This window comes from Lolium perenne, chromosome 7 (assembly GCF_019359855.2).
Source record: "Lolium perenne isolate Kyuss_39 chromosome 7, Kyuss_2.0, whole genome shotgun sequence".
NCBI classification, from domain to species: Eukaryota; Viridiplantae; Streptophyta; class Magnoliopsida; order Poales; family Poaceae; genus Lolium; species Lolium perenne.
In genome coordinates this window covers 289,194,618-289,266,706 of record NC_067250.2, presented here as the reverse complement: position 1 = coordinate 289,266,706, position 72,089 = coordinate 289,194,618, and the positions used below count along the sequence as shown (strand labels likewise).

Below are 72,089 nucleotides of genomic sequence, written 5' to 3'. Positions count from 1 at the left end.
AACCACCATTGCAAGTTTAAAGGTCCCCATAGTGAAACCTCCCGTTGATTAAGCATGAATGAATACTACATGCATATTTAAGAATTGGGACATGATTTCTATCAAGCTCCAGCTGTCCCTCCTTCTATCGTCATGCAATGATCAGAACCTCTCATGCATTCCCCAACATATGTGTGTACTCATATATCAGTACAAGAGATCATCATAGAAGATAACAATTGTTTATATGCAACCATCCCAAACTATCTTACATTTGCCATGAACTAAGTCACTACTCAAACAAAGACATAGTGGTACAATACATCATAGGAAAACGATATATTGCCTAACAAATCATGTTGGCCAAGAGATTACAAGGGGTAGATGAAGATGGTGCTGCTGTAGATGGTGATGAAGATGATGAAGATGCTGATGGTGCCCACACTGGAGGGGGTGGAGTCCACCGGAGGCGATTCCGGTAGCGTTTCCCCCCTGTGATCTCCATCAGCGGCAGCCTGCTGAATCTATGCTTATGTGTCTTTGATCTCCGTCGCCGTAGCCTCCGCGAAACCCTGGGGGTCATATATATTTTTAGGTCAAATAAAGTCGGTGGGCATTGGATTGAAGCGAATCAGACGAACGACGGTGAAACGAATGTCGGTGGCGCCCCCAGTGGGGGAGGGGATGCCACCTGCCCTAGAATCCAAATCCTTCGTCTCATTTTGGCCCACTTCAGCTCATTTTGTTTGTCTCAAAATTTATGAAGCGTGGCCCTGACCTTGGCCTTTTTGGAGTCTCGTAGCTCCTGGAAAGTTAATAACACTAAAAAGAGGCGTTTACCGCCAAACAGAATTAGAATCGAATGAGAGGGGATTGTTTAGAAAATGCCCTAAAACATCAAAAAACATGGGAATAACATTAGATAAGATGCAAATATTTGGTAATATGTTGCAATAAAGAGCAAAGTTTATGTATGCATTTTACATGCATCAACATCCCTAATCTTAACATATGCTCTTCCTCGAGCATAAAGTTGATAAAGCTAACATGGACTTTGGAATTTATTGTATTGCTTCTATGTAATCATGCAGTTGTACAATGTTTAATCAATAAAGAATGACAATAATAAATATGAAGTATAAAGTGATATCTCTTACATTCTCAAAAGCATGCATAACAATAAATAGCATTGTAAGAAACATGAATGGCAAGTATCTATGAATCATAAACCATGCTTGGGAAAATCCAATAGAGATTGTTTGGAAGAATTTGTATTCTCTTTTGTTTCATATGATCCTCTTGACTTTTGAACACAAGAAAGAAAGTATGGAATATGTGTGTTATTATTCCAACAAAATAAAAAGAAGATAGAATAAAACAAGGTTTTGAGATATGCAATTCTTGTCAACAATAATCATAAAGATGGGACACCATGTATCTCTTTGTTATGGAGATATCTATGAGTCATGTGTTTGACCTCTTATGAGTAAATGTTGTCTCATTTTCCTAGTTGCTAAGAATTATACCTCTTGTTACTCAACTCTGGGTTTCCAAAACCTTTCAACATACATGTTTTAATCAAGTATCGCAATGGGGTACCTCCAGGTCGCCTGTACAAAGGGGAAATCGGCTATAGAGCTTCATCTTAATCAAGCCATCCATACCCGGACAACAAGGACAATAGTCTTTTGAGCATCTATCTTTTTTATTTTTAATATCAAGAACATAATAAATTTCCAAATGTAAACCATCTCCTTATTTTATTTTTGAGGATGCTCCTGCTGAAACTTTCACCATGATTATGCATGGATTCCGTTAGCGGTCCAATTCTCTTCTCTAACATGCATGCATACAAAGTCTTGACAACCTCCACTTATTTGTCAAGACATAACCATCAACAACACAAAAAAAGATCAACGCAGGGTGCAATACCCTGATGGTGCAATGTTGAAAGACTTCCCTAGAAGCATGGACATGGTCTAGCTGATTACTCATAATTAGTCAAACCCGCAACAAGCATAGCGGTATTTTCCTTCCAAACCTAACTTTCTCATGAGCTATAGATTACACAAAAATGATATTTTAAAAAGGTTGGAGGCATAACCCACATATTATACTTGGCATAGAAAGTTCTATATAGACATGTATGATAGCCATTGGGTTTGAGTTGAATTTCGGAACAAGTCTATGATTGTGTAAGAATTCAATTCTTTTGGCTGGCAAGTGGTCTATAAGCATGCAATAATGTCCATAGAGCTATTAATTCATTCTCAAACAATGATTCTTAAAATTAAAATCTATTTATACTAGTGAGAAGCAGCACTCAATAAGACACATAGCAAATTATCACTCAATAAAGCATTTGAAACTAATAGTACTATGCACAACATAAATTTCAGCTTTTAATGCATCCCTCTTCATCTTTATTTACCATCGCTACTACTTGTTTTATTATTTCTCGTGGCGGTAGGTGACTGAAGCATGGTGGGAACTGGGAAGTGGGCATGAGTCCACTCACGGTGGGAAGCACCCGCTTGCAAGAAATATTTTGGGAAATGCTTGAAATTGGCCGACGGATCGCTGGCTCCAAAATCGGTCGTCGTGCCGCACTAGCTAGTTCCCCCCGCTTGATTTCCGTGGTAGTTCTTTTCACGCATGCTAGCCTCCCGCGCATCTCGTCCACACATTCTGCTTTTGGCGCGCTAGAGCTGCAGACCATCGGCTAGGGATGCATGCACGACTTGCTAGGCCATTAGTTGCTTCATAGTTAGCAGGGTGTGGACCCATTTGCATGCAGCAAGTTGATTTTTCAATTTTCTTGGTACAACTGATGTGTGTACCAAGGTATGTGGCTCATTTTGCATGGAACTAGCTGGACACCAAGATATCTAGCAAGAGAATCAATACCATCACAAAACTAATTATGGTGAGCTTTCATTGCAATGCTACTTACATGAGCTTTTTGCTACAATGCTACTTACGTGTTTTTGTTTCCTGTAAAAGTACAACATTATGCTACAAAAATTTAACAATTTTTAATTGAATTTTTGGGTTTCTTATTGTGGGATTTTTTTTGTTGCAATGCTACATGTCTGTTTTTTTTGTGTGGTAAAAGTACAAAAATTAGGGTACAAATAAATAATAATTTGGTGTCGGTAGGTTTTGTTTTTGTTGTGCCCTTTTTGTTGTAATGCTACATAAGTGCTTCTTTTGTTGTAAAACTACAATAATAATGGTGGAAAACTACAAAAATTATGTTGTAAAACAACACAAATTATTTTGTAAAACTACAAATGATTTTGTAAATCTACAAAATTTATGTTGTAAAACTACACAAAAAATATATGTTGTAAATATGTAAATATCTTGCTAAGGTTGTTTAATTTTTTGTTGTGGACTTTTGCTACAATGCAGCATATGTGCTTTCTTTTTTTGTAAACTTCCATAAAATACGCTACGAAATATAATTACTTTGTATCAATCATATTTCTATTTATTATTATTTTTCTGCTGCAATGGTACATACGGCAGTTTTTTTAGAGATAATACTCAGTACGTAGGAGAGAGTAGTCATATCATGCACATGGTGGGCTCCACCCACTTGGCCACAAGACCACACAACCATCAGACGCATCACTGCCATCACGCATGCAGGGAAAGCAACCTTCCCTCTCACCAGTAGCCGGAAGGGACCACGTCACGCTGAGCCTCTTACCTGACGCGGCACAAAAGTTGGGAGGGATCAGAACATGCGAGAAAAAAGGAGCCAATTCCGTACCGTACGATGTTTGATCAACGACGCGGCTACGACCGATCCTGGCGTGCAGATTGGGTACACAAGTACGGAGTACCTAGGTTCCCTTGCAATGCAAGCGTAATGAAAGAATCGATACAAAAGCCACTTGGGCAAATTGAACATTCGCATCTGAAGCCAACATTCCGCCACATCCGAGAAAATGCATATAACACCAAGTTTTGTGCAACGTGTTCTTAATTCATAGCAACTGATCCAAATTAACAGCTTAACATGTTATCTGGGTTGGCTCCATTGTTTTATCGCTTGGCGTCAAGTGTGTCAGCCACAGGCCCATCAGACCCCACACCTCCTTTTACCACAACAGAAATGAATTAAAAAAAACAACAACGATTAGAACCTTCTGGGAGGCGATGCGCCCCGGCGACAGGGGGTGGCAGCAGAGGCAGCTCGCCGGCGACAAGGGCAACGGACTCCAATGAACTCATCTCCCTAGCTATCTAGTGGCTATACATATCCCTCCTACGTACTCTCTATCGAAGATGATAGGGGCTCCAATGAACTCATCTCCCTAGCTATCTAGTGTACAATGACGTCTAATGATAGGGGCGGTTCTGACGGATTCTGATGAACCCCACCGCTGCACTGGGTGTGTTCTCCTCCGCCATCACCCACCCCCTCCCTTTGATTATCTTCATGCAACCCATGCGACAAGGTTTTTCCTCACGAACCGTTTCCTCCCGAGTCGCTAATCTCTCGAGCGACTCCGGGGGACCCCGCCGCCGCCGCCTTGATGGCGTGTAACTCACACGTTCGTTGGGAACCCCAAGAGGAAGGTATGATGCGCACAGCAGCAAGTTTTCCCTCAGAAAGAAATCAAGGTTTATCGAACCAGGAGGAGCCAAGAAGCACGTTGAAGGTTGATGGCGGCGGGATGTAGTGCGACGCAACACCAGGGATTCCGGCGCCAACGTGGAACCTACACAACACAACCAAAGTACTTTGCCCCAACGAAACAGTGAGGTTGTCAATCTCACCGGCTTGCTGTAACAAAGGATTAACCGTATTGTGTGGAAGATGATTGTTTGCAGAAAACAGTAGAACAAGTATTGCAGTAGATTGTATTTCAGTATAGAGAATTGGACCGGGGTCCACAGTTCACTAGAGGTGTCTCTCCCATAAGATAAACAGCATGTTGGATGAACAAATTACAGTTGGGCAATTGACAAATAAAGAGGGCATGACCATGCACATACATATTATGATGAGTATAGTGAGATTTAATTAGGCATTACGACAAAGTACATAGACCGCCATCCAGCATGCATCTATGCCTAAAAAGTCCACCTTCAGGTTATCATCCGAACCCCCTCCAGTATTAAGTTGCTAACAACAGACAATTGCATTAAGTATTGCGCGTAATGTAACTAGTAACTACATCCTTGAACATAGCACTAATGTTTTATCCCTAGTGGCAACAGCACATCTACAACCTTAGAACTTTCTCATCCTTTGTCCCCGAGATATCAATGGAGGCATGAACCCACTATCGAGCATAAATACTCCCTCTTGGAGTTACAAGCATCTACTTGGCCGTAGCATCTACTAGTAACGGAGAGCATGCAAGATCATAAACAACACATAGACATAACTTTGATAATCAACATAACAAGTATTCTCTATTCATCGGATCCCAACAAACGCAACATATAGAATTACAGATAGATGATCTTGATCATGTTAGGCAGCTCACAAGATCCGACAATGAAGCACAATGGGGAGAAGACAACAATCTAGCTACTGCTATGGACCCATAGTCCAGGTGTAGACTACTCACACATCACTCCGGAGGCGACCATGGCGGCGTAGAGTCCTCCGGGAGATGATTCCCCTCTCCGGCAGGGTGCCGGAGGCGATCTCCTGGATCCCCCGAGATGGGATCAGCGGCGGCGGCGTCTCTGGAAGGTTTTCCGTATCGTGGCTCTCGGTCGGGGTTTCGCGACGGAGGCTTTAAGTAGGCGGAAGGGCAGGTCAGAGGCGGCACGAGGGCCCCACACCACGGGGCCGCGCGGCCAAGGGGGCGCGCCGCCCTAGGGTGTGGCCACCTCGTGGCCCCACTTCGTCTCCTCTTCGGACTTCTGGAAGCTTCGTGGCAAAATAGGACCCTGGGCGTTGATTTCGTCCAATTCCGAGAATATTTCGTTACTAGGATTTCTGAAACCAAAAACAGCAGAAAACAAAGAATCGGCACTTCGGCATCTTGTTAATAGGTTAGTTCCAGAAAATGCACGAATATGACATAAAGTGTGCATAAAACATGTAGATAACATCAATAATGTGGCATGGAACATAAGAAATTATCGATACGTCGGAGACGTATCAGCATCCCCAAGTTTAGTTCTGCTCGTCCCGAAGCGGTAAAACGATAACACGAGATAATTTCTGGAGTGACATGCCATCATAACCTTGATCATACTATTTGTAAAGCATATGTAGTGAATGCAGCGATCAAAACAATGTATATGACATGAGTAAACAAGTGAATCATAAAGCAAAGACTTTTCATGAATAGTACTTCAAGACAAGCATCAATAAGTCTTGCATAAGAGTTAACTCATAAAGCAATAATTCAAAGTAAAGGCATTGAAGCAACACAAAGGAAGATTAAGTTTCAGCGGTTGCTTTCAACTTGTAACACGTATATCTCATGGATATTGTCAACATAGAGTAATATAATAAGTGCAATAAGCAAATATGTAGGAATCAATGCACAGTTCACACAAGTGTTTGCTTCTTGAGGTGGAGAGAAATAGGTGAACTGACTCAACATTGAAAGTAAAAGAATGGTCCTCCATAGAGGAAAAGCATCGATTGCTATATTTGTGCTAGAGCTTTGATTTTGAAAACATGAAACAATTTTGTCAACGGTAGTAATAAAGCATATGTATCATGTAAATTATATCTTACAAGTTGCAAGCCTCATGCATAGTATACTAATAGTGCCCGCACCTTGTCCTAATTAGTTTGGACTACCGGATCATCGCAATGCACATGTTTTAACCAAGTGTCACAAAGGGGTACCTCTATGCCGCCTGTACAAAGGTCTAAGGAGAAAGCTCGCATTGGATTTCTCGCTATTGATTATTCTCAACTTAGACATCCATACCGGGACAACATAGACAACAGATAATGGACTCCTCTTTTATGCATAAGCATGTAACAACAATTAATAATTTTCTCATATGAGATTGAGGATATTTGTTCAAAACTGAAACTTCCACCATGGATCATGGCTTTAGTTAGCGGCCCAATGTTCTTCTCTAACAATATGCATGCTTAACCATAAGGTGGTAGATCTCTCTTACTTCAGACAAGACGAACATGCATAGCAACTCACATGAAATTCAACAAAGAGTAGTTGATGGCGTCCCCAGTAAACATGGTTATCGCACAACAAGCAACTTAATAAGAGATAAAGTGCATAATTACATATTCAATACCACAATAGTTTTTAAGCTATTTGTCCCATGAGCTATATATTGCAAAGGTGAATGATGGAATTTTAAAGGTAGCACTCAAGCAATTTACTTTGGAATGGCGGAAAATACCATGTAGTAGGTAGGTATGGTGGACACGAATGGCATAGTGGTTGGCTCAAGTATTTTGGATGCATGAGAAGTATTCCCTCTCGATACAAGGTTTAGGCTAGCAAGGCTTATTTGAAACAAACACAAGGATGAACCGGTGCAGCAAAACTCACATAAAAGACATATTGTAAACATTATAAGACTCTACACCGTCTTCCTTGTTGTTCAAACTCAATACTAGAAATTATCTAGACCTTAGAGAAACCAAATATGCAAACCAAATTTTAGCATGCTCTATGTATTTCTTCATTAATGGGTGCAAAGCATATGATGCAAGAGCTTAAACATGAGCACAACAATTGCCAAGTATCACATTACCCAAGACATTAATAGCAATTACTACATGTATCATTTTCCAATTCCAACCATATAACAATTTAACGAAGAAGAAACTTCACCATGAATACTATGAATAGAAACTAAGGACATACTTATCCATATGCTACAGCGGAGCGTGTCTCTCTCCCATAAAGTGAATGCTAGGATCCATTTTATTCAAACAAAACAAAAACAAAAACAAACCGACGCTCCAAGAAAAGCACATAAAATGTGATGGAATAAAAATATAGTTTCAGGGGAGGAACCTGATAATGTTGTCGATGAAGAAGGGGATGCCTTGGGCATCCCCAAGCTTAGACGCTTGAGTCTTCTTAATATATGCAGGGGTGAACCACCGGGGCATCCCCAAGCTTAGAGCTTTCACTCTCCTTGATCATGTTGCATCATACTCCTCTCTTGATCCTTGAAAACTTCCTCCACACCAAACTTAGAACAACTCATTAGAGGGTTAGCGACAATAAAAATTAACATGTTCAGAGGTGACACAATTATTCTTAACACTTCTGGACATTGCATAAAGCTACTGGACATTAATGGATCAAAGAAATTCATCCAACATAGCAAAAGAGGCAACGCGAAATAAAAGGCAGAATCTGTCAAAACAGAACAGTTCGTATTGACGAATTTTATCGAGGCACCAGACTTGCTCAAATGAAAATGCTCAAATTGAATGAAAGTTGCGTACATATCTGAGGATCGCTCACGTAAATTGGCATAATTTTCTGAGTTACCTACAGGGAAAACAGCCCAGATTCGTGACAGCAAAGAAATCTGTTTCTGCGCAGTAATCCAAATCTAGTATGAACTTTTCTATCAACAACTTTACTTGGCACAACAAAACACTAAACTAAGATAAGGAGAGGTTGCTACAGTAGTAAACAACTTCCAAGACACAAAATAAAAACAAAGTACTGTAGGTAAAAACATGGGTTGTCTCCCACAAGCGCTTTTCTTTAACGCCTTTCAGCTAGGCGCAGAAAGTGTGTATCAAGTATTATCAAGAGACGAAGTGTCAACATCATAATTTGTTCTCATAATAGAATCAAAAGGTAACTTCATTCTCTTTCTAGGGAAGTGTTCCATACCTTTCTTGAGAGAAAATTGATATTTTATATTACCTTCCTTCATATCAATGATAGCACCAACAGTTCGAAGAAAAGGTCTTCCCAATATAATGGGACAAGATGCATTGCATTCAATATCCAAGACAACAAAATCAACGGGGACAAGGTTATTGTTAACGGTAATGCGAACATTATCAACTTTCCCCAAAGGTTTCTTTGTAGAATGATCATCAAGATTAACATCCAAATAACAATTTTTCAGCGGTGGCAAGTCAAGCATATTATAAATTTTCTTAGGCATAACGGAAATACTTGCACCAAGATCACATAAAGCATTACAATTAAAATCTTTAACCTTCATCTTAATGATGGGCTCCCAACCATCCTCTAGCTTTCTAGGAATAGAGGCTTCGCGCTCTAGTTTCTCTTCTCTAGCTTTTATGAGAGCATTTGTAATATGTTGCGTGAAAGCCAAATTTATAGCACTAGCGTTAGGACTTTTAGCAAGTTTTTGCAAGAACTTTATAACTTCAGAGATGTGGCAATCATCAAAATTCAAACCATTATAATCTAAAGCAATGGGATCATCATCCCCAATGTTGGAAAAAATTTCAGCAGCTTTATCACAGGCAGTTTTAGCAGTTTTAGCAGTTTCAGGCAGTTTCTCGCGCTTTGCATTAGAAGTGGAAACATTGCTAACACCAATTCTTTTATTATTAATAGTAGGAGGTGCAGCAACATGTGTAGCATTAGCATTACAAGTGGTGGTAATAGTCCAAACTTTAGCTACATTCTTCTCTTTAGCTAGTTTTTCATTTTCCTCTCTATCCCACCTAGCACGCAGTTCAGCCATTAATCTTATATTCTCATTAATTCTAACTTGGATGGCATTTGCTGTAGTAACAATTTTATTATGATGATTTTCATTAGGCATAACTTTCGATTTCAAAAGATCAACATCAGCAGCAAGACTATCAACTTTAGAAGCAAGTATATCAATTTTCCCAAGCTTTTCTTCAACAGATTTGTTAAAAGCAGTTTGTGTACTAATAAATTCTTTAAGCATAGCTTCAAGTCCAGGGGGTGAACTCCTATTATTGTTGTAAGAATTCCCATAAGAATTACCATAGCCGTTGCCATTATTATAAGGATATGGCCTATAGTTATTACTAGAATTGTTCCGGTAAGCATTGTTGTTGAAATTATTATTTTTAATGAAGTTTACATCAACATGTTCTTCTTGTGCAACCAATGAAGCTAACGGAACATTATTAGGATCAACATTAGTCCTATCATTCACAAGCATAGACATAATAGCATCAATCTTATCACTCAAGGAAGAGGTTTCTTCGACAGAATTTACCTTCTTACCTTGTGGAGCTCTTTCCGTGTGCCATTCAGAGTAGTTGATCATCATATTATCAAGAAGCTTTGTTGCTTCACCAAGAGTGATGGACATAAAGGTACCTCCAGCAGCTGAATCAAATAAATTCCGCGAAGAAAAATTTAGTCCTGCATAGAAGGTTTGGATGATCATCCAAGTAGTCAGTCCATGGGTTGGGCAATTTTTAACCAGAGATTTCATTCTTTCCCATGCTTGTGCAACATGTTCAGTATCCAATTGTTTAAAATTCATTATGCTACTCCTCAAAGATATAATTTTAGCAGGGGGATAATATCTACCAATAAAAGCATCCTTGCATTTAGTCCATGAATCAATACTATTCTTAGGCAGAGATAGCAACCAATCTTTAGCTCTTCCTCTTAATGAGAAAGGGAACAATTTTAATTTTATTATGTCACCATCTACATCCTTATACTTTTGCATTTCACATAATTCAACAAAATTATTAAGATGGGCAGCAGCATCATCAGAACTAATACCAGAAAATTGCTCTCGCATAACAAGATTCAGTAAAGCAGGTTTAATTTCAAAGAATTCTGCTGTAGTAGCAGGTGGAGCAATAGGTGTGCATAAGAAAATCATTATTATTTGTGGTTGTGAAGTCACACAACTTAGTATTTTCAGGGTTGGCCATTTTAGCAACAGTAAATAAAGCAAACTAGATAAAGTAAATGCAAGTAACTAATTTTTTTGTGTTTTTGATATAGCAAACAAGATAGCAAATAAAGTAAAACTAGCAACTAATTTTTTTGTATTTTGATTTAGTGCAGCAAACAAAGTAGTAAATAAAACTAAGCAAGACAAAAACAAAGTAAAGAGATTGGGAAGTGGAGACTCCCCTTGCAGCATGTCTTGATCTCCCCGGTAACGGCGCCAGAAAAAGAGCTTGATGGCGTGTAACTCACACGTTCGTTGGGAACCCCAAGAGGAAGGTATGATGCGCACAGCAGCAAGTTTTCCCTCAGAAAGAAACAAAGGTTTATCGAACCAGGAGGAGCCAAGAAGCATGTTGAAGGTTGATGGCGGCGGGATGTAGTGCGGCGCAACACCAGGGATTCCGGCGCCAACGTGGAACCTGCACAACACAACCAAAGTACTTTGCCCCAACGAAACAGTGAGGTTGTCAATCTCACCGGCTTGCTGTAACCAAGGATTACCCGGATTGTGTGGAAGATGATTGTTTGCAGAAAACAGGAGAACAGGTATTGCAGTCGATTGTATGTCAGGAACGAGAATTGGACCGGGGTCCACCGTTCACTCGAGGGGTCTCTCCCCTAAGAGACACAGCATGGGGGGTGAACAAAGTACAGGTTGGGCAATTGACAAATAAAGAGGGCATGACCATGCACATACATATTATGATGAGTATAGTGAGATTTAATTGGGCATTACGACAAAGTACATAGACCGCCATCCACATGCATCTATGCCTAAAAAGTCCACCTTCAGGTTATCATCCGAACCCCTCCGGTATTAAGTTGCTAACAACAGACAATTGCATTAAGTATTGCGCGTAATGTAACTAGTAACTACATCCTTGAACATAGCACGAATGTTTTATCCCTCGTGGCAACGGCACATCCACAACCTTAGAACTTTACATCCTTTGTCCCAGATATCAATGGAGGCATGAACCCACTATCGAGCATAAATACTCCCTCTTGGAGTTACAAGCATCTACTTGGCCAGAGCATCTACTAGTAACGGAGAGCATGCAAGATCATAAACAACACATAGACATAACTTTGATAATCAACATAACAAGTATTCTCTATTCATCGGATCCCAACAAACGCAACATATAGAATTACAGATAGATGATCTTGATCATGTTAGGCAGCTCACAAGATCCGACAATGAAGCACAATGGGGAGAAGACAACCATCTAGCTACTGCTATGGACCCATAGTCCAGGGGTAGACTACTCACACATCACTCCGGAGGCGACCATGGCGGCGTAGAGTCCTCCGGGAGATGATTCCCCTCTCCGGCAGGGTGCCGGAGGCGATCTCCTGGATCCCCCGAGATGGGATCGGCGGCGGCAGCGTCTCTGGAAGGTTTTCCGTATCGTGGCTCTCGGTACTGGGGGTTTCGCGACGAAGGCTTTAAGTAGGCGGAAGGGCAGGTCAGGAGGCGGCACGAGGGCCCCACACCACAGGGCCGCGCGGCCAAGGGGGGGGGGGCCGCGCCGCCCTAGGGTGTGGCCACCTCGTGGCCCCACTTCGTCTCCTCTTCGGACTTCTGGAAGCTTCGTGGCAAAATAGGACCCTGGGCGTTGATTTCGTCCAATTCCGAGAATATTTCGTTACTAGGATTTCTGAAACCAAAAACAGAAAACTTGACAATCGGCACTTCGGCATCTTGTTAATAGGTTAGTTCCAGAAAATGCACGAATATGACATAAAGTGTGCATAAAACATGTAGATAACATCAATAATGTGGCATGGAACATAAGAAATTATCGATACGTCGGAGACGTATCACGCCTCAAGGCCGCCCTCCGCTGCCCTCCTGGCCGTCACTGCTGCCCTCTCTGGTAGCGGTGGCGGCACCCACCCGATGGTGGGCAGGGGAGGCGCGCCCTGGAGGTCTCTCATGGGAGGAGGTGGGAGATCGGTTCGAGGGCGCAGGGCTGTGCGGCTGCTCCATGGCCGGCGCTTGAGGTCTCCGGTGGGAGGCGTCGAGGAGGAGGGGTGAGGCGTCCATGGCGGCGCCCTTACCCGCAAGATCTGGTGGATGGCTGCGGCCCGATCCGATGATCGTGGGGTGATACGTCCAATTTGCATCACTATTTTGTATCATAATTTGCTGTTATTCATTGATATATTTCATATTTGGACATAATACTTATGTTATTTCATCTATTTTGCATGTTTCATGATTATTGGAGGATCGAGAACCGGAGCCAGGATTCTGCTGGAAAAAGCACCGTCAGAATGCAATATTTCGGAAGATCAACAGCTGATGGAAATTATACCAAAAATCCTATTTTTCCAGATGACGAAGGAAGCCAGAAGGGGGAGCCGAGGGGACCCGAGGTGGGCCCAGACCATAGGCCGGCGCGGCCCATGGCCTGGCCGTGCCGCCCAGTGAGGAGGGGGGCCCACACCCCCTCTCGCCTCCTTTTCTTTGCGAAATCCTTCGTCCCGAAGACCTAAGCCACAGAGGGTACCTCACGAAGAGTTACAGCCGCCTCTGCGGGGCGGAGAACACCAGAGAGAAAAGAGCTCTCCGGCGGGCTGAGATCTGCCGGGGAAATTCCCTCCGGGAGGGGGAAATCGACGCCATCGTCACCGTCATCGAGCTGGACATCATCTCCATCACCATCATCATCATCTCCACCATCATCACCGCCGTCTCCACCGCTGGACATCGTCACCGCCGTAGCAATTTGGGTTTGATCTTGATTGTTTGATAGGGGAAACTCTCCCGGTATTGATTTCTACTTGTTATTGATGCTATTGAGTGAAACCGTTGAACCAAGGTTTATGTTCAGATTGTTATTCATCATCATATCACCTCTGATCATGTTCCATATGATGTCTCGTGAGTAGTTCGTTTAGTTCTTGAGGACATGGGTGAAGTCTAAATGTTAGTAGTGAAGTATGGTTGAGTAATATTCAATGTTATGATATTTAAGTTGTGGTGTTATTCTTCTAGTGGTGTCGTGTGAACGTCGACTACACGACACTTCACATTTATGGGCCTAGGGGAATGCATCTTGTACTCGTTTGCCAATTGCGGGGTTGCCGGAGTGACAGAAACCTAAGTCCCCGTTGGTATATCGATGCAGGAGTGATAGCAGGATCTCAGAGTTTAAGGCTGTGGTTAGATTTATTCTTAATTACTTTCTTGTAGTTGCGGATGCTTGCAAGGGGTATAATCACAAGTATGTATTAGTCCTAGGAAGGGCGGTACATTAGCACAGGTTCACCCACACAACACGTACTTATCAAAACAATGAAGATTAATTAGCCGCATGTAGCGAAAGCACTAGACTAAAATCCCGTGTGTCCTCGAGAACGTTTGGTCATTATAAGTAAACAAACCGGCTTGTCCTTTGTGCTAAAAAGGATTGGGCCACTCGCTGCAATTGTTACTCTCGCACTTTACTTACTCGTACTTTATTCAACTGCTACATCAAAACCCCCTGAATACTTGTCTGTGAGCATTTACAGTGAATCTTTCATCGAAACTGCTTGTCAATACCTTCTGCTCCTCGTTGGGTTCGACACTCTTACTTATCGAAGATACTACGATACACCCCCTATACTTGTGGGTTATCAAGACTATTTTCTGGCGCCGTTGCCGGGGAGTGAAGCTCTATTGGTAAGTGGAATTGGTAAGGGAAACTTCTACTGTTTGTGCTGATTTTATTTCTACCTGCTGCCATAATTCATTATGGAGAGATCTCCTTTTGAATGTTTATTTGGGAAATCTGCTACTACTGCAAAGGTAGTGGATGAGGCGCCAGGTGAGGAAGAGATACCATACAAAATACCTATGAAAATTATTGAACGCGTAGTGGGTAACCGTTACACAGGGGATGGAACTGTCCACCCTAGAGATCATTTACTGTTCTTGCATGAATTATGCGGTTTATTCAAGTGTGCAGGTATTGCTATGGATGAAGTGAGGAAGAAACTATTCTCTATATCGCTGTCTAGTAAAGCGGCGCATTGGTATAAATTACTGGATAATGGGGATTCTCTTGAATGGAATGATATTGTGCCCCGGTTTTATTCTAAGTTCTATCCTCCAAGTGAAATTCACAAGGATCGGAATCGCATATATAATTTTTGGCCTCATGATGGAGAGAGTATTGCCCAAGCGTGGGGGAGATTGAAGTCTTTAATGCTCAAATGCCCCATTCATGAGCTTCCTGGTAATGTTATTATTGATAATTTCTATGCAAGACTTTCTTTTAAAGACAAGACCTTGCTGGATACTTCTTGTTCTGGATCATTCACGCGCAACAAGGAAGAGTTTAAAAGGGACCTTCTTAATCGGATCCAGGAAAATACTGAAGGATGGGAGAACGACAAAGATAGAGAATCAGGTATAAATTATGATTATAAATGCATTGAAGCTTTTATGGATACTGATAAATTTCGTAATATGAGTGCTACTTATGGTCTTGATTCTCAAGTTGCTGCAAATCTTTATAAAGATTTTGCCTCTCATTATGAATTGCCTAAGAAGAATTTTGATAAGTATCATGAACCGTATAAAGATAAAATTGATTCATCTATTAATAAATGCGTTGTAGTTGAAACTGTTGATCATGTTATTCCTGAAGCTTATATTGAAAAAACTCTTTTCCCTGCTAAAATGAAGGAGTACTCTGTTATAAATAGTGCGGTTCATAAAAGTGAAAAGAAACCTATAGAACCTGAAGAACAAATAAAAGTTGAACCTCTTTGTTGCAATAGTTAAAGATCTTGTGACTGAAAATTTGGAGGAAGGTCATATTATTTTCTGTGAAGATGCTTCTAATATTGTTTCACATCCTAATAAACCCAAGCAAGCTAGTGTTCCTATGCTATCTGTTAGAATTGGTGATCATTGCTATTATGGTTTATGTGATATTGGTGCAAGTATTAGTGCTATTCCTTATGAGCTTTACACGGAGATTATGCACGAAATTGGTTCTTGTGAACTTGAAGATATTGATGTGGTTATTCAGCTGGCTAATATAGAAACTATTTCTCCAATTGGTATTGTTCGAGATGTGGAAGTTCTATGTGGTAAGATTAAATATCCTGCTGACTTTTTGGTACTTGGTTCTGCTGCTAGTGAATATTGTCCTATCATTTTTGGTAGACCTTTTCTAAATACTTGTGGAGCTATTATAGATTGCAAGAAAGAGAAAATTTTGACTAAATTTGCTGGTGAATCTTATGAGTTTAACTTCTCTAAATTTACCAAAACTCCTTATAAAGCTGATTTGCCTAATAATGATTTTAAAATGGAACATTGTGCATCTATTGTTCTTGTTCCTAATAATCCTTTGCAGCAACATTTGGAGAATAGCGAGAGTGAAGTTTTTAGGAAAGAAAGAGATGAGCTTGATGAAATTTTTCTTCGCCAACCTATTCTTAAGCATGATTTACCGGTGGAAGATCTGGGTACAACACCACCACCAAAGGAAGATCCTGTCTTTGATTTAAAACCTTTGCCTGATAATCTTAAATATGCTCATATTGATGATAAGAAAATATATCCTGTTATTATTAGTTCTAAGCTTACAGAGTTTGAAGAAGAAAGGTTATTGGAAATATTGAAGAAACACCGAGGAGCTATTGGCTACACTCTTGATGACTTGAAGGGGATTTCTCCCTCTATTTGCCAACACGCCATTAATATGGAAGATGATGCGAAGCCTGTTGTTGAACCTCAGCGTCGTCTAATTCCTAAGATGAAGGATGTGGTAAGAAATGAGATATTAAGACTTCTTGAAGCTGGTATTATATATCCTATTGCTGATAGTAGATGGGTTAGTCCTGTGCATTGTGTTCCTAAGAAAGGAGTAATGATTGTTGTGCCTAACGATAATGATGAGCTCATACCTCAAAGAGTAGTTGTAGGGTATAGAATGTGCATTGCTTATCGAAACGTTAATAAGGTAACTAAAAAAGATCATTACCCTTTGCCTTTTATTGATCAAATGTTAGAAAGGTTATCTAAAAACACTCATTTTTGTTTTCTTGATGGTTATTCTGGGTTTTCGCAAATTGCTGTTAAAACTAAGGATCAAGAGAAAACCACTTTCACTTGTCCCTATGGAACTTATGCTTATAGACATATGCCTTTTGGTTTATGTAATGCTCCTGCTACTTTTCAAAGATGCATGTCTGCTATTTTTCATGGCTTTTGCGAGAGTATTGTAGAGGTATTCATGGATGATTTTTCTGTCTATGGGAATTCTTTTGATAATTGCTTGCGGAACCTTGATAAAGTTTTGCAGAGATGTGAAGAAGCTAACCTTGTTCTTAATTGGGAGAAATGGCACTTTATGGTTAATGAAGGAATTGTATTGGGACATAAAATTTCCGAGAGAGGTATTGAAGTTGATAGAGCTAAAGTTGAAGCAATTGAGAAGATGCCCTATCCTAGGGATGTTAAAGGTATTCGTAGTGTTCTTGGTCATGCTGGGTTTTATAGGAGGTTTATTAAAGATTTCTCCAAGATTTCAAAGCCTCTTACTAATCTTCTTCAAAAAGATGTACCTTTTGTTTTTGATGATGATTGTAAGGAAGCTTTTGAAACTCTAAAGAAAGCCTTAACAACTGCTCCTATAGTTGAACCTCCTGATTGGAATTTACCATTTGAAATTATGTGTGATGCTAGTGATTTTGCTGTAGGCGCTGTTCTTGGACACCGAGTAAATAAGAAATTGAATGTTATTCATTATGCTAGTAAAACTCTTGATGCTGCTCAAAGAAATTATGCTACTACTGAAAAAGAATTGTTAGCTGTAGTTTTTGCTTGTGATAAGTTTAGATCTTATATTGTTGATTCAAAAGTTACTATTCATACTGATCATGCTGCAATCAGATACCTTATGCAAAAGAAAGATGCTAAGCCAAGGCTTATTAGATGGGTACTTCTGTTGCAAGAATTTGATTTACATATTGTAGATAGGAAAGGTCTTGATAATCCTGTTCTTGATAATTTGTCTAGATTGGAAAATATTGCTTATGATCCTGTTCCTGTTAATGATAGTTTTCCAAATGAACAATTGGCTGCAATAAAGGTGAGCTCACGAGACAGGTCCTTGGTATCTTGATTATGCTAACTTTATTGTTTCCAAGTATTTGCCTCCAACCTTTTCATTTCAGCAAAGGAGGAAATTCTTTTATGACTTGAGGCATTATTTACGGGATGACCCACACTTATATAAAGAAGGAGTGGATGGTATTCTGCGAAGATGTGTTCCCGAATATGAACAACAAGAGATATTGAGTAAATGTCATGGTAGTGCTTATGGAGGACATCACGCCGGAGAAAGAACCGCGCAAAAGGTTCTACAATCAGGTTTTTATTGGCCGACTCTCTTCAAAGATGCAAGAAAGTTTATTTTATCTTGTGATGAATGCCAAAGGGTTGGTAATATCTCCAGACGCAATGAAATGCCTATGAATTATACTCTTGTTATTGAACCGTTCGATTGTTGGGGATTTGACTTCATGGGACCTTTTCCCTCTTCAGAAGGTAACACTCATATACTTGTTGCTGTTGATTATGTTACTAAATGGGTGGAAGCCATACCTACAAAAAGTGCTGATGGTGAGACCTCTTTAAGAATGCTTTTAGATATTATTTTTCCTAGATTTGGAGTTCCTAGATATATTATGACTGATGGAGGTTCTCATTTTATTCATGGTGGTTTTAGAAAAACTCTTGCTAAATATGGTATTAATCATAGAATTGCTTCCGCTTATCATCCTCAAACTAGTGGGCAAGTAGAATTATCAAATAGAGAGATTAAATCTATCTTGGAAAAGACTGTTAATAAAACTAGAAAGAATTGGGCTAGTAAATTGAAGGATGCACTATGGGCTTATAGAACTGCTTATAAAAATCCCATGGGAATGTCACCTTATAAAATGGTTTATGGAAAAGCTTGTCATTTACCTTTAGAACTAGAACACAAAGCTTATTGGGCTGTTAGAGAATTAAATAAAGATCCTAACCTTGCCGGTAATAAGAGGTTGTTGCAATTAAGTTCTTTAGATGAATGGAGAAGTGAAGCCTATGAAAACGCTAAACTCTTTAAAGAGAAAGTTAAGAAATGGCATGATAGAAGGATTATCAAAAGAGAATTTAATATTGGGGATAAAGTCCTATTGTATCGGTCTCGTCTCAGATTCTTTGCAGGGAAATTACTCTCGAAATGGGAAGGACCATATGTTGTTGAGGAGGTGTATCGTTCAGGAGCAATTAAAATTAGCTCTCTCCAAGGCAATGCCACACAAGTGGTGAATGGACAAAGACTCAAGCATTATATCTCAGGTGATTCTTATAATGTTGATGTTGATATTATTCGAGTGGAAACACCGAAGGCTTTCATCAAAGGACAAATCGACAGTCCGCCAGAACTCGACTTTGAATAGGTAACTTGATCTTGGTAATGAAAAGTTCGCAATTTACTTTTCGAACAATATTTTTGCTGTTTTTGGAAAATATGAAAAATTACGAGATCGAAACGGAGTGGAGGAGACGCACGAGGGCGTGCCCCCATAGGCCGGCGCGGCCTGGCCTTGGCCTGCGCCGCCCTATGAGCTGGCCGCCTCGTCGCCCCTTTCCGACTCTGGTTCGACCTGGTACTTTCCTTTTATCGTGAAATTTTTTGCTATATAATCCCCCGGACCCCTGGAGGTCCGTATATCGTTTTCTCGACGTGTTTTGCTTCGAGCTGTTTCTGCCAGGATTTGCTTCAGATCTAGAGCCATCATGTCTTCGTCGGAAACTCCGAAGGACAGCTCCTGCAAGGATGTTGACAACTTGTACATGGAGGAGCTGAGGATGCACCCCAAGGAGTTGATGCTCGTCGAGGGAGAACTGCAGATCAAGGATGTTCAGGGTCCTAAAGGAGAAGGAAGCTTGGAAGACAGGATGGAGAAGCTAGAACAAGAGGTCTTCAAATACAAGAAGATGGCTGAGCGTGAGGTGGATATCTTCCACAAGATTGTGTCTGAACTCATTGCTGAGCACGAGAAGGAAACTGCAAAGCTATGGGGCGACATCCTCTCACTTCACGATACCACCAACAAACTCCAAGCTCAACTCTATGACGTTCAGAATCAGAACTGTGAGTATGAAATCAGGTTTAAACACATAAGCCATGCTGCTAGTTTCAGGATTCCCGAGACCAAGATGTCGTTTGTTGATGGAGAGCCTCTTCCTTGGAAGTCTGATGACGGGAATTCATCACCAGCATCGCCGAAGGAGTAATTCATCATCAGTATTGGCATCCCCTTGGCTTGTTCCAAGCTTGGGGGAGTACCGCGGTATCACATCATCACTACCTTTTACTTTTTACTGTCAAGTAGTGTCATATCATGAGTAGGAAAGTTATCATATAAGATGGGTTGCAGTTTGGAAGTATCTCTCCTTTAGTTAGTCGTCTATGTATCCCTTGGTGTGAGTTATCGTTATGGAATATTAATGAGAAGTTTTATCATTTACATATTGCACATCTTATTTTAGTTTGCAATCTCTATTATATGATTTACCTTGTTGATAGTATTGGTATCACTTTAGGAGCATTGAATAAATCTATTTGGTTTTGGCAAACTTAGCATTGGTCAATAGCAACAACACTTTGAGGTTTAAATAGAAAAGAGAAATACATGTAGTTGTTTCATTGTCTTTCTTTCTTGTTAGCTCATAGCCTATTATTCTGAAGTTAAAACTGTTTGTGCTTATAAGGAAGATGCATGATTATTTCTATCACATGTATATTTGTTTGTTTCCTTCAACTCTTATGCTTGCTAATTAACCTTGATAGCCAAAGACACAGATCGAGAGGGAATACTTCTCGTGCATCCAAACCTTAACCCAAACCTATGCCATTTGTGTCCACCATATCTACCTACTACATGGTATTTCGTGCCATTCCAAGTAAATACTTCGTGTGCTACCTTTAAACAATTCAAAATGTACTATCTCTTATTTGTGTCAATGTTTTATAGCTCATGAGGAAGTATGTGGTGTTTTATCTTTCAATCTTGTTGGGCAACTTTCACCAATGGACTAGTGGCTTCATCCGCTTATCCAATAATTTTGCAAAAAGAGCTGGCAATGGGATTCCCAGTCCCGAATTAATTAAACTAAATAGACACTCCTCCATGGTATGTGATTGATGGACGGCACCCGAAGGATTCGGTTAGCCATGGCTTGTGTAAGCAAAGGTTGGGGGGAGTGTCATCATAATAAAACTAAAATAAAAAGGCACTCCTTCATGGTATGAGATTGTTGGCAGGCACCCGAGGATTCGGTTAGCCATGGTTTGTGAAAGAAAGGTTGGAAGGAGTGTCGTACAAAATAAAAATAAAATGGGAGCCGCTCTTTGAAGGTTTGTCTGGCAAGGGGGTTAGGAGACCCGCTACCAGTCGTTGACAGCAGCAAACACCTCTCAAAATGTTACTTTTACTCTCTTTATATGATTTCAAAACTGAAAAAGCTCTAGCACATGATTTAATCCCTGCTTCCCTCTGCGTAGGGCCTGTCTTTTACTTTATGTTGAGTCAGTAAACCTATTTCCCTCCATCTCAAGCAAGCATTTGAGTAGTTGTGATCAAACCATTATATTGTGATTTGCTTCATCATGTCTTTTATTCTTCCTTGTTTAGTACAAGTTTTATCTGAATGAATATAGCTTTGCAAGTTATCAATGATCATGAGGAGACTATTATGATTGAGTATGCAAGTTGTGCAATATAAACTTTAACATGAGAGCGCTGCTCAATAGATAAGGATAACCTGTTAATTGTTCTCTGACCAAGAACGAAGTTTGCCATTACCAACTATGATTTCTTATGCACCTTTATTTGTGATTACCTTATACTTGTTTCAAGTTGAGTTATATGAGAAGTTGTTTACTAGAATGTCTTGTGTGAATGAATATGATGCTTCTTGTCCGTATTTTATTTATCGACTCTTCACTCTATAAACATGTGGTCCTGTTTACCGAGTTCAGTTTCGCTTGGGGACAAGCGAAGTCTAAGCTTGGGGGGAGTTGATACGTCCAATTTGCATCACTATTTTGTATCATAATTTGCTGTTATTCATTGATATATTTAATATTTGGACATAATACTTATGTTATTTCATCTATTTTGCATGTTTCATGATTATTGGAGGATCGAGCACCGGAGCCGGGATTCTGCTGGAAAAAGCACCGTCAGAATACAATATTTCGGAAGATCAACAGCTGATGGAAATTATACCAAAAATCCTATTTTTCCAGATGACGAAGGAAGCCAGAAGGGGGAGCCGAGGGGACCCGAGGTGGGCCCAGACCATAGGCCGGCGCGGCCCATGGCCTGGCCGCGCCGCCCAGTGAGGAGGGGGGCCCACACCCCCTCTCGCCTCCTTTTCTTCGCGAAATCCTTCGTCCCGAAGACCTAAGCCACAGAGGGTACCTCGCGAAGAGTTCTGACCGCCTCTGGGGCGGAGAACACCGAGAAAAAAGAGCTCTCCGGCGGGCTGAGATCCGCCGGGGAAATTCCCTCCGGGAGGGGGAAATCGACGCCATCGTCACCGTCATCGAGCTGGACATCATCTCCATCACCATCATCATCATCTCCACCATCATCACCGCCGTCTCCACCGCTGGACATCGTCACCGCCGTAGCAATTTGGGTTTGATCTTGATTGTTTGATAGGGGAAACCCTCCCGGTATTGATTTCTACTTGTTATTGATGCTATTGAGTGAAACCGTTGAACCAAGGTTTATGTTCAGATTGTTATTCATCATCATATCACCTCTGATCATGTTCCATATGATGTCTCGTGAGTAGTTCGTTTAGTTCTTGAGGACATGGGTGAAGTCTAAATGTTAGTAGTGAAGTATGGTTGAGTAATATTCAATGTTATGATATTTAAGTTGTGGTGTTATTCTTCTAGTGGTGTCGTGTGAACGTCGACTACACGACACTTCACCTTTATGGGCCTAGGGGAATGCATCTTGTACTCGTTTGCCAATTGCGGGGTTGCCGGAGTGACAGAAACCTAAGCCCCCGTTGGTATATCGATGCAGGAGGGATAGCAGGATCTCAGAGTTTAAAGCTGTGGTTAGATTTATTCTTAATTACTTTCTGCGGATGCTTGCAAGGGGTATAATCACAAGTATGTATTAGTCCTAGGAAGGGCGGTACATTAGCACAGGTTCACCCACACAACACTTATCAAAACAATGAAGATTAATTAGCCGTATGTAGCGAAAGCACTAGACTAAAATCCCGTGTGTCCTCGAGAACGTTTGGTCATTATAAGTAAACAAACCGGCTTGTCCTTTGTGCTAAAAAGGATTGGGCCACTCGCTGCAATTGTTACTCTCGCACTTTACTTACTCGTACTTTATTCAACTGCTACATCAAAACCCCCTGAATACTTGTCTGTGAGCATTTACAGTGAATCCTTCATCGAAACTGCTTGTCAATACCTTCTGCTCCTCGTTGGGTTCGACACTCTTACTTATCGAAGATACTACGATACACCCCCTATACTTGTGGGTCATCATGGGGTTGGTTCGGCCCTGCACTGGATCCCCTTTTCTTCCTCTTCGGCCTTTGCTGCTTCGGAGTTGACCAGCGGTGTGGGGACCGCTGATCTTGCGAATAATGGCGGTGGTCCTTGGATTTATTCTCGCGCCAAGATGGAGATCTGCTGTTGCCTGTCCTCATCGATCCGGCGGATGTGTCGTGTTCGGAAGGCTCACGCCGGTGCTCCATTGGGCGATTGAAGCCGTGTTACGGATCGGGTGGAATTCGGTCGAGCGCACCCATGTTTTTACTCGGCCGTTTGGTTGCGAGAGGAGCGTTTGAAGCTTCTGGCGGCGGTTATTATCATGGAGCACGTTTTCGTTCTGTGGTGCTGGCGGAGAATGACATGGAAGTCGAGATCTGTGGTCTTGCAATGGTGACTCGAGTCTGGGTGGCGAGGAGGAATTGGCTTCGTGGTCGGTGTCTTTGGAGCAGCGGCATGCGAGTGGGGGCGACTGCACAGGAGAAGTTTAAAATCTTACCTTTCAGGGTGAAAATCCAAGGTCTGGTCTTAATTGGTTGTGCCTGACAATGTTCTTGTTGAAGGCATTGTTTTGAGAGTGAGGATTTTCTTCAGGGTGAAAACCTAAGATCTATGATCGGGCGACGACACAGCTGGTGCCTTTGTTACCTTCTTGGAGGCGTCGCTTTTGGAGAAAATTTGAACTTACGGTGCTTTGTCATGGTGGTGTTAGTCTTTGTTGTTTAAAGGATTAGATCACTGTAGCGGGGCTTTTCTTTTTTGATAATTTCATAAAATACGCTACGAAATATAATTACTGTGTATCAATCATATTTCTATTTATTATTATTTTTCTGCTGCAATGGTACATACGGCAGTTTTTTTTAGAGATAATACTTAGTACGTAGGAGAGAGTAGTCATATCATGCACATGGTGGGCTCCACCCACATGGCCACAAGACCACACGACCATCTGACGCATCACTGCCATCACGCATGCAAGCAAAGCGACCTTGCCTCTCACCAATAGCCGGAAGGGACCACGTCACGGTGAGCCTCTTACGATGCGGCACAAAAGCGGGAGGGACGAGAACATGCGAGGAAAAAGAAGCCAATTCCGTACCGTACGATGTTTGATCAACGGCGCGGCTACGACCGATCTGGCGTGCGAATCGGGCGACCGACGTCTAGCGCTCGCTTTGGAAGATTTTGTGCAACGTAGTGTTCTTGACAAGAAGCGATCCGATGGGAAGCTAGGAATCAGCATCCAATCCCTAGTGACTTCTGAATATGGAAATATTATCGTCAACATAAACTTAAATGTTTTTCTCTTGCTTCAAGACTATAAACATTAGAGATTTACCTCAAAAAGACACTTCTTTTCCTAGAAGACGATAACGTACTAGCACGTGCAATGAGGTGTGGCACTTGAAACTAAGGATCATATCTCTTTTACCGTCCTTTAAAAAGGCTTGTCGGGAGAACTGAGTTTCAACTCAGTGGCAAGGCGAGTGCGCAGCCAGCCCACCCGGGTTCGAATCCCCACATCGCGGTAATTTTAAGGGAGCGGTGAACTTTAATCGGATCATCATCTTAGCGTTCATCCGCGAGAAGAGTCTCATTTCTACCTAACAACGTATAGCTAAGGGAGGAATCATTCCCCCATTGGTCAACATTTTTTTTAAGGCTTGTCGGAAATATTTTCCTCGATGGAATCATCACAGAATCTTGAGATTCACTTGCATTGCATATCATCTTTCCAAAGACATTTGACACCTTTGTTCATGGAGTTGATCAGCCTAAGAACCTTCTAGATGCGAAAGCTAGTATCATAAAAGTAAACAAGAATAAACCTAAGAGCGTTCTAAGTGCGGAAGCGTCGATGTCCTTGGCGTTGCTTCTCTCGTGGCCACGTCTCTGTCGACCTCGCCGTCACTCTTCTCGTCCTTATGGTCGGTTTCGCCGTTCTCTGAACCCGCGTCCTCTTCCTCCTCTTCTTCCTCGTCCGTATCCGTGTCTGAATACCACGGCAGAGAAACCATGAATCCCTTGAACTGGACGACCACTGCATCCTCGTCGTTGTGGGTGTCGGGTCGCCTCCCGACCGCATCGAGGTAAACACGAAACTCCTCTTCCAAAGACCGGTGATTTTCCAGCTCCACGGCCTTCACTTAGATGACGGTTTGCGCGAGCATGATCTTCTGCGTTCCCATCTCGACGTAGGCGGACACGACGCCCTGACTGGCAGCGTTCTGCGGGTCGACGAGGAAGACTTCGGTGACCACGAAGGGCTCGTCGTCCGACGCGATTAGCGTCAGGTCCTCACCTCTCTGGAGCTGCATGGACCAGCGGCGTAGTTGCAACGGCTGCTCATCCATGGCCATGGTCGACGATCGCCCGGCCGAGTTGCGAGCTGCGGCGGCACTAGCTAGTTAGTTCACCTCTCGATGTTCTTCTCCTGTTCTGTTCGCCGTGAACCAGGACTGGATTAATTGCTTTGTGCGTAGCCTCTCGTGGTGTCTTGTGTGTGCTTATATTGATCGATTGTGGGCACATCGATTCCGAGCTGTACTCGGTCAAGGGATGATTTAATTTGTCTCGTGAAAGAAACGGACTCATATCGTGCGTCCTTGGCACGTTATATACCGATTAATTGGGCAGTCTGGTTTGGACGCTTTTCTTTCCCTTCCATTTTCTCGATCTGGTGCGGATCGATCGATGTATCGCGCGGTTCCAAGTGCTTCCGCACGCCGTACTCAACGAGTCGGTGGCACGCACGCACAGCGACGATACTCGTGCCGGCGCGTCCGTGTGATACGAATTAAAGACAGCGACGATACTCGCGACGAAACGAACAAACCAAACTCCCCACCCAACCCCAGACCCCAGAAACCCTAGCCCCTCTCCTCCTCACTCCATTCCTCTCCACTCGCGGCGGCGGCGCCCAAAACAACCAAGATCCGGCGGCGTCGAGGCGGCCTCGCTCGCCGGAGCGCGCGTGCATCCATCCCTGCGCGCCGCTCCGTCGACCTTGCCTCGCCGCGGCGCGCCACCGCCCGCACAAGGGGCTGCTGCCCACCACCACGCACGCACGCACCTGGAGATGCCGATCCATCCGGTGCTTGTGGTGCTGCTGCTGATGTCCAACCCATCTCCTGACGGCAGCAGCGCCCGCGAGGACGAGATGCACCTGTTCCCTTCAAATAGGACAGCGACCACCATCAGAAAGGTCTCTCTTTCTCTCTCAGTTACCATCTTTTTTCTTCTTCTTCTCTCGTCTGTCAAATGTATATGCTTGCGTGTGGATATATGAGGTTCAATTTCTCTTCACTACAAATGCTGGGATCTAAAGGTCTTCAGGCGTTTCTAGATTCTTGGCAATCACTTGCTTCTCATCTTACTGCTCTCTTTGTTTCTCATCACAGATCAGTATGGTGTCTGAATAATTGGCTGCAAATTCACAAGAGCGACTTGGAAAACGCCCAAGACAAGACAAAAAAAAACTCCCAGTAAGGTGCGTCTGCTGCCTTCTCTCATAAATTTGTGATTTTTTCGCTGCACCAAATATTCCAAATGCTGGGATGTAGAGGTGTTCCATCATCCAAGTGTCTTCTGGTTGCATGATAGTCAATTAAAGGCTTTTCATTTATCAGCCGCTCTACATTTTCTGCAATTACTTGCTTCTCTTCTAAATTATCTCTTTGTTTGCCATCACAGATCGATATGGAGCGTGCCTTATAGATGAATGATTGGCTGCGGGATTCAGGGCAGCGACTCGGACAACGCCGGAGGCAAGAAAGATTCGTAGTAAGGTGCGTCCTTTCCGTCTTCTCTGATAAATTCGTGATGTTTGGGCTGCCGCACAATTGCTGCTGCAGTGAAAGGTTCCGGCAATTATTGGACCTGACAATTGCTAATATATCTTGTGGGTTATGGTTCGAGCTAGTTTAGCCTCATTAAAGGTGATTACACCAATTGTATCCAGCGTAAACTTCTCATTAGATTTGTTACTATGTAATTCTCATGAGAATCATGTTGTAACTGCAATGATGCTTGTATCGACTCATCAAGCTTTTCATCATGTGCACCACAATCGTCAGTTATTGATATTTAGCTTGTGTTTATGATTCTCTGTGGTGATGAAATGCTGCTTTCTCTTTTTTGTGTAGGGTGAAAACCCTAGCTACCTTTTTATGGTGGCACAGACCAAAGCGGCAGCGATGGCGAGGATCCGCAGCTCTAGGTTCAGGAGAGTGACTTGCTCCACTCGGACTACACGGGAGACAAAAATGAGTCGTAGTAAGGTGCATCCTGCTGCCTTCTCTGGTCAATCAGCCATACTTTGGCTGGCCATTGCTAATTTAGTTTGCTAGGTTAGATTGTTTAGTTGATGTGACAGTGTAACCTGAACTTCAGCAACTGTCTTATGACACTGTCTTATGAAGCCGGTTCTACAAATGTCATATTCATATGCTGATGGTCGGATTTTAAATAGCTGAGACATGAGATGATTGTATTTAAGCTTAGCTGGCATATATTGCAATTATAGGGCGTATAGGTATTGAAGTACATTCTGATTTCTTTTTTCTTTCGCATGCATGTTGCTGCACTGCTGCACCTCTGTCATATTTCAACTGTCTTATAAATCATATGAGTATTGAAGTACATTCTATATTGCAATTATAGACCAAACCGAATGGATGAGCATCTCCCGTCTGATTTTTTTGGTGCTGCTTATGAATCAACACAGATGACAACTCCGGTTGCTTTCAGGTTCAGATCATACCAGGGTTTAATAGCACCAAGCCGGGCATACCAGGAGGTGGTGAAATCGAGTGGACCAGGACTCCACTTGTGCTTTCAGGTCTCCGATTTTGCTGCATGCATAGGCCTGCTCTTATTGTTCTTCTCCTTATCTTTTTAAATGTATAGTCTGACGTATGCATAGTCTCTGGAAGTATATGCAAGATTGCTCAAACTTGTATATTTCTTGCCTTCTTTTTTCATGGAGAACGACATCTTAATCCAAGGCTTGCAATTTTTCTAAATGCGTAGCTGTTTCTTGGAATTAGGCAAACAAGGTTTTGTTCAACAGATATTTGTTTTTTCATCTTCAGCGTGCATCCGGTTAACTTTGAAGGAATATATATGTTGACACATGAACTTTTTCCAGGACCTGGGTAGTAATTCAGGATTAGTAACGTTGTAGATAATATTTCAGGAGTATGAATGTCCTTGTTTCGTGAATAAATCTGTACTCAAACATGGTTTTAGTTTGTCCCCAATCAAATCGGTGAAAGCAAGAGATCTCAGTGGCACGAGTATTTCTAGACACTTTGATTCAATTAGCACTAGCAGTAGTATTCAGTTCTATTCATCCTCTTCATTTGTCATCACAGAATTGCTTGCTGCCACTTGTCCTTACCATGGGTTTTAAGGCGTTGCTTGAGCGTCTAGAGCCGGCAAGACATCATGCTCTCCTTAGGCAGGTGTCTAAGGCGTCCAGATTTGACCTTTCGGGCATACAAGTTGTTGCTCTGGCTGATTTTGGATGCCATGGACAAGTCAAAGCGGGAAACTGAGCACGCGAGCGGGAACACATAAATTGGGCGGGATGGGATTGATATTGTGGGGCCAGAGAGAGGAGAAAGAGATGGGGGGGGGGGGCCCAGTTGAACAGACCGAAATTGGGAGCCAGAGAGAGGGGAACAGAATAGTCACAAAATCAAATCGATAGAGAGAGCGCGCGGAATGAATTGTACTACTGGCAATGAAAGTTGACTGAAAAGCAATCTCGTTTTTCTTTGACTGAAAAGTTGTTTGTTTGGCTTCCTGATATATACACGTACCCTTTGGTTTATCTAAGGGGTGTTTGTTGTGGCTTTTTTGGCTTTTGGCTCTGGCAAAAGCCACCAAAAGCCCCTAAATAGCTTCCTTTTTTGCCTTTTGGATTTGCGAACCCAAAAGAATAGGAACTTTGTTTTGGGCTTCCAAAATCCAAAAGCCAAAAAAAGCACCTATTTAGGTGCTTTTGGTGGCTTTTGCCAAAGCCAAAAGCCAAAAAGCCACACCAAACACCCCTAAGTAGTTCACATGAAGTCTGTCATCCTTTTTGCATATAGTGGCGATAAGATATCATGGATTGTTTGTATTTAAATTTACATTTCTTGTCCTTCTATACTATGGTGTTTACTGGCTAGCTTTTTGGTTGCATTAGTTTCTTTATGTAAAATTAACTCTGATGCGTATGTATTAATCTGGCAGCTTATATCTTTATAAAGTGGTACTATTGGTTTCTCTTTCTCTCTTGATGCCTCCTTTATTTTCGTTTTGCTTTTATTTTGGTATGCCAAGTATCTATTTTGGCTGGGCTGGGCTTATGGGCTAATTCCATATTGTGGGCTTGATGATTGGAATGAAATGGCCTTATTGCCATGTGGCTTGGCTTTGGAAATTCGATCTATTTTGGAATCTTGGCATAACATGGTTTAGTTGGATTCCAACATAAAAACTAAACCTCAATCTATTTTCAAGTGTTGCCTTTGTGTAATCTGGAGGGCAGTTTTAGTTTAGATCTGTCAATGGTTGTTTACTTTGTTGCTGGCTAAACCTTGACCGAATTTCTTGTCGGTGTTTTTTATGTCTTTCAGGTGAAGAAGAAAAGACCAAGTACTTCATCCATGCAGTTCTTTACCAGTAGAAGTTAAGTCCCAAGATAATTTACCCTCTCCACATCAAGAAGTAGGCTGAAAGGATAGGACGTCAGAGCTGGGCGAAGGCAGCAACGCCATTGGTTCGAGGCTGTAGTTGGTTGAGGCCCACTTGGACAAGCCGATCACTAAGGAGAACAGGGCAAGGATAAATAGGCTTCGCTAGCACGGTATATTGTATCTCCTATGAACACCCAAATATGGATGGTGGCTTGGAGCTGGAAAATGGGTCGCTGGGCTTGCTGTGTAGTATCTCATATGACGGACTTAGACTGCTGACAACCACCACATTGCGGTGAGCCTCGCATCCTCCTGGACCTGTCCAGTTCCCTTTTGCTGATTAAAGGCTGCGCCTTCTTCATTTTCTCTGGTGAAATGTAAAACCCTAGCTTAACTTGTCTTCTCTCTGTAGATGGTTCAGGATTGGGCGCAGTGGTGCTGGAAGGGCCCACTGCTAGCAGCAGCAGTGATGGCGCTGTGCATGAAGGTCCAGGAGGGCGCCTTGGTACATGACGGCGACTTGCTCCTCCACTAGGATGCATGCAGCTGCCACCTGGGACAAGAATGAACAACTAGGTGCCTCCTGCTGCCTGCCCTTTACTGATTGATTATTCCCTGGCTGTCTGTTGCGCAACACAATCATTTGTGTGTGAATTTACCTTGTGTTTTGCAGGTTGTGTTGAGTGTTTGGTTTTGGTATACTTAAGTTCATACATTTCTTTTGGTACATAAATGGGACTGTTCCTGCTTAAGTGTATGTGTAAAATTGATGCTAATAGTTTATCTATCTTGTGAACGAGAACCTGGATTCTAATTCTGGAGCAAACCATGTTGTACATGATAATCCTAGATTCCTTGGTTGGCAGCAGCTACATTTATGCCCTCTTGTCGTGAGTAAATGTACACTACATACTTGTTTACAAAGGCAGTAGCACTTGTATTTATAGATGCATTAACACTTTGACCACATAATTTCTTGCTGCCACTTGTCCTTAATTTGGAGAGTGCCTTAGCTTAAAATATGCACCATTGGGGCAATAATCTCTGCGAGGTGCCTCCCGCTGCCTTCTCTAAAAAATCATGGTAGTTGTTTGGTTGATGCTCTTGACTAGACGCATTGACATCTGCTTGTTGTTGATTGAATCATGCTTCTTTACCTCTCATTATTTTGCCTGGAAGTTTTCTTATGCAATGTGGATGGTACTACTGGCAATCAAAGTTGACTGAAAAGCAATCTCAACTTTTTTTTTGAATGAAAAGTTCTTTGTTTGGCAGCCTGATATTTACAAGTACCGTTTGGTTTATTTAAGTACTCCCTCCGTTCTCTTTTAATTGACTCAGATTTAGTACAACTTTGTACTAAATTTGAGTCAATTAAAAAAGAACGGAGGGAGTAGTTGACATGAAGTCTGTCATCCTTTTTGCATATAGTGGCGATAAGATATCATTGATTGTTTGTATTTAAGTTTATATACATTTCTTGTCATTTTATACTATGGTGTTTGCTGGCTAGCTTTTTGGTTGCATTAATTTCTTTATGTAGAAATAACCCTGATGACAGACTTCCATGTATAAATCTGGCAGCTTATAGCTTTATTGATTTCTCTTTCTCTCTTGATGCCTCCCTATTTTCTCTTAGCTTTTATTTTGGTATGCCAAGTATCTATTTTTGCTGGGCTGATTGATTCCACATTGTGGGCTTGATGATTGATACCACATTATGGGCTGATTGATTCCACATTATGGACTTTGGAAATTCGATTTATTTTGGAATCTTGGCATAACATGGTTTAGTTGGATTCCAACATAAAAACTAAACCTCAATCTATTTTCAAGCGTTGCCTTTGTGTAATCTGGAGGGTAGTTTTAGTTTAGAGGGGTCAATGGTTGTTTACTTTGTTGCGGGCTAAACCTTGACCGAATTTCTTGTCTGTTTTTATGGCTTTCAGGTGAAGAAGAAAAGACCAAGTACTTCATCCATGCAGTTCTGTACCAGTAGTAGTTAAGTCCCAAGATAATTTACCCTCTCGACATCAAGAAGTAGGCTGAAAGGAGAGGACGTCAGAGCTGGGCGAAGGCAGCAACGCCATTGGTTTGAGGCTGAAGTTGGTTGAGGCCCACTTGGAGAAGCGGTGCTGCGAGTCAGCCATCATGCTGGTGCTCAAATACGAGAGCACTAACAAGGTACTGGGTTTATAGTTATGCTCATTTGGTATGTATTCTAGCAATTGAGGTGGACACTTTGTGGTGATTTAGATGATTTGTGTGTTTATGGTAATTGTTATTCCATTCATGGTGTCCTTTTTTATTCCTAAAAGTATTTTTCCTTACTCTGTCATGTTCTATAAACTGGCCATTGAACCATGATGCCAATCATCATGTTTTCTGTAAGTTCACATGAAACGGCCATCAAACCATGCTTCTGGTGATGCATGCGGTGTTTTGTAGGATCTGCAATTGCCACTATTTTGTGTTTCTTAGTCTCCTGGTTTCTGCCACATGATAATATGTTCATATGTTCTTTCAGGGCGTTTTTGATGCTCACATGGCGATGGTGAACCAGTTTGCGTGGGAGGGAGTGTAGGGAAGGAAAGAGTTCCTGGTGGAGGTGTAGATGCAGATGGTGCTCACCCACCCAAACCTTGTCAGCCTGGTCGAGATGAGAGGTTGCTGTGTGAGAGTACATGCAGTTCCGCATCCAGGAGAGACATCTTTTTTGGCGAGTTCTTCTCACAAGTCAGACCTGCTGTTTGTTCTAGTTCATATGTCTGCAAATCAGTCCGGTTATAGAGTTGGTATGAATCTATCTCTGCTTTACCAGGTTAAACATCCATGTTGTTTTTTTGCTTTTCCTGTACCTTATGCCTGTGATAGCCCTTCATTCTAGTAATGCGTTTTTTCGCATAAAGAGCTCAGCTTTGTGAAGTTTTTTTTTTCTCTTTTCTTTCATTGTAAAAAGATATTTGTGTAAAAAATGGAAGGGGGAAAGAAATGTGAGCTCAGTATGACATAATAGAAAATGATAACATAATATGGAATGGATGGTGAAATCTACAACCTATGAAATGATGACATTATTTGGTTTTGAGTTGTTGGTCTAAGCTTTGCTGCTAATTAGTTCCGAATGACACTATTGAATGACTTGCATTTACTGCAGTCTTGTAACATAATTATCATTGTCGCACATTCCTAGAAAATCTTGTATGTTTGTCGAGTAATTGTTTCGTGTGCTGTAGGTGGAGGTGAACATTTCTTGGTCTGTTTTCGTGAAGGTGATGGCCGGACTTAGCTTAGGTTCCACTTAAAGAAGTGTTAGTCGCAGGGACCTGGTGCATGAAGTGGCAGACTGCTGTAGCGCTTCCGAAGGGGAATACGTTCAACTGTTGTGTCCGTTTTGGTTGATACTACCAAATCCTTATGGCGGGATGGTGCGTCTCCATGCAATGAGATCTGTATTATCATTATTACTGAGTGACGAAATTAATTCTTCAGATTCATTTCATATGTGCATTACTAGAACTTGTTATGTTTGCCCATTCTGTGATTTCCCTACATGAATATATCTAAGGTCTACCATGAGTATTGATGGTGTGTTGCACAGGGAACAACAAGCGCATTTTCTTTGGAGTGACCATGACATGAATTCTGTATGTTTTTTTTTCCATTCCAGCAAACTTTTACTTGCCCAAAATTCTTATGATGATTGAATGACTTGTATTTACTGCAGTATCATATCATAATTATCATTTTCGCACACATTGCTGTTCATGCATGGCCTATCCTAGCAAGTCTTGTATGTTTGTAGGAGTAATTGTTTCATGTGATGTAGGTGGAGGTGAACCTTTATTGGTATGTGTTTCATGCAGGTGATGGTTCGACAAGCCGAGCTTCAAGAAGCGGTAGTCGCTGGGACCTGGTACATGGAGCGGCAGACTGGTGTAGCTCTTCCAAATGGAAGAAGTCTAGCTACTGTGTCCATTTTGGTTGATACTACCGAATCGTGTCGGAGGATGCAAAATTGAAATTTTATGCATGGCCTATCAGGACCGCGACCAGAGAAGCATAGGGCGGTGATGGGTGAAGAGAATGGTAGCTAGGGCTTGATGCTAGTTTGATCCGTTTGTAGCTTTGGAATTACATTACTTTATGGATTTAGCTAAGCTGTTGTTAGTTGTCTCATGAGCTGGGTTGTGGGCGTGAGGATGTTATAACTGGGGATGAGTTGGGTCGTGGGTGTTTTTTGATGTGCATATGCAATCATGGGCAGTGAGTCAATGAAATGTATATGCTGATGCTCATATCTATACAATATTTGTGGTCTCATTTCGCTCACCTTGACATGCAATATACTCTTGGATTTTATCATGGGTTTTGGTACAAGCTGAGTGGTATTTTTACTGTCTATTGGTTTCTCACCTTTTATCAGTGACATGTTTTATAATCTTATTTTGGCAGCTTATATCTTGCGATGCTCAACATAGATATGGGCAGCTTCATATGGTTGTCTACTCTCAAAACTAAATTAATATTTCCCAAAATAATGACAAGTGAAAGAAAAATTTCTGGAGGAGCACATTTTGTCTTGCATGTTAAGGTACTTGTGATTTTGGGGGCAAAGTGCGACGAATATGTAATGCGTAAATTGCAAGGTAAAATATATTCTGCTATGATAAATAAAAATTTGTCTGAATGATAGGGAAAAGCACAGTAAAAGTAATACAAGGTCAGTCTTTTGCTCTGGCAAATGCCATGACCTGCGCGGTTCCTTGCCTAGCTAGCTACGGATGCTTTTACTGACTCCGTCATCAATCCTGCCTAGCTAGCTCCCATGCCATGTCACCAATCCATGGCACATTTCATCTGAGCCATTCATTCTTGCTAGTTGCTTCCATAGCATATTCCATCTTAGCCATACATCAATGCTAGCTGTTTCTATGACACATTCTATCTCACCCACGCATCTATGGTAGCTGCTTCCAACAAACACCTCTGTGCTCTCCTTCAACCTTTTCTCTATAAATACAAGAGGGGTGGAACGACCGCGTGCGGCTAGCGCGTGCGACCGACTTAGACTTTGACGAGGACGAGAAGAGAAGAGAAGAAATGAATATTAGCTGTGATGGATTCTCAGCTAGCGTGTGTAACTATGACTTAGACTGCTCGTGGTAGTCCTTAGTGGATGCTTGAACTCTATCTAACTTCTCATAAGTAGGTTCATCTCAACGACTCGCCCAAGTAAATTGTCTCCCCAAAAGATCTCCAGAATCCCCCGAGATGGGATTGGCGGTGGCGGCGTCTCAGTTCCGTACCCCGTATCGTGGCTCTCGGTACTGGGGGGTTTCGCGACGGAGGCTTTAAGTAGGCGGAAGGGCAGGTAAAGGGGCGTCACGAGGGGCCCACACAACAGGCCGGCGCGGCCAGGGCTTGGGCCGCGCCGCCCTGGTGTGTCGCCACCTCGTGGCCCCACTTCCATGTGTCGCCGGAAGAAAAGAAAATTAAACCACCCTAACTTATAATAAACATCTCACTTTGCTTATTCATTTTGTTATTTCAAGTTTTTATCTAACAACTTAATTGATCTTACATATACAGTGCATACCGTAAAATAAATTAAAGCAACACTTGAGTGGACGCACACTTTTTTATTCAGAATAATCACACATCAAGAGAAAGGAAAGTACTCACCCAACACATCAAAGACGTTACACAGCCAACTAAGCTTATTATACAGATTATAAAAATAACAAACACAATTCTAAATAGAAAAAAAACTAAAACCCACAAACATTTAACACGGCCAAGAATTACCACCACTCAGCCAATAGCGGGCTATAGCTTATAGCCGCGGAGATTTCTAAAGATATAAAAGGATATAACTAAGCTATAGCGGGCTAACACCATATAGCCGATTTTCTAACTAATACGAAAAAATTCGATATTGCGGTAGCATATAATCGTATATACGATCAATAATTCACAGATACATAACATAGTTCGCATAGTCACACAAGAGATAAACATAACCAAAACATAGTTCACATAAATTTTTGTCAAAAACATAGTTCATAGATAATTAAGAACATAGTTATGTCCAAATATTACAACATCATTAAGTATCCCCGGGCATCACGAAAGACTATAGCGGGCTATTTTAAACGGAGCTCAGCCACCACATGGTGCGGCGTGCCGCCCGCGCCCCTCATTGCTAGTATTCACCAACAAGGAATCATAGAACATACATCACTTCGAAACCGGTTCCCCTTTTGATTAAATTCGCTGGCTAATTAAGCCATTAGTCACGGTAATGTCTTCAGTTCATCCATACACGAATTCATTACATCAAAAGTCTTTTTTTCTGAAATGGGGAGTTTAACCCCGGCTTCTGCATCATGATGATGCACACAGCCTTTTATTAAAAAACTAAAATATTTAGTCTTACAACTCTCACAGCTCAATCATCGCCTACAGTTGATATAAGAATCAACCAGCGGAACAAATAAAACATAGAAACACTACACATCACTGTAGCCTCCTAGTATGATGCTAGCCAGCCTGACACAAGATATCCCGAGCAACTGTCTGGAGCCGTGTGCATCCAAAAACCATGCCGATGCAAATTTGTCGGGTGGTAGCACGCTGGACGAGACCATCTGCAGCTGCTGCACGCCGGATGGAGTCTGCGGCATCGATCCCGAGGCAGTGATACCCACCTGGGGCAATCACGAGGTAGATACACCTGGAACACAATCTATATCATAATCAACACCTGTTTTGTTACTCTCGCACTTTACTTACTCGTACTTTATTCAACTGCTACATCAAAACCCCCTGAATACTTGTCTGTGAGCATTTACAGTGAATCCTTCATCGAAACTGCTTGTCAATACCTTCTGCTCCTCGTTGGGTTCGACACTCTTACTTATCGAAGATACTACGATACACCCCCTATACTTGTGGGTCATCATGGGGTTGGTTCGGCCCTGCACTGGATCCCCTTTTCTTCCTCTTCGGCCTTTGCTTTGCTTCGGAGTTGACCGGCGGTGTGGGGACCGCTGATCTTGCGAATAATGGCGGTGGTCCTTGGATTTATTCTCGCGCCAAGATGGAGATCTGCTGTTGCCTGTCCTCATCGATCTGGCGGATGTGTCGTGTTCCGGAAGGCTCCGCCGGTGCTCCATTGGGCGATTGAAGCCAGGTTACCGGATCGGGTGGAATTCGGTCGAGCGCACCCATGTTTTTACTCTGGCCGTTTGGTTGCAGAGGGAGCGTTTCGAAGCTCTGCTGGCGGTTATTATCATGGAGCACGTTTTCGTTCTGTGGTGCTGGCGGAGAATGACATGGAAGTCGAGATCTGTGGTCTTGCAATGGTGACTCGAGTCTGGGTGGCGAGGAGGAATTGGCTTCGTGGTCGGTGTCTTTGGAGCAGCGGCATGCGAGTGGGGGCGACTGCACAGGAGAAGTTTAAAATCTTACCTTTCAGGGTGAAAATCCAAGGTCTGGTCTTAATTGGTTGTGCCTGACAATGTTCTTGTTGAAGGCATTGTTTTGAGAGTGAGGATTTTCTTCAGGGTGAAAACCTAAGATCTATGATCGGGCGACGACACAGCTGGTGCACTGTTACCTTCTTGGAGGCGTCGCTTTTGGAGAAGCTGAACTTCTGGTGCTGTCATGGTGGTGTTAGTGCTGTTGTTTAAAGGATTAGATCACTGTAGCGGGGCTTTTCTTTTTTGATAATTTCATAAAATACGCTACGAAATATAATTACTGTGTATCAATCATATTTCTATTTATTATTATTTTTCTGCTGCAATGGTACATACGGCAGTTTTTTTTAGAGATAATACTTAGTACGTAGGAGAGAGTAGTCATATCATGCACATGGTTGGCTCCACCCACATGGCCACAAGACCACACGACCATCTGACGCATCACTGCCATCACGCATGCAAGCAAAGCGACCTTGCCTCTCACCAATAGCCGGAAGGGACCACGTCACGGTGAGCCTCTTACCTGATGCGGCACAAAAGCCGGGAGGGACCAGAACATGCGAGGAAAAAGAAGCCAATTCCGTACCGTACGATGTTTGATCAACGGCGCGGCTACGACCGATCCTGGCGTGCAGATCGGGCGACCGACGTCTAGCGCTCGCTTTGGAAGATTTTGTGCAACGTAGTGTTGCTGACAAGAAGCAGTCCGATGGGAAGCTAGGAATCAGCATCCAATCCCTAGTGACTTCTGAATATGGAAATATTATCGTCAACATAAACTTAAATGTTTTTCTCTTGCTTCAAGACTATAAACATTAGAGATTTACCTCAAAAAGACACTTCTTTTCCTAGAAGACGATAACGTACTAGCACGTGCAATGAGGTGTGGCACTTGAAACTAAGGATCATATCTCTTTTACCGTCCTTTAAAAAGGCTTGTCGGGAGAACTGAGTTTCAACTCAGTGGCAAGGCGAGTGCGCAGCCAGCCCACCCGGGTTCGAATCCCCACATCGCGGTAATTTTAAGGGAGCGGTGAACTTTAATCGGATCATCATCTTAGCGTTCATCCGCGAGAAGAGTCTCATTTCTACCTAACAACGTATAGCTAAGGGAGGAATCATTCCCCCATTGGTCAACATTTTTTTTAAGGCTTGTCGGAAATATTTTCCCCTGATGGAATCATCACAGATGCTGAGATTCACTTGCATTGCATATCATCTTTCCAAAGACATTTGACACCTTTGTTCATGGAGTTGATCAGCCTAAGAACCTTCTAGATGCAGAAAGCTAGTATCATAAAAGTAAACAAGAATAAACCTAAGAGCGTTCTAAGTGCAGAACTGTCGATGTCCTTGGCGTTGCTTCTCTCCGTGGCCACGTCTCTGTCGACCTCGCCGTCACTCTTCTCGTCCTTATGGTCGGTTTCGCCGTTCTCTGAACCCGCGTCCTCTTCCTCCTCTTCTTCCTCGTCCGTATCCGTGTCTGAATACCACGGCAGAGAAACCATGAATCCCTTGAACTGGACGACCACTGCATCCTCGTCGTTGTGGGTGTCGGAGTCGCCTCCCGACCGCATCAGGTAAACACGAAACTCCTCTTCCGACGGCCGGATTTTCCAGCTCCACGGCCTTCACTTCCGATGACAGCTGCGCGAGCATGATCTTCTGCGTTCCCATCTCGACGTAGGCGGACACGACGCCCTGACTGGCAGCGTTCTGCGGGTCGACGAGGAAGACTTCGGTGACCACGAAGGGCTCGTCGTCCGACGCGATTAGCGTCAGGTCCTCACCTCTCTGGAGCTGCATGGACCAGCGGCGTAGTTGCAACGGCTGCTCATCCATGGCCATGGTCGACGATCGCCCGGCCGAGTTGCGAGCTGCGACAGCACTAGCTAGTTAGTTCACCTCTCGATGTTCTTCTCCTGTTCTGTTCGCCGTGAACCAGGACTGGATTAATTGCTTTGTGCGTAGCCTCTCGTGGTGTCTTGTGTGTGCTTATATTGATCGATTGTGGGCACATCGATTCCGAGCTGTACTCGGTCAAGGGATGATTTAATTTGTCTCGTGAAAGAAACGGACTCATATCGTGCGTCCTTGGCACGTTATATACCGATTAATTGGGCAGTCTGGTTTGGACGCTTTTCTTTCCCTTCCATTTTCTCGATCTGGTGCGGATCGATCGATGTATCGCGCGGTTCCAAGTGCTTCCGCACGCCGTACTCAACGAGTCGGTGGCACGCACGCACAGCGACGATACTCGTGCCGGCGCGTCCGTGTGATACGAATTAAAGACAGCGACGATACTCGCGACGAAACGAACAAACCAAACTCCCCACCCAACCCCAGACCCCAGAAACCCTAGCCCCTCTCCTCCTCACTCCATTCCTCTCCACTCGCGGCGGCGGCGCCCAAAACAACCAAGATCCGGCGGCGTCGAGGCGGCCTCGCTCGCCGGAGCGCGCGTGCATCCATCCCTGCGCGCCGCTCCGTCGACCTTGCCTCGCCGCGGCGCGCCACCGCCCGCACAAGGGGCTGCTGCCCACCACCACGCACGCACGCACCTGGAGATGCCGATCCATCCGGTGCTTGTGGTGCTGCTGCTGATGTCCAACCCATCTCCTGACGGCAGCAGCGCCCGCGAGGACGAGATGCACCTGTTCCCTTCAAATAGGACAGCGACCACCATCAGAAAGGTCTCTCTTTCTCTCTCAGTTACCATCTTTTTTCTTCTTCTTCTCTCGTCTGTCAAATGTATATGCTTGCGTGTGGATATATGAGGTTCAATTTCTCTTCACTACAAATGCTGGGATCTAAAGGTCTTCAGGCGTTTCTAGATTCTTGGCAATCACTTGCTTCTCATCTTACTGCTCTCTTTGTTTCTCATCACAGATCAGTATGGTGTCTGAATAATTGGCTGCAAATTCACAAGAGCGACTTGGAAAACGCCCAAGACAAGACAAAAAAAAACTCCCAGTAAGGTGCGTCTGCTGCCTTCTCTCATAAATTTGTGATTTTTTCGCTGCACCAAATATTCCAAATGCTGGGATGTAGAGGTGTTCCATCATCCAAGTGTCTTCTGGTTGCATGATAGTCAATTAAAGGCTTTTCATTTATCAGCCGCTCTACATTTTCTGCAATTACTTGCTTCTCTTCTAAATTATCTCTTTGTTTGCCATCACAGATCGATATGGAGCGTGCCTTATAGATGAATGATTGGCTGCGGGATTCAGGGCAGCGACTCGGACAACGCCGGAGGCAAGAAAGATTCGTAGTAAGGTGCGTCCTTTCCGTCTTCTCTGATAAATTCGTGATGTTTGGGCTGCCGCACAATTGCTGCTGCAGTGAAAGGTTCCGGCAATTATTGGACCTGACAATTGCTAATATATCTTGTGGGTTATGGTTCGAGCTAGTTTAGCCTCATTAAAGGTGATTACACCAATTGTATCCAGCGTAAACTTCTCATTAGATTTGTTACTATGTAATTCTCATGAGAATCATGTTGTAACTGCAATGATGCTTGTATCGACTCATCAAGCTTTTCATCATGTGCACCACAATCGTCAGTTATTGATATTTAGCTTGTGTTTATGATTCTCTGTGGTGATGAAATGCTGCTTTCTCTTTTTTGTGTAGGGTGAAAACCCTAGCTACCTTTTATGGTGGCACAGACCAAAGCGGCAGCGATGGCGAGGATCCGCAGCTCTAGGTTCAGGAGAGTGACTTGCTCCACTCGGACTACACGGGAGACAAAAATGAGTCGTAGTAAGGTGCATCCTGCTGCCTTCTCTGGTCAATCAGCCATACTTTGGCTGGCCATTGCTAATTTAGTTTGCTAGGTTAGATTGTTTAGTTGATGTGACAGTGTAACCTGAACTTCAGCAACTGTCTTATGACACTGTCTTATGAAGCCGGTTCTACAAATGTCATATTCATATGCTGATGGTCGGATTTTAAATAGCTGAGACATGAGATGATTGTATTTAAGCTTAGCTGGCATATATTGCAATTATAGGGCGTATAGGTATTGAAGTACATTCTGATTTCTTTTTCTTTCGCATGCATGTTGCTGCACTGCTGCACCTCTGTCATATTTCAACTGTCTTATAAATCATATGAGTATTGAAGTACATTCTATATTGCAATTATAGACCAAACCGAATGGATGAGCATCTCCCGTCTGATTTTTTGGTGCTGCTTATGAATCAACACAGATGACAACTCCGGTTGCTTTCAGGTTCAGATCATACCAGGGTTTAATAGCACCAAGCCGGGCATACCAGGAGGTGGTGAAATCGAGTGGACCAGGACTCCACTTGTGCTTTCAGGTCTCCGATTTTGCTGCATGCATAGGCCTGCTCTTATTGTTCTTCTCCTTATCTTTTTAAATGTATAGTCTGACGTATGCATAGTCTCTGGAAGTATATGCAAGATTGCTCAAACTTGTATATTTCTTGCCTTCTATTGTCAGGGAGAACGACATCTTAATCCAAGGCTTGCAATTTTTCTAAATGCGTAGCTGTTTCTTGGAATTAGGCAAACAAGGTTTTGTTCAACAGATATTTGTTTTTTCATCTTCAGCGTGCATCCGGTTAACTTTGAAGGAATATATATGTTGACACATGAACTTTTTCCAGGACCTGGGTAGTAATTCAGGATTAGTAACGTTGTAGATAATATTTCAGGAGTATGAATGTCCTTGTTTCGTGAATAAATCTGTACTCAAACATGGTTTTAGTTTGTCCCCAATCAAATCGGTGAAAGCAAGAGATCTCAGTGGCACGAGTATTTCTAGACACTTTGATTCAATTAGCACTAGCAGTAGTATTCAGTTCTATTCATCCTCTTCATTTGTCATCACAGAATTGCTTGCTGCCACTTGTCCTTACCATGGGTTTTAAGGCGTTGCTTGAGCGTCTAGAGCCGGCAAGACATCATGCTCTCCTTAGGCAGGTGTCTAAGGCGTCCAGATTTGACCTTTCGGGCATACAAGTTGTTGCTCTGGCTGATTTTGGATGCCATGGACAAGTCAAAGCGGGAAACTGAGCACGCGAGCGGGAACACATAAATTGGGCGGGATGGGATTGATATTGTGGGGCCAGAGAGAGGAGAAAGAGATGGGGGGGGGGGGGGGGGAGTTGAACAGACCGAAATTGGGAGCCAGAGAGAGGGGAACAGAATAGTCACAAAATCAAATCGATAGAGAGAGCGCGCGGAATGAATTGTACTACTGGCAATGAAAGTTGACTGAAAAGCAATCTCGTTTTTTCTTTGACTGAAAAGTTGTTTGTTTGGCTTCCTGATATATACACGTACCCTTTGGTTTATCTAAGGGGGTGTTTGTTGTGGCTTTTTTTGGCTTTTGGCTTTGGCAAAAGCCACCAAAAGCACCTAAATAGGTGCTTTTTTTGGCTTTTGGATTTTGGAAGCCAAAAGAATAGGATCTTTGTTTTTGGCTTCCAAAATCCAAAAGCCAAAAAAAGCACCTATTTAGGTGCTTTTGGTGGCTTTTGCCAAAGCCAAAAGCCAAAAAAAGCCACACCAAACACCCCCTAAGTAGTTCACATGAAGTCTGTCATCCTTTTTGCATATAGTGGCGATAAGATATCATGGATTGTTTGTATTTAAATTTACATTTCTTGTCCTTCTATACTATGGTGTTTACTGGCTAGCTTTTTGGTTGCATTAGTTTCTTTATGTAAAATTAACTCTGATGCGTATGTATTAATCTGGCAGCTTATATCTTTATAAAGTGGTACTATTGGTTTCTCTTTCTCTCTTGATGCCTCCTTTATTTTCGTTTTGCTTTTATTTTGGTATGCCAAGTATCTATTTTGGCTGGGCTGGGCTTATGGGCTAATTCCATATTGTGGGCTTGATGATTGGAATGAAATGGCCTTATTGCCATGTGGCTTGGCTTTGGAAATTCGATCTATTTTGGAATCTTGGCATAACATGGTTTAGTTGGATTCCAACATAAAAACTAAACCTCAATCTATTTTCAAGTGTTGCCTTTGTGTAATCTGGAGGGCAGTTTTAGTTTAGATCTGTCAATGGTTGTTTACTTTGTTGCTGGCTAAACCTTGACCGAATTTCTTGTCGGTGTTTTTTATGTCTTTCAGGTGAAGAAGAAAAGACCAAGTACTTCATCCATGCAGTTCTTTACCAGTAGAAGTTAAGTCCCAAGATAATTTACCCTCTCCACATCAAGAAGTAGGCTGAAAGGATAGGACGTCAGAGCTGGGCGAAGGCAGCAACGCCATTGGTTCGAGGCTGTAGTTGGTTGAGGCCCACTTGGACAAGCCGATCACTAAGGAGAACAGGGCAAGGATAAATAGGCTTCGCTAGCACGGTATATTGTATCTCCTATGAACACCCAAATATGGATGGTGGCTTGGAGCTGGAAAATGGGTCGCTGGGCTTGCTGTGTAGTATCTCATATGACGGACTTAGACTGCTGACAACCACCACATTGCGGTGAGCCTCGCATCCTCCTGGACCTGTCCAGTTCCCTTTTGCTGATTAAAGGCTGCGCCTTCTTCATTTTCTCTGGTGAAATGTAAAACCCTAGCTTAACTTGTCTTCTCTCTGTAGATGGTTCAGGATTGGGCGCAGTGGTGCTGGAAGGGCCCACTGCTAGCAGCAGCAGTGATGGCGCTGTGCATGAAGGTCCAGGAGGGCGCCTTGGTACATGACGGCGACTTGCTCCTCCACTAGGATGCATGCAGCTGCCACCTGGGACAAGAATGAACAACTAGGTGCCTCCTGCTGCCTGCCCTTTACTGATTGATTATTCCCTGGCTGTCTGTTGCGCAACACAATCATTTGTGTGTGAATTTACCTTGTGTTTTGCAGGTTGTGTTGAGTGTTTGGTTTTGGTATACTTAAGTTCATACATTTCTTTTGGTACATAAATGGGACTGTTCCTGCTTAAGTGTATGTGTAAAATTGATGCTAATAGTTTATCTATCTTGTGAACGAGAACCTGGATTCTAATTCTGGAGCAAACCATGTTGTACATGATAATCCTAGATTCCTTGGTTGGCAGCAGCTACATTTATGCCCTCTTGTCGTGAGTAAATGTACACTACATACTTGTTTACAAAGGCAGTAGCACTTGTATTTATAGATGCATTAACACTTTGACCACATAATTTCTTGCTGCCACTTGTCCTTAATTTGGAGAGTGCCTTAGCTTAAAATATGCACCATTGGGGCAATAATCTCTGCGAGGTGCCTCCCGCTGCCTTCTCTAAAAAATCATGGTAGTTGTTTGGTTGATGCTCTTGACTAGACGCATTGACATCTGCTTGTTGTTGATTGAATCATGCTTCTTTACCTCTCATTATTTTGCCTGGAAGTTTTCTTATGCAATGTGGATGGTACTACTGGCAATCAAAGTTGACTGAAAAGCAATCTCAACTTTTTTTTTGAATGAAAAGTTCTTTGTTTGGCAGCCTGATATTTACAAGTACCGTTTGGTTTATTTAAGTACTCCCTCCGTTCTCTTTTAATTGACTCAGATTTAGTACAACTTTGTACTAAATTTGAGTCAATTAAAAAAGAACGGAGGGAGTAGTTGACATGAAGTCTGTCATCCTTTTTGCATATAGTGGCGATAAGATATCATTGATTGTTTGTATTTAAGTTTATATACATTTCTTGTCATTTTATACTATGGTGTTTGCTGGCTAGCTTTTTGGTTGCATTAATTTCTTTATGTAGAAATAACCCTGATGACAGACTTCCATGTATAAATCTGGCAGCTTATAGCTTTATTGATTTCTCTTTCTCTCTTGATGCCTCCTATTTTCTCTTAGCTTTTATTTTGGTATGCCAAGTATCTATTTTTGCTGGGCTGATTGATTCCACATTGTGGGCTTGATGATTGATACCACATTATGGGCTGATTGATTCCACATTATGGACTTTGGAAATTCGATTTATTTTGGAATCTTGGCATAACATGGTTTAGTTGGATTCCAACATAAAAACTAAACCTCAATCTATTTTCAAGCGTTGCCTTTGTGTAATCTGGAGGGTAGTTTTAGTTTAGAGGGGTCAATGGTTGTTTACTTTGTTGCGGGCTAAACCTTGACCGAATTTCTTGTCTGTTTTTATGGCTTTCAGGTGAAGAAGAAAAGACCAAGTACTTCATCCATGCAGTTCTGTACCAGTAGTAGTTAAGTCCCAAGATAATTTACCCTCTCGACATCAAGAAGTAGGCTGAAAGGAGAGGACGTCAGAGCTGGGCGAAGGCAGCAACGCCATTGGTTTGAGGCTGAAGTTGGTTGAGGCCCACTTGGAGAAGCGGTGCTGCGAGTCAGCCATCATGCTGGTGCTCAAATACGAGAGCACTAACAAGGTACTGGGTTTATAGTTATGCTCATTTGGTATGTATTCTAGCAATTGAGGTGGACACTTTGTGGTGATTTAGATGATTTGTGTGTTTATGGTAATTGTTATTCCATTCATGGTGTCCTTTTTTATTCCTAAAAGTATTTTTCCTTACTCTGTCATGTTCTATAAACTGGCCATTGAACCATGATGCCAATCATCATGTTTTCTGTAAGTTCACATGAAACGGCCATCAAACCATGCTTCTGGTGATGCATGCGGTGTTTTGTAGGATCTGCAATTGCCACTATTTTGTGTTTCTTAGTCTCCTGGTTTCTGCCACATGATAATATGTTCATATGTTCTTTCAGGGCGTTTTTGATGCTCACATGGCGATGGTGAACCAGTTTGCGTGGGAGGGAGTGTAGGGAAGGAAAGAGTTCCTGGTGGAGGTGTAGATGCAGATGGTGCTCACCCACCCAAACCTTGTCAGCCTGGTCGAGATGAGAGGTTGCTGTGTGAGAGTACATGCAGTTCCGCATCCAGGAGAGACATCTTTTTTGGCGAGTTCTTCTCACAAGTCAGACCTGCTGTTTGTTCTAGTTCATATGTCTGCAAATCAGTCCGGTTATAGAGTTGGTATGAATCTATCTCTGCTTTACCAGGTTAAACATCCATGTTGTTTTTTTGCTTTTCCTGTACCTTATGCCTGTGATAGCCCTTCATTCTAGTAATGCGTTTTTTCGCATAAAGAGCTCAGCTTTGTGAAGTTTTTTTTTTCTCTTTTCTTTCATTGTAAAAAGATATTTGTGTAAAAAATGGAAGGGGGAAAGAAATGTGAGCTCAGTATGACATAATAGAAAATGATAACATAATATGGAATGGATGGTGAAATCTACAACCTATGAAATGATGACATTATTTGGTTTTGAGTTGTTGGTCTAAGCTTTGCTGCTAATTAGTTCCGAATGACACTATTGAATGACTTGCATTTACTGCAGTCTTGTAACATAATTATCATTGTCGCACATTCCTAGAAAATCTTGTATGTTTGTCGAGTAATTGTTTCGTGTGCTGTAGGTGGAGGTGAACATTTCTTGGTCTGTTTTCGTGAAGGTGATGGCCGGACTTAGCTTAGGTTCCACTTAAAGAAGTGTTAGTCGCAGGGACCTGGTGCATGAAGTGGCAGACTGCTGTAGCGCTTCCGAAGGGGAATACGTTCAACTGTTGTGTCCGTTTTGGTTGATACTACCAAATCCTTATGGCGGGATGGTGCGTCTCCATGCAATGAGATCTGTATTATCATTATTACTGAGTGACGAAATTAATTCTTCAGATTCATTTCATATGTGCATTACTAGAACTTGTTATGTTTGCCCATTCTGTGATTTCCCTACATGAATATATCTAAGGTCTACCATGAGTATTGATGGTGTGTTGCACAGGGAACAACAAGCGCATTTTCTTTGGAGTGACCATGACATGAATTCTGTATGTTTTTTTTTCCATTCCAGCAAACTTTTACTTGCCCAAAATTCTTATGATGATTGAATGACTTGTATTTACTGCAGTATCATATCATAATTATCATTTTCGCACACATTGCTGTTCATGCATGGCCTATCCTAGCAAGTCTTGTATGTTTGTAGGAGTAATTGTTTCATGTGATGTAGGTGGAGGTGAACCTTTATTGGTATGTGTTTCATGCAGGTGATGGTTCGACAAGCCGAGCTTCAAGAAGCGGTAGTCGCTGGGACCTGGTACATGGAGCGGCAGACTGGTGTAGCTCTTCCAAATGGAAGAAGTCTAGCTACTGTGTCCATTTTGGTTGATACTACCGAATCGTGTCGGAGGATGCAAAATTGAAATTTTATGCATGGCCTATCAGGACCGCGACCAGAGAAGCATAGGGCGGTGATGGGTGAAGAGAATGGTAGCTAGGGCTTGATGCTAGTTTGATCCGTTTGTAGCTTTGGAATTACATTACTTTATGGATTTAGCTAAGCTGTTGTTAGTTGTCTCATGAGCTGGGTTGTGGGCGTGAGGATGTTATAACTGGGGATGAGTTGGGTCGTGGGTGTTTTTTGATGTGCATATGCAATCATGGGCAGTGAGTCAATGAAATGTATATGCTGATGCTCATATCTATACAATATTTGTGGTCTCATTTCGCTCACCTTGACATGCAATATACTCTTGGATTTTATCATGGGTTTTGGTACAAGCTGAGTGGTATTTTTACTGTCTATTGGTTTCTCACCTTTTATCAGTGACATGTTTTATAATCTTATTTTGGCAGCTTATATCTTGCGATGCTCAACATAGATATGGGCAGCTTCATATGGTTGTCTACTCTCAAAACTAAATTAATATTTCCCAAAATAATGACAAGTGAAAGAAAAATTTCTGGAGGAGCACATTTTGTCTTGCATGTTAAGGTACTTGTGATTTTGGGGGCAAAGTGCGACGAATATGTAATGCGTAAATTGCAAGGTAAAATATATTCTGCTATGATAAATAAAAATTTGTCTGAATGATAGGGAAAAGCACAGTAAAAGTAATACAAGGTCAGTCTTTTGCTCTGGCAAATGCCATGACCTGCGCGGTTCCTTGCCTAGCTAGCTACGGATGCTTTTACTGACTCCGTCATCAATCCTGCCTAGCTAGCTCCCATGCCATGTCACCAATCCATGGCACATTTCATCTGAGCCATTCATTCTTGCTAGTTGCTTCCATAGCATATTCCATCTTAGCCATACATCAATGCTAGCTGTTTCTATGACACATTCTATCTCACCCACGCATCTATGGTAGCTGCTTCCAACAAACACCTCTGTGCTCTCCTTCAACCTTTTCTCTATAAATACAAGAGGGTGGAACGACCGCGTGCGGCTAGCGCGTGCGACCGACTTAGACTTTGACGAGGACGAGAAGAGAAGAGAAGAAATGAATATTAGCTGTGATGGATTCTCAGCTAGCGTGTGTAACTATGACTTAGACTGCTCGTGGTAGTCCTTAGTGGATGCTTGAACTCTATCTAACTTCTCATAAGTAGGTTCATCTCAACGACTCGCCCAAGTAAATTGTCTCCCCAAAGATCTCCGTAATCCCCGAGATGGGATTGGCGGTGGCGGCGTCTCGATTCCTGCACCCCGTATCGTGGCTCTCGATCGGGGGTTTCGCGACGGAGGCTTTAAGTAGGCGGAAGGGCAGGTAAAGGGGCGTCACGAGGGCCCACACAACAGGCCGGCGCGGCCAGGGCTTGGGCCGCGCCGCCCTGGTGTGTCGCCACCTCGTGGCCCCACTTCCATGTGTCGCCGGAAGAAAAGAAAATTAAACCACCCTAACTTATAATAAACATCTCACTTTGCTTATTCATTTTGTTATTTCAAGTTTTTATCTAACAACTTAATTGATCTTACATATACAGTGCATACCGTAAAATAAATTAAAGCAACACTTGAGTGGACGCACACTTTTTTATTCAGAATAATCACACATCAAGAGAAAGGAAAGTACTCACCCAACACATCAAAGACGTTACACAGCCAACTAAGCTTATTATACAGATTATAAAAATAACAAACACAATTCTAAATAGAAAAAAAACTAAAACCCACAAACATTTAACACGGCCAAGAATTACCACCACTCAGCCAATAGCGGGCTATAGCTTATAGCCGCGGAGATTTCTAAAGATATAAAAGGATATAACTAAGCTATAGCGGGCTAACACCATATAGCCGATTTTCTAACTAATACGAAAAAATTCGATATTGCGGTAGCATATAATCGTATATACGATCAATAATTCACAGATACATAACATAGTTCGCATAGTCACACAAGAGATAAACATAACCAAAACATAGTTCACATAAATTTTTGTCAAAAACATAGTTCATAGATAATTAAGAACATAGTTATGTCCAAATATTACAACATCATTAAGTATCCCCGGCATCACGAAAGACTATAGCGGGCTATTTTAAACGGAGCTCAGCCACCACATGGTGCGGCGTGCCGCCCGCGCCCCTCATTGCTAGTATTCACCAACAAGGAATCATAGAACATACATCACTTCGAAACCGGTTCCCCTTTTGATTAAATTCGCTGGCTAATTAAGCCATTAGTCACGGTAATGTCTTCAGTTCATCCATACACGAATTCATTACATCAAAAGTCTTTTTTTCTGAAATGGGGAGTTTAACCCCGGCTTCTGCATCATGATGATGCACACAGCCTTTTATTAAAAAACTAAAATATTTAGTCTTACAACTCTCACAGCTCAATCATCGCCTACAGTTGATATAAGAATCAACCAGCGGAACAAATAAAACATAGAAACACTACACATCACTGTAGCCTCCTAGTATGATGCTAGCCAGCCTGACACAAGATATCCCGAGCAACTGTCTGGAGCCGTGTGCATCCAAAAACCATGCCGATGCAGCTGTCGGCTGGTAGCACGCTGGACGAGACCATCTGCAGCTGCTGCACGCCGGATGGAGTCTGCGGCATCGATCCCGAGGCAGTGATACCCACCTGGGGCAATCACGAGGTAGATACACCTGGAACACAATCTATATCATAATCAACACCTGTTTTGTTACTCTCGCACTTTACTTACTCGTACTTTATTCAACTGCTACATCAAAACCCCCTGAATACTTGTCTGTGAGCATTTACAGTGAATCCTTCATCGAAACTGCTTGTCAATACCTTCTGCTCCTCGTTGGGTTCGACACTCTTACTTATCGAAGATACTACGATACACCCCCTATACTTGTGGGTCATCATGGGGTTGGTTCGGCCCTGCACTGGATCCCCTTTTCTTCCTCTTCGGCCTTTGTCGCCGGAGTTGACCAGCGGTGTGGGGACCGCTGATCTTGCGAATAATGGCGGTGGTCCTTGGATTTATTCTCGCGCCAAGATGGAGATCTGCTGTTGCCTGTCCTCATCGATCTGGCGGATGTGTCGTGTTCCGGAAGGCTCCGCCGGTGCTCCATTGGGCGATTGAAGCCAGGTTACCGGATCGGGTGGAATTCGGTCGAGCGCACCCATGTTTTTACTCTGGCCGTTTGGTTGCAGAGGAGCGTTTCAAGCTCTCGGCGGTTATTATCATGGAGCACGTTGCGTTACGTGGTCTGGCCGCGGAGAATGACATGGAAGTCGAGATCTGTGGTCTTGCAATGGTGACTCGAGTCTGGGTGGCGAGGAGGAATTGGCTTCGTGGTCGGTGTCTTTGGAGCAGCGGCATGCGAGTGGGGGCGACTGCACAGGAGAAGTTTAAAATCTTACCTTTCAGGGTGAAAATCCAAGGTCTGGTCTTAATTGGTTGTGCCTGACAATGTTCTTGTTGAAGGCATTGTTTTGAGAGTGAGGATTTTCTTCAGGGTGAAAACCTAAGATCTATGATCGGGCGACGACACAGCTGGTGCACTGTTACCTTCTTGGAGGCGTCGCTTTTGGAGAAGCTGAACTTCTGGTGCTGTCATGGTGGTGTTAGTGCTGTTGTTTAAAGGATTAGATCACTGTAGCGGGGCTTTTCTTTTTTGATAATTTCATAAAATACGCTACGAAATATAATTACTGTGTATCAATCATATTTCTATTTATTATTATTTTTCTGCTGCAATGGTACATACGGCAGTTTTTTTTAGAGATAATACTTAGTACGTAGGAGAGAGTAGTCATATCATGCACATGGTTGGCTCCACCCACATGGCCACAAGACCACACGACCATCTGACGCATCACTGCCATCACGCATGCAAGCAAAGCGACCTTGCCTCTCACCAATAGCCGGAAGGGACCACGTCACGGTGAGCCTCTTACCTGATGCGGCACAAAAGCCGGGAGGGACCAGAACATGCGAGGAAAAAGAAGCCAATTCCGTACCGTACGATGTTTGATCAACGGCGCGGCTACGACCGATCCTGGCGTGCAGATCGGGCGACCGACGTCTAGCGCTCGCTTTGGAAGATTTTGTGCAACGTAGTGTTGCTGACAAGAAGCAGTCCGATGGGAAGCTAGGAATCAGCATCCAATCCCTAGTGACTTCTGAATATGGAAATATTATCGTCAACATAAACTTAAATGTTTTTCTCTTGCTTCAAGACTATAAACATTAGAGATTTACCTCAAAAAGACACTTCTTTTCCTAGAAGACGATAACGTACTAGCACGTGCAATGAGGTGTGGCACTTGAAACTAAGGATCATATCTCTTTTACCGTCCTTTAAAAAGGCTTGTCGGGAGAACTGAGTTTCAACTCAGTGGCAAGGCGAGTGCGCAGCCAGCCCACCCGGGTTCGAATCCCCACATCGCGGTAATTTTAAGGGAGCGGTGAACTTTAATCGGATCATCATCTTAGCGTTCATCCGCGAGAAGAGTCTCATTTCTACCTAACAACGTATAGCTAAGGGAGGAATCATTCCCCCATTGGTCAACATTTTTTTTAAGGCTTGTCGGAAATATTTTCCCCTGATGGAATCATCACAGATGCTGAGATTCACTTGCATTGCATATCATCTTTCCAAAGACATTTGACACCTTTGTTCATGGAGTTGATCAGCCTAAGAACCTTCTAGATGCAGAAAGCTAGTATCATAAAAGTAAACAAGAATAAACCTAAGAGCGTTCTAAGTGCAGAACTGTCGATGTCCTTGGCGTTGCTTCTCTCCGTGGCCACGTCTCTGTCGACCTCGCCGTCACTCTTCTCGTCCTTATGGTCGGTTTCGCCGTTCTCTGAACCCGCGTCCTCTTCCTCCTCTTCTTCCTCGTCCGTATCCGTGTCTGAATACCACGGCAGAGAAACCATGAATCCCTTGAACTGGACGACCACTGCATCCTCGTCGTTGTGGGTGTCGGAGTCGCCTCCCGACCGCATCAGGTAAACACGAAACTCCTCTTCCAGCACCAGCGGATTTTCCAGCTCCACGGCCTTCACTTCCGATGACAGCTGCGCGAGCATGATCTTCTGCGTTCCCATCTCGACGTAGGCGGACACGACGCCCTGACTGGCAGCGTTCTGCGGGTCGACGAGGAAGACTTCGGTGACCACGAAGGGCTCGTCGTCCGACGCGATTAGCGTCAGGTCCTCACCTCTCTGGAGCTGCATGGACCAGCGGCGTAGTTGCAACGGCTGCTCATCCATGGCCATGGTCGACGATCGCCCGGCCGAGTTGCGAGCTGCGACAGCACTAGCTAGTTAGTTCACCTCTCGATGTTCTTCTCCTGTTCTGTTCGCCGTGAACCAGGACTGGATTAATTGCTTTGTGCGTAGCCTCTCGTGGTGTCTTGTGTGTGCTTATATTGATCGATTGTGGGCACATCGATTCCGAGCTGTACTCGGTCAAGGGATGATTTAATTTGTCTCGTGAAAGAAACGGACTCATATCGTGCGTCCTTGGCACGTTATATACCGATTAATTGGGCAGTCTGGTTTGGACGCTTTTCTTTCCCTTCCATTTTCTCGATCTGGTGCGGATCGATCGATGTATCGCGCGGTTCCAAGTGCTTCCGCACGCCGTACTCAACGAGTCGGTGGCACGCACGCACAGCGACGATACTCGTGCCGGCGCGTCCGTGTGATACGAATTAAAGACAGCGACGATACTCGCGACGAAACGAACAAACCAAACTCCCCACCCAACCCCAGACCCCAGAAACCCTAGCCCCTCTCCTCCTCACTCCATTCCTCTCCACTCGCGGCGGCGGCGCCCAAAACAACCAAGATCCGGCGGCGTCGAGGCGGCCTCGCTCGCCGGAGCGCGCGTGCATCCATCCCTGCGCGCCGCTCCGTCGACCTTGCCTCGCCGCGGCGCGCCACCGCCCGCACAAGGGGCTGCTGCCCACCACCACGCACGCACGCACCTGGAGATGCCGATCCATCCGGTGCTTGTGGTGCTGCTGCTGATGTCCAACCCATCTCCTGACGGCAGCAGCGCCCGCGAGGACGAGATGCACCTGTTCCCTTCAAATAGGACAGCGACCACCATCAGAAAGGTCTCTCTTTCTCTCTCAGTTACCATCTTTTTGCTTCTTCTTCTCTCGTCTGTCAAATGTATATGCTTGCGTGTGGATATATGAGGTTCAATTTCTCTTCACTACAAATGCTGGGATCTAAAGGTCTTCAGGCGTTTCTAGATTCTTGGCAATCACTTGCTTCTCATCTTACTGCTCTCTTTGTTTCTCATCACAGATCAGTATGGTGTCTGAATAATTGGCTGCAAATTCACAAGAGCGACTTGGAAAACGCCCAAGACAAGACAAAAATATACTCCCAGTAAGGTGCGTCTGCTGCCTTCTCTCATAAATTTGTGATTTTTTCGCTGCACCAAATATTCCAAATGCTGGGATGTAGAGGTGTTCCATCATCCAAGTGTCTTCTGGTTGCATGATAGTCAATTAAAGGCTTTTCATTTATCAGCCGCTCTACATTTTCTGCAATTACTTGCTTCTCTTCTAAATTATCTCTTTGTTTGCCATCACAGATCGATATGGAGCGTGCCTTATAGATGAATGATTGGCTGCGGGATTCAGGGCAGCGACTCGGACAACGCCGGAGGCAAGAAAGATTCGTAGTAAGGTGCGTCCTTTCCGTCTTCTCTGATAAATTCGTGATGTTTGGGCTGCCGCACAATTGCTGCTGCAGTGAAAGGTTCCGGCAATTATTGGACCTGACAATTGCTAATATATCTTGTGGGTTATGGTTCGAGCTAGTTTAGCCTCATTAAAGGTGATTACACCAATTGTATCCAGCGTAAACTTCTCATTAGATTTGTTACTATGTAATTCTCATGAGAATCATGTTGTAACTGCAATGATGCTTGTATCGACTCATCAAGCTTTTCATCATGTGCACCACAATCGTCAGTTATTGATATTTAGCTTGTGTTTATGATTCTCTGTGGTGATGAAATGCTGCTTTCTCTTTTTTGTGTAGGGTGAAAACCCTAGCTACCTTTTTATGGTGGCACAGACCAAAGCGGCAGCGATGGCGAGGATCCGCAGCTCTAGGTTCAGGAGAGTGACTTGCTCCACTCGGACTACACGGGAGACAAAAATGAGTCGTAGTAAGGTGCATCCTGCTGCCTTCTTCTGGTCAATCAGCCATACTTTGGCTGGCCATTGCTAATTTAGTTTGCTAGGTTAGATTGTTTAGTTGATGTGACAGTGTAACCTGAACTTCAGCAACTGTCTTATGACACTGTCTTATGAAGCCGGTTCTACAAATGTCATATTCATATGCTGATGGTCGGATTTTAAATAGCTGAGACATGAGATGATTGTATTTAAGCTTAGCTGGCATATATTGCAATTATAGGGCGTATAGGTATTGAAGTACATTCTGATTTCTTTTTTCTTTCGCATGCATGTTGCTGCACTGCTGCACCTCTGTCATATTTCAACTGTCTTATAAATCATATGAGTATTGAAGTACATTCTATATTGCAATTATAGACCAAACCGAATGGATGAGCATCTCCCGTCTGATTTTTTTGGTGCTGCTTATGAATCAACACAGATGACAACTCCGGTTGCTTTCAGGTTCAGATCATACCAGGGTTTAATAGCACCAAGCCGGGCATACCAGGAGGTGGTGAAATCGAGTGGACCAGGACTCCACTTGTGCTTTCAGGTCTCCGATTTTGCTGCATGCATAGGCCTGCTCTTATTGTTCTTCTCCTTATCTTTTTAAATGTATAGTCTGACGTATGCATAGTCTCTGGAAGTATATGCAAGATTGCTCAAACTTGTATATTTCTTGCCTTCTTTTTTCATGGAGAACGACATCTTAATCCAAGGCTTGCAATTTTTCTAAATGCGTAGCTGTTTCTTGGAATTAGGCAAACAAGGTTTTGTTCAACAGATATTTGTTTTTTCATCTTCAGCGTGCATCCGGTTAACTTTGAAGGAATATATATGTTGACACATGAACTTTTTCCAGGACCTGGGTAGTAATTCAGGATTAGTAACGTTGTAGATAATATTTCAGGAGTATGAATGTCCTTGTTTCGTGAATAAATCTGTACTCAAACATGGTTTTAGTTTGTCCCCAATCAAATCGGTGAAAGCAAGAGATCTCAGTGGCACGAGTATTTCTAGACACTTTGATTCAATTAGCACTAGCAGTAGTATTCAGTTCTATTCATCCTCTTCATTTGTCATCACAGAATTGCTTGCTGCCACTTGTCCTTACCATGGGTTTTAAGGCGTTGCTTGAGCGTCTAGAGCCGGCAAGACATCATGCTCTCCTTAGGCAGGTGTCTAAGGCGTCCAGATTTGACCTTTCGGGCATACAAGTTGTTGCTCTGGCTGATTTTGGATGCCATGGACAAGTCAAAGCGGGAAACTGAGCACGCGAGCGGGAACACATAAATTGGGCGGGATGGGATTGATATTGTGGGGCCAGAGAGAGGAGAAAGAGATGGGGGGGGGGGGTGAACAGACCGAAATTGGGAGCCAGAGAGAGGGGAACAGAATAGTCACAAAATCAAATCGATAGAGAGAGCGCGCGGAATGAATTGTACTACTGGCAATGAAAGTTGACTGAAAAGCAATCTCGTTTTTTCTTTGACTGAAAAGTTGTTTGTTTGGCTTCCTGATATATACACGTACCCTTTGGTTTATCTAAGGGGGTGTTTGTTGTGGCTTTTTTTGGCTTTTGGCTTTGGCAAAAGCCACCAAAAGCACCTAAATAGGTGCTTTTGGTGGCTTTTGGATTTTGGAAGCCAAAAGAATAGGATCTTTGTTTTTGGCTTCCAAAATCCAAAAGCCAAAAAAAAGCACCTAAATAGGTGCTTTTGGTGGCTTTTGCCAAAGCCAAAAGCCAAAAAAAGCCACACCAAACACCCCCTAAGTAGTTCACATGAAGTCTGTCATCCTTTTTGCATATAGTGGCGATAAGATATCATGGATTGTTTGTATTTAAATTTACATTTCTTGTCCTTCTATACTATGGTGTTTACTGGCTAGCTTTTTGGTTGCATTAGTTTCTTTATGTAAAATTAACTCTGATGCGTATGTATTAATCTGGCAGCTTATATCTTTATAAAGTGGTACTATTGGTTTCTCTTTCTCTCTTGATGCCTCCTTTATTTTCGTTTTGCTTTTATTTTGGTATGCCAAGTATCTATTTTGGCTGGGCTGGGCTTATGGGCTAATTCCATATTGTGGGCTTGATGATTGGAATGAAATGGCCTTATTGCCATGTGGCTTGGCTTTGGAAATTCGATCTATTTTGGAATCTTGGCATAACATGGTTTAGTTGGATTCCAACATAAAAACTAAACCTCAATCTATTTTCAAGTGTTGCCTTTGTGTAATCTGGAGGGCAGTTTTAGTTTAGATCTGTCAATGGTTGTTTACTTTGTTGCTGGCTAAACCTTGACCGAATTTCTTGTCGGTGTTTTTTATGTCTTTCAGGTGAAGAAGAAAAGACCAAGTACTTCATCCATGCAGTTCTTTACCAGTAGAAGTTAAGTCCCAAGATAATTTACCCTCTCCACATCAAGAAGTAGGCTGAAAGGATAGGACGTCAGAGCTGGGCGAAGGCAGCAACGCCATTGGTTCGAGGCTGTAGTTGGTTGAGGCCCACTTGGACAAGCCGATCACTAAGGAGAACAGGGCAAGGATAAATAGGCTTCGCTAGCACGGTATATTGTATCTCCTATGAACACCCAAATATGGATGGTGGCTTGGAGCTGGAAAATGGGTCGCTGGGCTTGCTGTGTAGTATCTCATATGACGGACTTAGACTGCTGACAACCACCACATTGCGGTGAGCCTCGCATCCTCCTGGACCTGTCCAGTTCCCTTTTGCTGATTAAAGGCTGCGCCTTCTTCATTTTCTCTGGTGAAATGTAAAACCCTAGCTTAACTTGTCTTCTCTCTGTAGATGGTTCAGGATTGGGCGCAGTGGTGCTGGAAGGGCCCACTGCTAGCAGCAGCAGTGATGGCGCTGTGCATGAAGGTCCAGGAGGGCGCCTTGGTACATGACGGCGACTTGCTCCTCCACTAGGATGCATGCAGCTGCCACCTGGGACAAGAATGAACAACTAGGTGCCTCCTGCTGCCTGCCCTTTACTGATTGATTATTCCCTGGCTGTCTGTTGCGCAACACAATCATTTGTGTGTGAATTTACCTTGTGTTTTGCAGGTTGTGTTGAGTGTTTGGTTTTGGTATACTTAAGTTCATACATTTCTTTTGGTACATAAATGGGACTGTTCCTGCTTAAGTGTATGTGTAAAATTGATGCTAATAGTTTATCTATCTTGTGAACGAGAACCTGGATTCTAATTCTGGAGCAAACCATGTTGTACATGATAATCCTAGATTCCTTGGTTGGCAGCAGCTACATTTATGCCCTCTTGTCGTGAGTAAATGTACACTACATACTTGTTTACAAAGGCAGTAGCACTTGTATTTATAGATGCATTAACACTTTGACCACATAATTTCTTGCTGCCACTTGTCCTTAATTTGGAGAGTGCCTTAGCTTAAAATATGCACCATTGGGGCAATAATCTCTGCGAGGTGCCTCCCGCTGCCTTCTCTAAAAAATCATGGTAGTTGTTTGGTTGATGCTCTTGACTAGACGCATTGACATCTGCTTGTTGTTGATTGAATCATGCTTCTTTACCTCTCATTATTTTGCCTGGAAGTTTTCTTATGCAATGTGGATGGTACTACTGGCAATCAAAGTTGACTGAAAAGCAATCTCAACTTTTTTTTTTGAATGAAAAGTTCTTTGTTTGGCAGCCTGATATTTACAAGTACCGTTTGGTTTATTTAAGTACTCCCTCCGTTCTCTTTTAATTGACTCAGATTTAGTACAACTTTGTACTAAATTTGAGTCAATTAAAAAAGAACGGAGGGAGTAGTTGACATGAAGTCTGTCATCCTTTTTGCATATAGTGGCGATAAGATATCATTGATTGTTTGTATTTAAGTTTATATACATTTCTTGTCATTTTATACTATGGTGTTTGCTGGCTAGCTTTTTGGTTGCATTAATTTCTTTATGTAGAAATAACCCTGATGACAGACTTCCATGTATAAATCTGGCAGCTTATAGCTTTATTGATTTCTCTTTCTCTCTTGATGCCTCCCTATTTTCTCTTAGCTTTTATTTTGGTATGCCAAGTATCTATTTTTGCTGGGCTGATTGATTCCACATTGTGGGCTTGATGATTGATACCACATTATGGGCTGATTGATTCCACATTATGGACTTTGGAAATTCGATTTATTTTGGAATCTTGGCATAACATGGTTTAGTTGGATTCCAACATAAAAACTAAACCTCAATCTATTTTCAAGCGTTGCCTTTGTGTAATCTGGAGGGTAGTTTTAGTTTAGAGGGGTCAATGGTTGTTTACTTTGTTGCGGGCTAAACCTTGACCGAATTTCTTGTCTGTTTTTATGGCTTTCAGGTGAAGAAGAAAAGACCAAGTACTTCATCCATGCAGTTCTGTACCAGTAGTAGTTAAGTCCCAAGATAATTTACCCTCTCGACATCAAGAAGTAGGCTGAAAGGAGAGGACGTCAGAGCTGGGCGAAGGCAGCAACGCCATTGGTTTGAGGCTGAAGTTGGTTGAGGCCCACTTGGAGAAGCGGTGCTGCGAGTCAGCCATCATGCTGGTGCTCAAATACGAGAGCACTAACAAGGTACTGGGTTTATAGTTATGCTCATTTGGTATGTATTCTAGCAATTGAGGTGGACACTTTGTGGTGATTTAGATGATTTGTGTGTTTATGGTAATTGTTATTCCATTCATGGTGTCCTTTTTATTCCTAAAAGTATTTTTCCTTACTCTGTCATGTTCTATAAACTGGCCATTGAACCATGATGCCAATCATCATGTTTTCTGTAAGTTCACATGAAACGGCCATCAAACCATGCTTCTGGTGATGCATGCGGTGTTTTGTAGGATCTGCAATTGCCACTATTTTGTGTTTCTTAGTCTCCTGGTTTCTGCCACATGATAATATGTTCATATGTTCTTTCAGGGCGTTTTTGATGCTCACATGGCGATGGTGAACCAGTTTGCGTGGGAGGGAGTGTAGGGAAGGAAAGAGTTCCTGGTGGAGGTGTAGATGCAGATGGTGCTCACCCACCCAAACCTTGTCAGCCTGGTCGAGATGAGAGGTTGCTGTGTGAGAGTACATGCAGTTCCGCATCCAGGAGAGACATCTTTTTTGGCGAGTTCTTCTCACAAGTCAGACCTGCTGTTTGTTCTAGTTCATATGTCTGCAAATCAGTCCGGTTATAGAGTTGGTATGAATCTATCTCTGCTTTACCAGGTTAAACATCCATGTTGTTTTTTTGCTTTTCCTGTACCTTATGCCTGTGATAGCCCTTCATTCTAGTAATGCGTTTTTTCGCATAAAGAGCTCAGCTTTGTGAAGTTTTTTTTTTCTCTTTTCTTTCATTGTAAAAAGATATTTGTGTAAAAAATGGAAGGGGGAAAGAAATGTGAGCTCAGTATGACATAATAGAAAATGATAACATAATATGGAATGGATGGTGAAATCTACAACCTATGAAATGATGACATTATTTGGTTTTGAGTTGTTGGTCTAAGCTTTGCTGCTAATTAGTTCCGAATGACACTATTGAATGACTTGCATTTACTGCAGTCTTGTAACATAATTATCATTGTCGCACATTCCTAGAAAATCTTGTATGTTTGTCGAGTAATTGTTTCGTGTGCTGTAGGTGGAGGTGAACATTTCTTGGTCTGTTTTCGTGAAGGTGATGGCCGGACTTAGCTTAGGTTCCACTTAAAGAAGTGTTAGTCGCAGGGACCTGGTGCATGAAGTGGCAGACTGCTGTAGCGCTTCCGAAGGGGAATACGTTCAACTGTTGTGTCCGTTTTGGTTGATACTACCAAATCCTTATGGCGGGATGGTGCGTCTCCATGCAATGAGATCTGTATTATCATTATTACTGAGTGACGAAATTAATTCTTCAGATTCATTTCATATGTGCATTACTAGAACTTGTTATGTTTGCCCATTCTGTGATTTCCCTACATGAATATATCTAAGGTCTACCATGAGTATTGATGGTGTGTTGCACAGGGAACAACAAGCGCATTTTCTTTGGAGTGACCATGACATGAATTCTGTATGTTTTTTTTTCCATTCCAGCAAACTTTTACTTGCCCAAAATTCTTATGATGATTGAATGACTTGTATTTACTGCAGTATCATATCATAATTATCATTTTCGCACACATTGCTGTTCATGCATGGCCTATCCTAGCAAGTCTTGTATGTTTGTAGGAGTAATTGTTTCATGTGATGTAGGTGGAGGTGAACCTTTATTGGTATGTGTTTCATGCAGGTGATGGTTCGACAAGCCGAGCTTCAAGAAGCGGTAGTCGCTGGGACCTGGTACATGGAGCGGCAGACTGGTGTAGCTCTTCCAAATGGAAGAAGTCTAGCTACTGTGTCCATTTTGGTTGATACTACCGAATCGTGTCGGAGGATGCAAAATTGAAATTTTATGCATGGCCTATCAGGACCGCGACCAGAGAAGCATAGGGCGGTGATGGGTGAAGAGAATGGTAGCTAGGGCTTGATGCTAGTTTGATCCGTTTGTAGCTTTGGAATTACATTACTTTATGGATTTAGCTAAGCTGTTGTTAGTTGTCTCATGAGCTGGGTTGTGGGCGTGAGGATGTTATAACTGGGGATGAGTTGGGTCGTGGGTGTTTTTTGATGTGCATATGCAATCATGGGCAGTGAGTCAATGAAATGTATATGCTGATGCTCATATCTATACAATATTTGTGGTCTCATTTCGCTCACCTTGACATGCAATATACTCTTGGATTTTATCATGGGTTTTGGTACAAGCTGAGTGGTATTTTTACTGTCTATTGGTTTCTCACCTTTTATCAGTGACATGTTTTATAATCTTATTTTGGCAGCTTATATCTTGCGATGCTCAACATAGATATGGGCAGCTTCATATGGTTGTCTACTCTCAAAACTAAATTAATATTTCCCAAAATAATGACAAGTGAAAGAAAAATTTCTGGAGGAGCACATTTTGTCTTGCATGTTAAGGTACTTGTGATTTTGGGGGCAAAGTGCGACGAATATGTAATGCGTAAATTGCAAGGTAAAATATATTCTGCTATGATAAATAAAAATTTGTCTGAATGATAGGGAAAAGCACAGTAAAAGTAATACAAGGTCAGTCTTTTGCTCTGGCAAATGCCATGACCTGCGCGGTTCCTTGCCTAGCTAGCTACGGATGCTTTTACTGACTCCGTCATCAATCCTGCCTAGCTAGCTCCCATGCCATGTCACCAATCCATGGCACATTTCATCTGAGCCATTCATTCTTGCTAGTTGCTTCCATAGCATATTCCATCTTAGCCATACATCAATGCTAGCTGTTTCTATGACACATTCTATCTCACCCACGCATCTATGGTAGCTGCTTCCAACAAACACCTCTGTGCTCTCCTTCAACCTTTTCTCTATAAATACAAGAGGGGTGGAACGACCGCGTGCGGCTAGCGCGTGCGACCGACTTAGACTTTGACGAGGACGAGAAGAGAAGAGAAGAAATGAATATTAGCTGTGATGGATTCTCAGCTAGCGTGTGTAACTATGACTTAGACTGCTCGTGGTAGTCCTTAGTGGATGCTTGAACTCTATCTAACTTCTCATAAGTAGGTTCATCTCAACGACTCGCCCAAGTAAATTGTCTCCCCAAAAGATCTCCAGAATCCCCGAGATCGGATTGGCGGTGGCGGCGTCTCACTTCCGGACCCCGTATCGTGGCTCTCGGTACTGGGGGGTTTCGCGACGGAGGCTTTAAGTAGGCGGAAGGGCAGGTAAAGGGGCGTCACGAGGGGCCCACACAACAGGCCGGCGCGGCCAGGGCTTGGGCCGCGCCGCCCTGGTGTGTCGCCACCTCGTGGCCCCACTTCCATGTGTCGCCGGAAGAAAAGAAAATTAAACCACCCTAACTTATAATAAACATCTCACTTTGCTTATTCATTTTGTTATTTCAAGTTTTTATCTAACAACTTAATTGATCTTACATATACAGTGCATACCGTAAAATAAATTAAAGCAACACTTGAGTGGACGCACACTTTTTTATTCAGAATAATCACACATCAAGAGAAAGGAAAGTACTCACCCAACACATCAAAGACGTTACACAGCCAACTAAGCTTATTATACAGATTATAAAAATAACAAACACAATTCTAAATAGAAAAAAAACTAAAACCCACAAACATTTAACACGGCCAAGAATTACCACCACTCAGCCAATAGCGGGCTATAGCTTATAGCCGCGGAGATTTCTAAAGATATAAAAGGATATAACTAAGCTATAGCGGGCTAACACCATATAGCCGATTTTCTAACTAATACGAAAAAATTCGATATTGCGGTAGCATATAATCGTATATACGATCAATAATTCACAGATACATAACATAGTTCGCATAGTCACACAAGAGATAAACATAACCAAAACATAGTTCACATAAATTTTTGTCAAAAACATAGTTCATAGATAATTAAGAACATAGTTATGTCCAAATATTACAACATCATTAAGTATCCCCGGGCATCACGAAAGACTATAGCGGGCTATTTTAAACGGAGCTCAGCCACCACATGGTGCGGCGTGCCGCCCGCGCCCCTCATTGCTAGTATTCACCAACAAGGAATCATAGAACATACATCACTTCGAAACCGGTTCCCCTTTTGATTAAATTCGCTGGCTAATTAAGCCATTAGTCACGGTAATGTCTTCAGTTCATCCATACACGAATTCATTACATCAAAAGTCTTTTTTTCTGAAATGGGGAGTTTAACCCCGGCTTCTGCATCATGATGATGCACACAGCCTTTTATTAAAAAACTAAAATATTTAGTCTTACAACTCTCACAGCTCAATCATCGCCTACAGTTGATATAAGAATCAACCAGCGGAACAAATAAAACATAGAAACACTACACATCACTGTAGCCTCCTAGTATGATGCTAGCCAGCCTGACACAAGATATCCCGAGCAACTGTCTGGAGCCGTGTGCATCCAAAAACCATGCCGATGCAGCTGTCGGCTGGTAGCACGCTGGACGAGACCATCTGCAGCTGCTGCACGCCGGATGGAGTCTGCGGCATCGATCCCGAGGCAGTGATACCCACCTGGGGCAATCACGAGGTAGATACACCTGGAACACAATCTATATCATAATCAACACCTGTTTTGTTACTCTCGCACTTTACTTACTCGTACTTTATTCAACTGCTACATCAAAACCCCCTGAATACTTGTCTGTGAGCATTTACAGTGAATCCTTCATCGAAACTGCTTGTCAATACCTTCTGCTCCTCGTTGGGTTCGACACTCTTACTTATCGAAGATACTACGATACACCCCCTATACTTGTGGGTCATCATGGGGTTGGTTCGGCCCTGCACTGGATCCCCTTTTCTTCCTCTTCGGCCTTTGCTGCTTCGGAGTTGACCAGCGGTGTGGGGACCGCTGATCTTGCGAATAATGGCGGTGGTCCTTGGATTTATTCTCGCGCCAAGATGGAGATCTGCTGTTGCCTGTCCTCATCGATCTGGCGGATGTGTCGTGTTCCGGAAGGCTCCGCCGGTGCTCCATTGGGCGATTGAAGCCAGGTTACCGGATCGGGTGGAATTCGGTCGAGCGCACCCATGTTTTTACTCTGGCCGTTTGGTTGCAGAGGGAGCGTTTCGAAGCTCTGCTGGCGGTTATTATCATGGAGCACGTTTTCGTTCTGTGGTGCTGGCGGAGAATGACATGGAAGTCGAGATCTGTGGTCTTGCAATGGTGACTCGAGTCTGGGTGGCGAGGAGGAATTGGCTTCGTGGTCGGTGTCTTTGGAGCAGCGGCATGCGAGTGGGGGCGACTGCACAGGAGAAGTTTAAAATCTTACCTTTCAGGGTGAAAATCCAAGGTCTGGTCTTAATTGGTTGTGCCTGACAATGTTCTTGTTGAAGGCATTGTTTTGAGAGTGAGGATTTTCTTCAGGGTGAAAACCTAAGATCTATGATCGGGCGACGACACAGCTGGTGCACTGTTACCTTCTTGGAGGCGTCGCTTTTGGAGAAGCTGAACTTCTGGTGCTGTCATGGTGGTGTTAGTGCTGTTGTTTAAAGGATTAGATCACTGTAGCGGGGCTTTTCTTTTTTGATAATTTCATAAAATACGCTACGAAATATAATTACTGTGTATCAATCATATTTCTATTTATTATTATTTTTCTGCTGCAATGGTACATACGGCAGTTTTTTTTAGAGATAATACTTAGTACGTAGGAGAGAGTAGTCATATCATGCACATGGTGGGCTCCACCCACATGGCCACAAGACCACACGACCATCTGACGCATCACTGCCATCACGCATGCAAGCAAAGCGACCTTGCCTCTCACCAATAGCCGGAAGGGACCACGTCACGGTGAGCCTCTTACCTGATGCGGCACAAAAGCCGGGAGGGACCAGAACATGCGAGGAAAAAGAATTACCACCACTCAGCCAATAGCGGGCTATAGCTTATAGCCGCGGAGATTTCTAAAGATATAAAAGGATATAACTAAGCTATAGCGGGCTAACACCATATAGCCGATTTTCTAACTAATACGAAAAAATTCGATATTGCGGTAGCATATAATCGTATATACGATCAATAATTCACAGATACATAACATAGTTCGCATAGTCACACAAGAGATAAACATAACCAAAACATAGTTCACATAAATTTTTGTCAAAAACATAGTTCATAGATAATTAAGAACATAGTTATGTCCAAATATTACAACATCATTAAGTATCCCCGGGCATCACGAAAGACTATAGCGGGCTATTTTAAACGGAGCTCAGCCACCACATGGTGCGGCGTGCCGCCCGCGCCCCTCATTGCTAGTATTCACCAACAAGGAATCATAGAACATACATCACTTCGAAACCGGTTCCCCTTTTGATTAAATTCGCTGGCTAATTAAGCCATTAGTCACGGTAATGTCTTCAGTTCATCCATACACGAATTCATTACATCAAAAGTCTTTTTTTCTGAAATGGGGAGTTTAACCCCGGCTTCTGCATCATGATGATGCACACAGCCTTTTATTAAAAAACTAAAATATTTAGTCTTACAACTCTCACAGCTCAATCATCGCCTACAGTTGATATAAGAATCAACCAGCGGAACAAATAAAACATAGAAACACTACACATCACTGTAGCCTCCTAGTATGATGCTAGCCAGCCTGACACAAGATATCCCGAGCAACTGTCTGGAGCCGTGTGCATCCAAAAACCATGCCGATGCAGCTGTCGGCTGGTAGCACGCTGGACGAGACCATCTGCAGCTGCTGCACGCCGGATGGAGTCTGCGGCATCGATCCCGAGGCAGTGATACCCACCTGGGGCAATCACGAGGTAGATACACCTGGAACACAATCTATATCATAATCAACACCTGTTTTGTCATTTAGCATCTGAATTTGAACATGAGATAAAATTTTGGAAAAATGCTTTTTTATCCAAATTTTGGACAGATACGAAGTACATGTGGGACTAAGTTGCACGTTAATAGATCCAACCTTAATCTCATCCAAACGTTGAGCATGCAATTGCATCCCTTGGATTCCATTGTTGATAATAGCACCATCTTATCCTCCATTATTTGAAGTATTTCCGATGCTATCATTATATAAGTAAACAAGAATACACCTAAGACTGTTCTAGCTGCAGCTCGTCGACATTCTTGGCGTAGCCGCTGCGCTGCTCGCCGTGACCACGTCTCTGTCGACCTCACTGTCGCTCTCCTCGTCCTTATAGTCGGTTTCGTCATCCTCCGAACTCGCGTCCTCTTCCTCCTCCAGCTTTAGATATTTACCTCAAAGAAAACACTTTTGCCTACAAGACTGTAATTAATGTTTTATGTGCAATGAGGTGTGGCACTTGAAACTAAAGATCATTTTTTTTTCTTTTACGGTCCTTTAGAAAAGCTTGTCGGAAATATTTTTCCACTGATGGAATCATCACAATTGCTGAGAATCACTTGCATTGCATAACATCTTTCCAAAGACATTTGACACCTTTCTTCATGGTGTCGATCAGCCTAAGAACGTTCTAGATGCAGAAAGCTAGTATCATAAAAGTAAACAAGAATAGACCTAAGAGCGTTCTAAGTGCAGAACTGTCGATGTCCTTGGCGTTGCTGCTCTCCGTGGCCAGGTCTCTGTCGACCTCGCCGACACTCTTCTCGTCTTTATCGTCGGTTTCGTCGTCCTCTGAACCAGCGTCCTCTTCCTCCTCTTCTTCCTCGTCCGTATCCGTGTCTGAATACCACGGCAGAGAAACCATGAATCCCTTGACTTGGACGACGACCGCATCGTCCCCGTCCATGTCGGTGTCGGCGTTGGAGTCGCCTCCCGGCTGCATCACGTAAACGCGAAACTCCTCTTCCAGCACTAGCGCGTTCTCCAGCTCCACGGCCTTGACTTCCGACGACAGCTCCGCGAGCATGATCTTCTGCGTTCCCATCTCGACGTAGGTGGACACGACGCCCTGGCCGGCGGCGCTCTCCGGGTCGACGAGGAACACGTCGGTGACCACGAAGGGCTCGTCTTCGGACGGGATTAGTGTAAGCTCCTCGCCTCTCCGGAGTTGCGTGGACCAGCGGCGTAGTTGCAACGGCTGCTCATCCATGGCCATGGTCGACGATCACCCGGCCGAGTTGCGAGCTGCGACAGCCTCTGGATGTTCTTCTCCTGTTCTGTTCGCCGTGAACCAGGGACTGGATTGCTTTGTGCGTAGCCTCTCGTGGTGTCTTGTGTGCTTAGAGGAGGTCTAACAGACCCCCCAAAACACCCAAACCCATATAATAACTGCCAGAATACGGGTTTGAGCTCTACCCGGCCGTCTAGCAGACCCCGTAAAAACGGCCCCCGCTTCGATTTTTGCTGTTTTCGATTACGGGGCGGATCTTCACCCCTTACTTGTACGGGGTGGGAGAGCAAATACAGGGCCAACCCCCCACTCGTGGCGGGCTGAAATTTCAGAAAATCTAACCGTTTCGCGATTTGCCGCGCCGGAATCCGGCTAAATTCCGGCGAACTGCAGCCGGGGCGGGGCTGGGCGAGCGCCGCCGGGGCCGGCGCGAGCACGGCCGGGGCGGAGCGAGTACGGCCGGAGCGGGGCGGGGCTGGCCGGAGCGAGGGCGGCCGGGGCGGGGCGAGGGCGGCGCGGTCGGGAGCGGGGCGGGCGAGGCGAGGGCGGCCAGGGCCGGGGCGGGGCGAGGCGAGGGCGGCCGGGGCCGGGGCGGGCGAGGCGAGGGCGGCCGGCGGCGCGGCCATGGCCGGAGCAGGGCGAGGGCAGCGCGGGTCGGGAGCGGGGCGGGCGAGGGCGGCCGAAGCGGCGCGGCCGGGGCCGGAGCGGGGCGAGGAGAGGGCGGCCGGGGGCGGGGCGGCCATGGCCGGGGCGGGGAAGCACGGTGGCAGGCCGGGAGTTGGCTGGAGGAAGAAGATGAGGGGAGTTTTTTTTTTCGATTTGGCATATTTTGGGAATATTCCATTTTACAGGGTGAGTTTACAGGTTCTGCTAGATTTGACGCGTTTTCGGTCGGTGAAAAACGAATACAGGGTCCTCTGCTCACGTTTTAAGGGGCGAAAAAATACGGGGCCTGTTAGACATGCTCGATTGTGGGCACATCGATTCCGAGCTGTACTTGGTCAAGGGATGATTTTGTCTCGTGTACGAAACGGACTCAAATCGCGCGTCCTTGGCAGGTTAGAGCATCTCCAACAGACGCTCTAAAATCTGGCGCTGTAAACGCGCGATTCGGCGCGCTGTATACTGTTAGCGCGCGTGTTAGCGAATTTGCCCGCGGCAGAGGCGCTATTTTCCAGCGCGCGTTGCTGCGCGAAAAACGCACCTCCGGCAGAGGCGCTATTTTGCAGCGCGCGCGCGGTATAAAGTGCTAAATCCGACCGTTTTTTGAAAATTTAAATCGAACAAACTATGAAAATTTGATCGAAAATACGAATATATTTTATAAAAGTTCGACGATACAATGCGACACATAATAAACTTCTACTCGGAGGAGTCCCAGTTGAAGTCCGAGCTGCTCGGAGTAGTGGACGACACCGGCGTTGTCGTCCACTCGAAGGAGGAGGAGGAGGAGACGACGACCGTCGACGGCCCTGCGCCGTTCTTCTTCTCCTCCGCCTTCCTCGCCGCCTTCGCGGCCCTCGCCGCCCTCCTCTTCGCGATCTCGGCGCGGCGCTTCTCGCGGGAAGCTTTCTTTGCCGCCTTCGCCGCCGCCTTCTCCTCCTCCTTCTTCTCTTTCTCCGCGTAGAAGGCCGCCGTGGCGGCGACGTCCTCCGGGAAGCGGCGCGCCCATTCGAGGCGGAACGCCTCGTCGCGCTCGGCGATGACCAGGCGCTGCTCCAGCTCCCGCTGTCGGCGCTGCTGCTCGCGCGTGATCATCGGCGGCGGCGGCGCGAGCATCTCCGCCTGCTCGCGCGTGAACACGTCGTGGAAGTTCATCGCGCGGCGGCTGCGGCCCGGCCGCCACGCGACGGCGTCGTAGGCACGCAACGCCGCCTCGTGCGGCGTGTCGAAGGTGCCGAGGCGGATCCGCTCCTCGCCGGAGCGGATCTCCGCGTCCGAATCGGCCGCTCGGCCGCGCGCGGACGCCGCGGTAGCCGGAGGACGAGCGGCGGCGCGGCGGCATCTTCGCGTCGAGGTGGAACGGCCGGAGGTGGAGCGGCGCGGGAGGGAGAGCGGCGCGGGAGGGAGAGCGGCGGGGAGAGAGGGCACGGGAGGAAGACGCGTGGGAGGAGTGGCAGTTGGCCGCTTCGCGCGTGTCGTCTAAATAGCGCGCGCGGCAACACACGCGGCAGATTTCCCGCGCGGGATAGCGCGAAAGCGCGCGGGCGGTAAATTTTTTAGCGCGCGCGTCGTTTTCCCGCGTCTGCTGGAGCAGCGCGGCAGCGTCCGCGCGCGCCAAAACGATGGTTTTTTTGCCGCGCGGGACGTTTAGCGCGTCTGTTGGAGATGCTCTTATACCGATGGGGCAGTCTCGTTTGGACGCTTTTTCTTTCCTTTTTCTCTGGTGCGTTGGGCTTTTGAAAGCTTGGCTCAGGCTGGTCTTTTGGTCTGCCGTTTGATTCCCAAAAAGAAAATGAAATAAACCGATTGGGATTCAACACGAAGTAAAGCTAGCAAGTAAAGCTAGCGTACCGATGGAGCACCCGAATATGTTGTGGTTGGATGGTTAGGAAGGCAGTGACACTCCTAGCCCACCAGAGTTCAAGCCCTACGTTTGACACTTTGTTGTCTCATTAAAAAAAGCGAAATATTCGTCAGTGGGAGGCGACAACGTGGCACTGTGGTGACGTTTATTGGGTGAGTGTATATGCGTATATGTGAGCGTCTGCGTCTATACTATGTTTTGCAAAATAAAAATTCTACATTTGAACATGGGAGCATATGCTCCTGGTACACAAGAAAAAATATTTTCATTGTGAAAATATCTAAAGAAAAATTTGGCTATATGTCGATGCTATTTGTGTGCATGGTAAGTTTCACCGGAAACTGATATTTTTTGTGTCCTACGAAAAAAGACAAATAATTGTCTAGTGAAAATCCTTTTTTAAGCAACGGATTTTATCGTTTTTGCACATGACACACAAATTGTTGTTTTTCCGCAAAATAACTTTCTAAACACATATGATGTCGAGATGTACACGTCATATTTTTATTCAGAATTTTTCAACATTTTCAGTTGCGCTTAAAAAATAGGAGCCAAAACGCTTTGTCCGCTGAGACAGAAGCTGATGGTTTATAGTCCAAAAATGCCTGGCCGTAACACTCGTGTGCTGGTCCCCACCAATCAGAGGTAATTATTTGCTGGGTATATACCTAGCTAATTCATCAATATTTTTTTTGTATATTTTATCTTTTTGAAAAAAATGAACATGTTTTTGACATACTTTAAAATGGCGTGCTACTACATTTGGCCGTGTAATTTTCAGAGGCTAAGAAAGTCTATAGCTAGCGGGATAAATCATTTAATGATTTTCCAAAAACATGGTAAATTTCAGTTATATCTTGCCAAAAAATGGTAAACTAAGACCCAAAAATGATACTACCTCCATTTCAAAGAATAAAGTGCACGCTTATTTCAAGATGAACTTTAATCATAAAAATTTAAGCTACAAAATTTTGATTATATTATATGTAATTAGCAACGTTGGATTCGTATTGAAAATCACTTTCTAATGATAATAATTTCATACAAACAATCTTTATATATTTGAAGTAATTCTTGGTCAAACAAAAAGCACGTAAAATGAGAATGTTTTATTCCTTAAAACGGAGGTAGTATGAGCTACAGCTCATTCAACTGTTCAATGCAGACAACAATTCAACCATTCAACTCACAAGTTTTCTCGAGTAAAACTAAACAAAAATTCAGAAAACAGCAAATAAAAAAGGAGAAGAGAAGAGAAATTCGGAAAACGGCGGTTACATTAGGGGCTAATTAGGGAATAAATGGGGCTATAGCCATGTATTAAGAGTTTTCTCATTTAGCCCCTAAGGCTGGCCATAGTGCTAGTATCATAGCTAGTATCATGCATCATAGCTCCACCAAAAATGCTGATGTGGCAGGTAATTATGGATGAGAGAGAAGATTAGAGTATCATAGGTAGATACTGTATCATAGCGCACATCACAAGAAAAGTTAGTATCAAATAAATCTTGTACACAAATTTGTATTGAGATTCTACAAATCAATTAATATAGCAAAATTATGATACTAGTCTATGATACTATGCATTATGGATCTAGTATCATACAAAAGTATCATATGCATGATATTGCTATATGATACTACCCACTATGGCCAGCCTAAATGTCATAGATTTAGTAGGAGGTCTCTCAAAAGGCTATAGTTGGGCTACGGATGAGCTATAGCCGGCTATTTAGAACTTTGGTTTTTGGCAATACATTAAGATTTATTTTCAAAAATATGTGTAATAAATAGAGAGAGAAATGTTATTAGATCATCTACACATGAATATGCTTAATTTTATGT

At 43.5% G+C, this 72,089-nt stretch overlaps 6 long non-coding RNA genes across 9 annotated transcripts; all 6 read left to right on the top strand.

Moving 5' to 3' along the window:
- The first annotated feature begins 30,036 nt into the window (after positions 1-30,036).
- On the top strand, positions 30,037-32,333 carry LOC139833333 (uncharacterized). The gene is made up of 3 exons (XR_011748894.1): positions 30,037-30,427; positions 30,545-30,708; positions 32,082-32,333. It is a non-coding gene; the product is annotated as an uncharacterized lncRNA (long non-coding RNA).
- Positions 32,334-32,345: 12 nt separating this feature from the next.
- Positions 32,346-34,495, top strand: LOC127326665 (uncharacterized). Of its 2 annotated transcripts, none has more exons than XR_007868047.2 (3): positions 32,346-32,927; positions 33,369-33,779; positions 33,999-34,495. It is a non-coding gene; the product is annotated as an uncharacterized lncRNA (long non-coding RNA). The 2 variants fall into 2 exon arrangements; XR_007868046.2 differs by having other exon boundaries at positions 32,351-32,927; positions 33,369-33,560.
- Positions 34,496-41,915: 7,420 nt separating this feature from the next.
- LOC127326667 (uncharacterized) lies at positions 41,916-45,999 on the top strand. Its single transcript, XR_011748896.1, has 4 exons — positions 41,916-41,969; positions 43,739-44,093; positions 44,211-44,374; positions 45,747-45,999. It is a non-coding gene; the product is annotated as an uncharacterized lncRNA (long non-coding RNA).
- Positions 46,000-46,012: 13 nt separating this feature from the next.
- Positions 46,013-48,160, top strand: LOC139829931 (uncharacterized). 2 transcript variants are annotated; one of them, XR_011748897.1, is made up of 3 exons: positions 46,013-46,592; positions 47,034-47,444; positions 47,664-48,160. It is a non-coding gene; the product is annotated as an uncharacterized lncRNA (long non-coding RNA). The 2 variants fall into 2 exon arrangements; XR_011748898.1 differs by having other exon boundaries at positions 46,018-46,592; positions 47,034-47,225.
- A 7,402-nt stretch (positions 48,161-55,562) lies between these two features.
- On the top strand, positions 55,563-59,649 carry LOC139833328 (uncharacterized). Its single transcript, XR_011748872.1, has 4 exons — positions 55,563-55,624; positions 57,387-57,741; positions 57,859-58,022; positions 59,397-59,649. It is a non-coding gene; the product is annotated as an uncharacterized lncRNA (long non-coding RNA).
- A 121-nt stretch (positions 59,650-59,770) lies between these two features.
- On the top strand, positions 59,771-61,809 carry LOC127326664 (uncharacterized). 2 transcript variants are annotated; one of them, XR_011748870.1, is made up of 3 exons: positions 59,771-60,241; positions 60,683-61,093; positions 61,313-61,809. It is a non-coding gene; the product is annotated as an uncharacterized lncRNA (long non-coding RNA). The 2 variants fall into 2 exon arrangements; XR_011748871.1 differs by having other exon boundaries at positions 59,776-60,241; positions 60,683-60,874.
- Positions 61,810-72,089: the final 10,280 nt, after the last annotated feature.